The sequence below is a fragment of the Microchirus variegatus genome, assembly GCF_963457635.1.
Source record: "Microchirus variegatus genome assembly, chromosome: 10".
In the NCBI taxonomy this organism is placed as follows: Eukaryota; Metazoa; Chordata; class Actinopteri; order Pleuronectiformes; family Soleidae; genus Microchirus; species Microchirus variegatus.
Window position 1 is genome coordinate 18,186,484 of NC_139811.1, and position 72,089 is coordinate 18,258,572.

The 72,089-nt window shown below is 42.2% G+C and overlaps 2 protein-coding genes across 2 annotated transcripts; one reads left to right on the top strand and one right to left on the bottom strand.

The window, feature by feature from the left end:
* Nucleotides 1-3,010: 3,010 nt before the first annotated feature.
* Nucleotides 3,011-34,568, top strand: mybpc2a (myosin binding protein Ca; the record flags this gene model as incomplete). The annotated part of the gene is made up of 29 exons (XM_083895855.1): nt 3,011-3,064; nt 4,374-4,409; nt 4,653-4,767; nt 9,452-9,535; nt 9,652-9,800; nt 10,675-10,792; nt 11,032-11,080; nt 13,115-13,171; nt 13,262-13,428; nt 13,666-13,798; nt 15,142-15,266; nt 18,752-18,857; nt 19,256-19,425; nt 22,395-22,560; nt 22,994-23,100; nt 23,238-23,267; nt 24,153-24,289; nt 24,533-24,692; nt 25,400-25,504; nt 25,678-25,866; nt 26,004-26,138; nt 26,809-26,976; nt 27,438-27,526; nt 28,206-28,401; nt 29,496-29,635; nt 30,665-30,824; nt 32,990-33,126; nt 33,695-33,881; nt 34,181-34,568. 29 exons carry the CDS (start codon nt 3,011-3,013, stop codon nt 34,216-34,218), a joined length of 3,507 nt encoding a protein of 1,168 aa, XP_083751981.1. The 3' UTR covers nt 34,219-34,568.
* Nucleotides 34,569-63,354: 28,786 nt separating this feature from the next.
* Nucleotides 63,355-68,435, bottom strand: lrrc4ba (leucine rich repeat containing 4Ba; the record flags this gene model as incomplete). The annotated part of the gene is made up of 2 exons (XM_083896851.1): nt 68,175-68,435; nt 63,355-65,304 (listed from the first exon to the last, which is right to left on the bottom strand). Exons 1-2 carry the CDS (start codon nt 68,418-68,420, stop codon nt 63,355-63,357), a joined length of 2,196 nt encoding a protein of 731 aa, XP_083752977.1. The 5' UTR covers nt 68,421-68,435.
* Nucleotides 68,436-72,089: the final 3,654 nt, after the last annotated feature.

Sequence of the window (72,089 nt, forward strand, 5' to 3'; positions counted from 1 at the left end):
ACATAATTAGAGAAGAGGGAAAAATGTTTTCGTGTGTGTGTGTGAGAAAATATAGCAATGCATCCTATCAGGCTAAACCACAATGTGTAGCTACAGTAGAACCATGTTAAAACCTAATTGAGATGATGTAGATTTGCCTTTATACCCAACAGTAATTAACTTAGTGTTTGGTATAAAACTGATGACAGTGTAAATAATAAGTACTTCAAGGAACTTATGTCAGTTGTATTATCAACATTTAGCCTATAGTAATACAGATATGGCTGTGGATTTAAGTGCTTTTGGCTGTGTCTCTTCAGAAGTGGATTCTTTATAGCAGTGGTTCTCTAACTTTTTTTTATACCAACTACCACCTGAGAAAATATGAAGCTCTCAAAGTAACACCGTTATCACCATCGTTAAAGTACAGTGGTGTAAATAGGTCGAGCACATTCAGCTATACGGACTTTTCACAGGAAAAGTATGTTGCTCTCTCTTCATCCTCCTCTTCCTCATAATACTTCACACACAGGTATAGTGAAATTAGATTAAGATTAAGATGGAGCAAGATATAAGGTAACTCTAATTATTATTATTTAATTTCTTATTTTTTAATATCATTTCTGATTTTCCTCCAAGTACCGCCAAAGGAAGCTCGCGTACCACTGGTGGTACACACGCCACAGTTTGAGAACCATGGTGTTATAGTATTTTGGATGTATTGTAATCTGCAACAGTAACAGACACTATCACGCGAATAGCAAATGAAGTGGTATACAAAGTATGACGAACATGCTACACTGAGATGGTGAACGCTGAAAGCTTTCTGCGTGTTTGACAGCAGCATGTTAGCCATGTCACCTGGGGGATGTTAGAATGAAAATTCAAATCAGTGCTCCGCTGTGTAACCAGTGTGTTTCCAGCGGCCAGTGACATCATGCAAAGGTCAAACACCAAAGGCAATGAAAAATGTGTAATTTTCAGCACACACACACACCGAACACACACACACACACACACACACACACACACACACACACACACACACACACACACACACACACACACTGTCTTTTAGGCAGTAAAGAAACAAATATTCTTAGAAAAGTAGTCACCTCTGTTGACCATATAGCCATTTCATCTAATTACAGGTATTCAAATCCATGTTTTACTGCTCACTGCCACATGGATTGTGCCTTGCACCTTCAGATAGATTCCCTGTGTGGTATATTTAATGTTGCATAATCTTATGCATTCCCCCTGTAGTCATCTGCATAAAGTATTTCACCAGGGACTTTGAGAAAAGGCCTAAAGTGCTCGCCTGACACCCAACCTCACATTGTTAACCACCGAAGTAGCACAAAAATGTGCAGTGGTGAGCAGAGAATAAGTTATAAATGAAACATGAAAGGATGATTGTAATAATGCCAATGTAATCATCCATAGAGGAAGCATCAGTGACCTTGAAAGTCTTTTCTGGAAACTCAATTTACTGCACAATGTTGCTGGAAAAACAGGAGGAAAAGCACAACAGTGTTTTCCCCTCATTTCAGTGAAACGGCATCAAGGAGGAAAATGTATATATATGTAAAGTTTGTTTGTCACGGTGTTTTCAAGCTTGAAATATGAATTACAGGCTTTTAAAAAAAAACAAAAAACTATCTGTTAAATATCCACCAACTCTTTTATTCATGTAATGTTTTGGAGAATTATGGCCGTGCATGCCAAAAAAAACGTTTTTGTTTTTCTCTTCATGACGAGATTAATGTTGATGTGTCAACGTTAAACTCGACATGTACAACATGTTGGTATAATTTTATCGCTTCTAGTCAAGAAAAGAGTTTCAGTAGGTCAAAGGGTCACGTTCACATTCCAACCACACGTGAGACCGACTGTCGGGATTCAGCGGCAGCTTCTGTGGAGCGGTTTCTCTATCTGATGGACATGCGGACTTGAATCTTGTCAGGATATTCCAAATTTATTCACAAAACGGAGAAAAACTTTTCGAAAAGTTTTTCTTCATGCGTGGCCCTAACACTTTGTTGTAGCTTACAGTAGCTTTTGTGCTTTCAGGATTTGTATCATTTAGCCACGACATGTTGTCGAAAGGTCACACCACATAAACCACAGAATTACATTTACACTATTATATGTTTCTTTTTTGATTTAAGTTGTTTATCTTTTGAACGATGACATCGCTGCGGTGTCTGTCCAGCACTTTTGTGTTTATATTTGATATTGAGGAGAGATTCCCCTCAACCTCACATAGAGGGTTTTTTCGAAATCTCTCCTGCACAATGTGTGTTTTTTGTTGTCCTTGTTGTTGTTTCGCTGCTTTTGTGTTTTGTTGTGCAGAATAAATTAACCTAAAACCTAAAGTCAAAGCAGAATTTCCAGCATTCTCTCAAATCTTCGCACAGGTTCATACGTCGCCACTCCACTCCATGAATAAATGAGACCAGGTATTCAGAGGATGGCAAATGGAACTTTTACATCTTAGACCACTTTTTTATGTTTTTAGTCAGGAAATGCTCCATCACTGTCAAACAATGTCAGAGTAATGTCATAGTCATCTCATTCACACTGGCCTATATTAGCGTGTCATTATAGTTGTAAGCTCTTGTCTTTTACGAGACGGAAGGATGTGACACAGAGCAAGCCGTCCTCATAGCCTTTATAATGATATTGTAATAAATTAGAAATAAACACATCATGTCAGATTAGTTGTATTTTTTATTGGACTGATCTTCGAGCAGATACAGTTTATTCTATGCTGTCATACAGTCGGGTTCAACTGCATTTATTATTCATATGGAAAAACTCCTCTCAGAATCTAGAATATTCCTTTTGGATTAGCCAGACTGGGACTGCTCTGTACGCACAGACTGATTTAAAATGTCATCGTTAATCTCACATCAGTGGTGAGACAGCAGCAATCTGTTCCCATGGTAATTTAATAACATTTATTGAGATTTATGTTCTGGGTGAGGATTCTGTCTCAGATAAAAACCCGCACCCGGTGTCTTCTGAAATGTCACGAAGAGTCAACGATCAAATTCTGTTTGGCAAACGCTTTGACATCGAGGTAAAACAGCCAGGAGAAAAAAAGAAGTGAAATAAAATAAAAAAGAGAAGGATGAACACAGATAGAACATAACATAATAAAATGATATGTCTGAGTTACAGTGGTCGGGTGGCATTGTTGCCTCAGGAGGAATCCAGAGAAAGTTTTTTAGCGATTGGTGCGTCACGGTTCCCCTCTTGGACTCCAGTGCTGAGAGAGGCATTGACAGAAAAATAATCCAAAATAGAAGTGTTGCCCCCCCCAACACACACACACACACACACCAGTATGCCAGACATAGTATGCCAGCCTTGAGCACAAGGCCAGGCCTTGATATCTTAGACCCACTGTTAAATGGGCTCATGGGACACTTTGCTCTGCACTGCCAGTTGTCGGTTGTTGTTGGTGCTTTGGAGAGGTGACAGTTGTTAAGATAATGTCCTCTTTCATTTCTGAAGCTCAGTCTTTTAATTTGCTCCGTCGTGTCATCATGCAGCATGCTGGCAACCGCATGCAGCACTTTTTAAAACATTAAAAGAGGGGGTCGTAATGAGGGAACAGACCTGTGATATTAATGAAACTGATGTTGAAGATGTGGCCGTTGCCAAAGTTTAATTATTACCGTGCAGCTGTGCTGTAGTTCATTTGGCAGAGAGAAACTCGTTCCTAATCTGGCATCTCATTCGACACCCTTGAGCTTCTAAAATAACCTAGATCTATGGGATCTGGGATCTTTGATGTACTTATCTTATTAAAAGCATTTTTGTCTTTGGGCTACAACTTTCCCAATTTCTAAGCCCAATTATTCCTCATGATTGTATTTAGTTCTCGTGTAAACTCATCATGCACCGTTTCCACCACTGAAATCCAATCTCTCTTTTGTCAGAGGCAAACCCTGGAGAAATCAAAATATGTGCACAAAGCAAGGTTACCTGAATGTGGTTAGCATGTATGTAATTTTAAATAAACACTTCATTTTGAAGCGAATGCGTGTTGTAGATTCATATACCTATGATCTTTGTGGTTCCTCAGATTTTTATAAAAACATGTTTTTATTTTGAGGGGAAATACAGACAATTAAATAAATATATTTCAAAAGTCATGATAGAAATGTAGATAAGTCAAGTAATGAACAAGTGCCCGTGGATATGTATAGAAATGATCGTACATTTTTGCCTCCTGAGGATTCAAATCACAAGCTGCAGCTCTTTAAACAATTTACAGAGTCTCTACTCTTGAAGCCGTGGCTTCTCACTATGCTGCTGGTGTTGCATGATATGAAATAATGAGAATGTACAAATTAATTTACATAATTGTTGTTTAATTGCAGCAGCCAAGGGCGATAAGGCTGCAGCAGCCCCTGCTGGTAAGTACCTTGATGGCATCTAATCTGAGCCCACAAGCTGTGCTCTAAAAATCCAATTTATTTTGGAGTTATTCATACAGTAATCAGCTATAATACACGTTAACTATAATAAGTAATGGAAAAACAAATATTTTAATAGAAGCTACTTGTAATGATAATTCAATTTTCTGATTCACCCTTGCTTCTCTCATTTTCAGACGTGAAGGGTAAGAAAAACACACTGCCTGTCTTCCATTGATGTAGCTGTCTATTCATCATCATCCTCATCATCCTCATCCTCGTCATCCTCATCAGCAGCAGCAGCAGCAAAATAATGTGTCTTTCCCTCATTCAGAGAATCCTGCAGAGGAGGAGGAGGGTAAGAGTTAAAGTGAAAAAAAAGGAAACACAGAAGCAGTGAACTTCTGTGGTGATGGGGTTGAGAGTGGAAATGCATGTTTCCCACTTCCACACGCACACACACACACACACACACACACACATTCAGTTTTATTAGCCATGAGGACATGTTATACGCTTATTTTTTTTAAGCAAATATGCCAATTAAAAAAGGGTGCTAATCTGTAGGTGAGCTTCACACTGTGTCTATGTCTATATTTGTCTTTTCTTTTTCAACGTAAGTATAATGCAGCGTTAAATGCACCAACACATACACTCACGGTCTACTGCTTTACCCTTAACTTGAGCCAATGGTGAATTTAGTGTCCAACCCACCTTTGCATGTTCTTGGACTGTGGGAGGAAACCAGAGAACCTGAAGAAAACCCACAAGCGCGTCCAGGGAGAACATGATGTGAATTCCCCACAGAAAAGCCCTCGGTCAAACTGTGGCCCTGCAAACACATCCAATTCATCCAAATGAATCTCTGTGTGGCTTGTGTAGTTCACAAGCCACACAGACAGTGCACTGCTTAATCTCTTGTTTTACTTTTTTTTTTTTTTATTTCCCATAAATCTTTTTGATAACAGAGTGTAAGAAAAGTGTCAAAATTATTTTTTTTATATTACGTAACATTACATTACTATTGCTGCTGCTGTATGCGTCCTGGGCAAATAGTTGTGTAATGTATGTTTGTGCTCACTGTGGCTTTACTCACCTGTTAAATTACACATCAACATTGATTTATCTGTGAACTGATCAGTATAACTCACAGAGCCATCGCTGGTTCATGAGGCTAAGTGTTACTCTGTCACACTGTTGTGTGTTTATGTGCACTGTGTATATATCAATCTGATATGTAGAACATTAAAAAGGCCTACACACACATGCACGCACACACACACACACACACAGGCCTCTGATGCCTGAGGAGAGCAGAACTGTTTTGACCCCGTTATTCTCCACATGACTAAATTCCACACCAACTTTCTTTTCATTCAGCAAACAATGAGCCTAGGGATGGTAAGGAAAAAAAAACACATGCATTATTGCACAGCCTGCTTTGTGTCCAAGTTTTAGCTTGTTATGTGTAAACCAATGTGTGCGTGAAAAGCATCTGGGAGTAAATCTTCTCATCCCTGAAGCCTGGTATTGCTCTGGTGATGGCCAGTGTTTAGCCTTTTTGTTTTTCAATACGTAATCGTATAATTGACTTTAAAGGTGCATTATGTAATAAATCTAAAGCAACTGGGCATAAAATCGTCCTAATATGTCACAGAGACTCAGGAATAATGTTCATATAACAAACTGAACTCACCAACAACAACAGTACAGCCAAAATATTTGCATTTAAAAAAATATTTTGCAGACTGGAAATCACATTTATGTTTTGACATGTGGCGCCACCTACCGCCATCTACCAATCATTGCAGTCAGTAGAGTTTCAGCTGCCGAGCAACCACGTGTTGCCAGTTACGTCAGAAAACAAAACCTAAAAGACTTCGGTATTTTGAATTTGAATGTAGTAACCGTTTTTGGCCACATTCTTGCATATGGCACCTTTAACTTTGTGGCAAAGACACATGACAGAGTACATCACAGCAAATAGTAAAAGGTCAGAAAAAACACAGGGTTCTACTGCTTTATCATCCACATGACGGTCACGGGGGGTTACTGGAGCCAATCCCATTAGACATAGGGGCAAGGGGAGGGGGGGAGGTGGTACATTTTGGACAGTTCGCCAGTCCATCACAGGGCCACATAGAGACAAACAACCATTCACTCTCACACTCACGGTCAATTTTAGAGTGACCAATTTACCGAAGCCCCAAATCTGCATGTTTTAGGACTGTTGGAGGAAACCTGGAGAAAACCCACACACACACACACACACACACACACACACGAGGAGAATTATGCAAACTCCATGCACAAAGGCACTTATTTGTAGAACGCAAGAATAAATAAATAAAATACAAATATAACACATAACAGATAAGCTACAGAGAAGAAATGCATGCTTTCAAAGGCATTAAAGCTGCCGTGGTTAGACTGGTCTCACCAAAGCATCCAAGACAACTTTTGAGTGTTCAAAATGTGAAATGAACTGATGACGTGCACTTTATATAAAGTTATATCTTTGCCTGTATTTCTGTTGTTAATATATTTGTGTAAACAACAGAAATATTATATTATGTCTATAGATATCATGTTTGAGTCATGATATATGAAAACACTACTGCATCACACGACTGCGGTGGTGCTCTGATGATGAATTGATGATATGCTGAATAACCTACAATTATATATATTACAATATTTTATATGCATAGAATTCCAAATAATCGCCTTGACACTTTCCTAGAAACAGATTATATACAGTGTGTTATATTTATGGCACAAATTGTTTGACTTTTTAACAATCAGTTATATGCTGTGTTAGAGCAGGTATAGACAGAAGACTGAACCAATGTTAGATACTAATTTGGGCCAAAAATAATACATTCAATGCAGGGAAATGTGTTTTATATTTGAATTTCTGATTTCACTCAGTTCAAAGGACCTTGATCATCATCGACAGCATTTCCTCAGGATATTTTGAGAAAATACTGTGACTGTATGACGCAAAGCAGTTTGTTTTTTTGGCTGATTTCAAATCACCTAAAATATAAATAAGGTTTGCAACAGGGTTTTACTCACACAATTAGACCTAGTAGGCTCGAGTCCAAAACCAAAACATACCGAGTCAAGGACAGTGTCCGGAGTTCATTTCACTTGGCAACCCTCGTCCCACACACACACACACACACGCAGAGTTTCCAGCGTGATATAAATAAATAAATGAGTGCAAACATTCAAAAGTGTCCCCTGGATACCATTCCAGGATCAGCTTTGCCCACTTAGCATTCTAACTGAAACCTTTTAAATCATCCTGAACATCTGAACTTGGATCTGTCCTCAGGGGCACTTTTGATTAAAAGATCAAATTAACTGAGCCCATAAAAGCAGAGAGAGAGAGAGAGAGAGAGAGAGAGAGAGAGAGAGAGAGAGAGAGAGAGAGAGAGAGAGAGAGAGAGAGAGAGAGAAAGGAAGAGGCACTGACAGTGTGGCTCTCTGAATTTATGGAGGCGCATGACCTTATCTGACACATGACCCTGAATCCATTCTCTCAGCGACTGGTATAATCCAATGGATGTCCACCCAGGGTGCTTCTCAGTTTACCTGATTGGTGCACCATGCAGTGACTGTATTTTTGAACAATTGCTTGTCCGTTTTCGAACTATTAAAGAAAAACAATTCATGTATGAACTGTTTACAACCTCCTGACTTCAGCAGACTGGAACTCGATTGTTGACGACATAACCAATTAACAGCTGTGAGGGTTTTTTTGTAAAATCAAAAAAAAACCTGGATTTGTTAAATGGAGTCCATTTTTTTTTGGGTGTGGAAGATGTGAGCTCATAGATTTAATGTGAAGGTTTCCCTCACCTAAAGTCAAGATTACCATTAAGCCAGTTAACGCCTATGTTTAACAGCACAGCACAGTTACAGACTGACGTGATCCCTGCATCTCTCTCTTTGCTTCTTCCCACTACGGTGCAGAGTTGCCTCCTGATGGTAAGAGAAACAAACACGTTTAAGCGTATCTGTGAAGTATATGTCACCTGACAAGCAAACACCTCGCAGAGGTCACGCCAATGTATGTGAAAAAGAAACGAATGAAAACATAATCGCAGTGATAACGGTGTACAGCCTCAGCTTATGATGTGTTCTGTCAAAACGGCAAAAGATTGCAGCATCAACTGTGATGTAAATGATCTGAGGAGCTTCTTTATTCCCTCGGGACAGTTTGATCAAGGTGCTTTATTTCCTAGCACTTCCCTTACCCCCCCCCCCCTCCCCTGTACTTGGATCCACTTCTGCACTCTCACCCTCTGTCAGTCCACTGTTCCTATCTAGTGGATTTCTTTCCAAGACGCTTAATCCTCTTTTGTAAGTCACTTTGGATAAAAGCATGTGCTAAATGCTTAAATGCAAATTTAAGGTGACTTCTTGGTTGCCAGTCATTTGTCTCAGATGGCTTGTACAGTGAAAGCTTTTTAAATGCCTCATGTAAAGAGAGTTGCTCAATTTTCACTGATATAAAATCCCTGAGCGCATGGTTTAATTTCCTCACATCATCTAATTACACTTAAATTGTTTTCAAAATAACTAAATTGTTTTTTTTGTTGTTTTTTTTAAATTATGTTTGTATTAAATGTTGAACAAAACAATGAAAACAAAAGAAAAAGATAACAAAGATGTTCTCAAATAAGAAAGCAATAGTGCGTTTACAGGGTCATATAGATTATGTTTGGTTATTTAACAGTATTTGACTTACCCTTTCTGAAATAAATTAACAAGATCACTAGGGAAATGGTAAAAAAAAAAAGGGTTTCCACATATAACAAAAGACAGTATTGTGGTCACTTAAAGTAGCACTTAGATATTCCATAAGAAAAACCTTAAATGTTGGTATTAGTGTATAAAAAAAAGGTTTGCTTGGTCACTTTGTCTCCTGTTGTTCTCCGTTTGTCATGTCGTTATCTGACGGTTGAGCGTTGATTGCGTGAAGTTGTGACCATTATGTTTTCTCTGATCCTTCTATATCCCACAAATCACAGAGCTTGCACCAGGGGAGGATCCTCAGCCGGCCGGGCTGACAGGCTTGTTTGTGGAAAAGCCCGAGAGTGTCACAGCAACAAAAGGTGATCTGGAAAAAAAAAAAAAAGCACTGAATTCCATCCAAAACGAGTGCTCCCTTAATGCCAAATCCCACTTGGAATTGTAATTAATCACTGGATTTCATTACTGTTCTTGGCAGGCAATGACATCAAGTTTGTGGCTAAAGTGGACTCCTCCAGCTTAACGAGGAAGCCGGTCATGAAATGGCTGAAGGGGAAGTGGCTTGACCTTGGTAGCAAAGCTGGAAAGCACCTGCAATTTAAAGAGACTTATGACAGGAACACCAAGGTGCCCATGTCCGTACTGTACCTGCATGTTTGTGCATTCAGAGCGGAAAAAAAAACCAATGGATGGACTGTAAATACTTCCTTTTTTTTTTACAAACATTAACAGTTCTCAGAGCAGTTATCATGCTCAGCAGCAGGTCATTATGTGCACACATTAATTTAAGTGGATTTAAAGTTTGATAGTTTGCCATATGTTAGCTTTGGCAGCCCATGCGTCAAAGTACAACTTCACAGAGCAGTGAGTAGGTCTTACTTTTTGTGAAGGTTTCTTTTTTTAGGTTCTTTCAAAACACCTCAATGTCAGCTATAGTTGTGAAGATTATTAAAAAAAAAGGCCCCTGAAACCACACTCACAGTATCACAATGTATGGGGTATACAAATACTGCAAATTTAAATGCCTTTGTAGACTTTAATCAAAATGAGAGTAGAAAATCAGAATCAATTAACAGAGGACTTTCCCAGACAGCTAATACAGTATAATTGGAAAAAACTGTGCACCTAATGAGCCTCGTAATCAAAATTATTGATTTTATGGTGGCACGTTACAAGACAATCTATTTTTAATCAATATTTGCTGATTACACAATATAAAATAGAACCATTGTTAGTGGATTGTGTCATTTTATAGACAATTTTCTCTCTATGTGACAACTACTTTTACACGTGGGCTTTTTTGTCGGGACAAAAAAAAAACATTAGAAACATTCGTTGTTGTTTTTTCAGGAGCTTTACTTCACTAATTTTTACTCCAGAGTGTCATGTGGTCAGCTGTGCTGTCTGAACGCACTACAGTCGTCGTTGTGCGCCCACTGCACATTTCTGCATACTGCGTTCTTGGCACATCATCCCTTGTTTCTCTCTCTCCCTCTGTCAGATCTACACTTATGAGATGAGCATCATCAAAGCAGTAGAGGCAGACGCAGGTGGCTACCGCTGCGAGGTCACCTCCAAAGACAAGTGCGACAGCTGCACGTTTGAAATCTCCGTGCAGGGTAGGTCCTGAGACGGCCACTTAATCACATTATTGTCATCTTCCATCCAGCATATCTAACATTACTATGTAACTGGCTTTGTCAGCCAATAACTCACAGAGAGCGATGCACATTAGGGCCTATCATTTAGTGGCCCAGCGAGGTCATCAGTCCATTATTCCTATGAAGCTCACGCTTGCTGAGTAATGAATTAACCTCGGCAAGTTCTCACCAGCCTTTGTCCTTCTGTGTGGTTTCAGCTGTGCAAGAGGAGCAGGAGGACAACATCTTGGAGGCATTTAAGCGATCGTAAGTGCCAGTGTCGGTGGAGGTTCTACTCAACATGTCACCTGTTACGTTGTCTTCCATATGCTGCTCTGTAGATCCCCTGCCTTTAGGCGACTGTCAGTCTCATAGAGTGTCTCTGCCTGTGTGTTTTTCTTTCCCTTAGTTGTAGCTGACTTTGTACGAGTCAGACCTGTCTGCCATGTTTGTCTTTCTGTCACATCTAAGTGTGTCTGCCTCCTTGCTGGTTTGCTTCACCAAGCATCCCACATGCTTTGGTGTCTTATAGATTTCATCACGTCTTTAAATCGTCTCATCTTTGTGTTTTATTGCTCTTAGGAATCTTTTACGACAGCACAACTGAGTGCATGTGGCTGCAAACCGTTGTTTAGCACAGTGAGGCTCATCTCTCAGGAGTCATTCCGACGTTAAATGGAAGCTTAAGGTCTTGGCTTGAAATGGGTGTCACTTTTATTTTTATACAAGGTGTGAAAGACACAGATCTGACACATTGTGACAACCAGCAATAGCTAAAGGTGACAAAAAAAATTATATAAGCTTATTACATTAATACAATAAAAACTGTTACAGTTAACAAAGTCATACCTTTAGGATAAATGGAGCATGAAAATTGGTTGCTTGAAACTAAACGAATGTGGCTGCATAGTGGAACTGCATAAACTGTGCTGAATGCTTAAGTTATATATATATATATACAGTATATGTATGTATATATACACATATATACTGTTTTTAACTCCTTTTAATTGATCTTGTAGCACTTTGAGACCTCAAGTCAAGAGTGCAGTCAATAAACCCAGCTTACTATCGCGTGTACCCGGTGAATGACAGCATTATCACCCGATGAGAATTTACTCCATGTTTGTGTTGGATGAGCAGCATCCACAGGACAAACATGATCACTCTTTACATTTATTGGCATTTATCTGAGAGGGTTCACTGAGAGTTAGCCATGCCAAGAAACTAAGAAACTACACTCCTTACCGTAAAGGAGGTGCCAAAACTGGACACAGTGTAAGACAGCAAGCACTTAGTCTGCAGACAGTTATTGGGGTGTGTCACACATTGTAGATGTCAAGAGAATGACTTATGCTTCAAGACCATGGGAAGGAGTAATTAGTGGCTCATGCTATTCCCCCCCGTGAATCTGGAGTAAAAACTTCCCATTTACTGATACGCAACAAAATGCAGGTGAACGTATACTCAACACTAGGGGGTGGATCAAAAGGTTGATTTGGTGATATATCTTTGTCCTTCCTTGTGCAATACGATAATCAATATGCAAGAGCCATTTTCAGGGCAGAACTGCCGAGCGTTAAGCAGCATTTTGACTGAATTTCCAAGACCCACAAAACAGTGTGTTCTATGACTATGCAAACACCGAAACTACCAAAAGAAAGAGTAGACTCTCTTCTTTCATCAAACGTCATTGGCAGTGAACGGTTGCATTTGAATTGATGTCTATGGACGTCATTGGCAGCCAATGAGTTAAGTTGCTCTAAAGTAAACAAAGCTACCTGACCGAAGAAGGAGGGAGTTTACGGCAGGATAATGGCAGAGAAAGCTATGTTGAGAGATGCTCCATCCCCGTCCAATACATAGACTTTATGCACTATGTTCTCTATATGTTGTGAATAAATAGAGAAATCGTGCACTTTTAACTTCTCACGGAACGTTTTATTTTCTTCAATTAGATAGATATTGTGATGTATCGCTATATGATTGCCACAGAATTGTTGTGTTGTAATGTTATTGGTATCTTGGACCATCGTGATTCCCACCTGCTTCACATGTACAGACTCTGAATTTTTATATATGATGCTAATCATAACGAAATCAAATTCAACTTCCTGGAATATAAACAACCATAGGTGACTGAACAGCGTCCAAGTGATGGCTTCTATCTTGCACAATTGTTGGTTGTCTGTAAAGTTTGTCACTTGAATTTAAGGCATGACAATACCTTGTTTTGTTATCTTGTATCTTTGGTCAATGCTGTTGTAAATGGCAAAACCTTATTTTTTATTTTTACTCCAGTGGAGATGCAGATGAAGATGCCGGTGATCTTGACTTCAGTGCACTGCTCAAGAAAAGGTAACGTCATCTATACTTTCTCTCAGATTAATCTTTTATCCTCAACTCTCTTGAATTTGGTTTAAAATTCACAACCTTATGCTTAATCAGGCAAAAGAAGCGTGTGGTGCAAAAAGAGGAAGTGGATGTGTGGGAAATCCTTAAGGCAGCCAAGCCTTGCGACTATGAGAAGATTGCCTTCCAGTATGGCATCACAGACCTAAGGGGGATGTTGTCGAGGCTGAAGAAGATGAAGATGGAGTCCAAGAAGAGCGATGGTAAGGAGGGAGGGAAGAGACAGGAGGGGGGGGGGGGGTTATGAGGCTTAAGCAGACTGTGCATTACAAAGGAGGTGGGAGATATAAAAGGATAGCTCTCAGTGTTTCAAAGGCCTCTGGAGGCAAATTATACAGTAGAAGTAGGACTATGTGAAGAATGTTTGTCAGCATGTGCACAGATCATTTGGCTGTTAAAGCCAGTGGTTAAACTATTCCAACATGATACTTTTATTTCAGCTTTCCTCATGAGGCTGGATTCAGCGTACTCGGTGGACAAGGGCAAGAAGATCCAGATCAGTGTGGAAGTAGACGACCCCGACGCTCAAGTCCAGTGGTTCAAAAGCGGACAGGAAATCAAACCATCAGCCAAGTGAGCCAAACTGCTACAATGGTTAATTTTTAAAATAATAAGTAACTGATGTGACATTAGTATATGGCAAACCAGAAGATATAATGTTAAATCTAACACTAAAATGTTACTTTTGAGTGTCTTTAGCTTGTTCAGCGCTCTCCAGTGTCTGGTGTCATGTGTTTTTTTTGCTTTCCTCCCTCCTCGTTCAAAGGCTTCTTTTGGTGTTTTATTGAAGTGAGTATAACTATTGCAACTGGCATTTTTTTTTTAACGACTCCACCATCTGACATTTTGAGGAGCTTCATGCAGCTCAGCCCGCTTCCTGTTCTGATTAAGACCGTTTATATGGGTAAGGGGACATTTCTTGCCCTAAATGGAACTTTCCAGCCTGTGCACTGTGACCATCGAGGTCAACGAAGTGAAGTTTTGTGTTACACTCTCAAAAGCTTTGACATTATGATAGAAATCACTATCTGTTTCTGGACATTAAGGACATTTATGTAAGTAGCAAAGACGGTCACGTGAGCCTAGTGTTTTGCGTTTACATGCACAACAAATGGATAGAAACATGGCCGAAGCGGAAGCTGTTCTGGAGGACTCTGGATTTAAGAAACAAAGATGTTTCTTTATAATAGAGGTGGAAGCTTCTTCTTCTTCTACTACTACTTACGAATCAGACATGTCAAAATGGTTTATATTGATTAAATGCTTAAAGCATGTATAAGCACTTTAAGACTGAATTACTTATATTTAGGTGCATGTAAAAAAAAGGGTTGTCATTTATTTTCAGAATGCTTTTAATCAGACTGAAGAAAGTTTGCATAGATTCAGACAAACAAAGGTTCCTTAAAGGTTGTGACTAAAGTAATGTGAGGAGAACCTTAACACAACCAAAAGATAACATTCTTCAAAGGTTGAACGAAGGTTGTTAGTTGTGAGTAACGTTAGGGGAACGTTCTGGGAATCGAATGTTCGACCAAAAGCTAACGTTGAGAGAAAACTTTCCATGACAACCGTAGGACAACCTAGGGCACACTTTCAGGGAACGTTCCCGTAACGGTAAAGGTAACATTCCCAGAACGTTGTGGGAACTAGAAATTGTTAGCTGGGCTAAGCCCTGAAGGTATGTGCATGTATGCAAGGATTCTTTGGACTTGTGAGTCACTCTGTTTTCTTCAGGGCCTTTGTGTCCGTCTGTGACTCTGATTTGCTGAAAGCATTCTCTCTCTCTCTCTTGCTCTCTCTTGCTCTCTCTCTCTCTCTCTCCCTCCCACCCTCCCTCTCTGTCTCCCTGTCTTTCTCTTCTCATTCGGTCTGTATCCTCCATGTATAATTTTCGACCATCATCCCTGTGCATCCAGGTATGTGTTTGAGAGCGTGGGCAACAAGCGGACTCTCACTATCAACAAGTGCAACCTCTCGGATGACGCAGAGTACGAGTGCAGGGTTGGGGAGGAGAAGTGCCACACAGAGGTTTTTGTCAAAGGTATATGAGTCACTCTGTCTTTGGAGGAATCCTTCTTGAAGGAGGGAGAGGTTTTTCTTCTGCTTGGTTTAGCAAATGCCATCATTAAGGCACTGAGAGGCTTGACAGCTCTGTTCTCTGCCTGTGTGTCTGTGTTTGTCATCTATTATTTCAGTGCTTTCATGCCACACAGACGCATGCTGCGCTCTGTCGTATATATGCTCACTCCTTCTTAGCGGCTGCGTGGCGTGTGAAATGTTTATGTTTTGATTGTTTTCATGTATCTGTGTCATTTTGTGTTAGAAGAGTTTCACTGATATTCGTCATCATTTTTTTGTTTGTTTGTTTTTTCAAAAGAAAATGCTGAATATTATATCACTGAAATATGAATGGATTGTAGAAGTATTTGATTTATTTCAGGTTTATGTCACATCAAGACATTTTAAAGAAACCATTCAGTATAATGGCTGTACCATGTTATTATAAATGATGGTACAATATCTTTATTTGCATGCATTCCAATTAGACAGACTCCAGTGAACTGGGCTTGGTATTGTGACTGATGTGTTTGTCTAACTCAGTTGTCTCCTCTCATTTTTTGTGAGTGGGTCTGAGATGTTTTAATGGATGTAATTGTGTCTGCTGCTCCTGCTTCATTAATCCCATACTTTATTCAGTGTGCTCACTGCTGCCTATTCCGATGTTAGTCCATCACAGACTGAGAAAGGTAAGCTCTTCAACTCAGCAACGCCTCCCATGCAGCTACAGTCAGTGTGTGCGTGTGCGTGTGTGTCTGTGTGTGCACCATATAATTTGTGCTGTTGTTTGCAAACATTTACATCATTTGCTGATTCGTCTTGACATTGCTGAGGGCAGTGAAGAGCTCAGCAGATGACAAATACAGCCAAAACTACATAGCAGCTACATTGTAGACATGAAGCACCTGGGCCATACTTGTGCTTTTGCTTCTGTCTTGGTATGAAATGACTGGATGAATACTGAGCTTCCACCACATGTCAAACGCTCACAAAGCTTTGTGAAATGAGTCACATCATGTTCGGTTTGTGCATTAAAACAGTTTGTTAATTATGTTCCTCAGGCAACTACTTACAAAATGTTGGCAAACACATTCACTTTCAGTACCCTCATGCCAGCATCTGTTAGCTTAGCTTAGTATGCAACCAAACTATGAAACAATCTGTGTCTTAATTCTCACTGATTAACATCCTGTTTGATAATATACGACAGAGTATTAAGGCCAAACTGAAAACGGTTTTTGATTTTTATCAAATTGATTGATTATTATTCAAGCAAAATCGAAGATATGCACCTGCAACCTGGATGAGGGACATGGAGCATCACCACATAGTCATCAGCATCGAGACTTTGAAGAGGTTATGAAAGAGTCTGTTTTTTAAGAAACAATCACACAGACTTAGTGGAAATCATCTATTTTGTGTAGGGGGAAAATGTCTGGTAGTGATCGACTGTTTTCTGTTGCTATTTAATAACAATAATAATAACGAGAATGCATTTCCGGGGGAACTGCAGAGTGTGCTTGCTCGGGTGCATTTCACGAATGCGACCCCGATGATGCGTGGCAAGGCAGAGCTGCACTTGTGTCAGTAAACGGTTAGATAGTGTAGGGGCAGTGACAAAGGTGTACAGTTGCCTTGGTGTGGTCATGTAAATAAGTCTGAAATATCCATCAAATGTTCATGATTTTTATGTTTATGAGCTAACCTCCTGTTTGGCTGCTACGCCACCAATATCAGCTGGCTGTGATGGGCAAATGCTTCCGAAAATCAAAAATCCTTCTGGTAACTTTTGTGAGGCTTGGTCCAAGGATCATGTACGTCAAGTTTCGTGAAGATCGGACAAAGTGATTTGTGAAAGTCTAGTTTCGCTTTCTATTCAATCCAATATGGCTGAAGAACGACAAGGGTCAGTAACACTATCTTCAATTTCAACATGCCGGAAGTTCCAGAGTTAGACCGGTGGAGATATCTCCAAAATCACTTTATTCTCAAAAGATATTTTTTTTCTCTCTTCAATTTGGCCCTAATACTCCATTTTAAGAGTTGACCTACAGATAATGTGTGGACATTTGGTTCTCGACATTCTCTGCAGTTTACCGTTCATGACTTTATCTGGATGAGATGCGTTCACAACAGCAGGAGGATCTTTGAAAGAGTGAGCTGGTGATTCTTACTCTTTCTCTGGATCCTCACCTATATTCTAACGAGCTTTCTTGAAAATTTACCACAGATTACACCCTGGGCTCTTGCGTTCACACATACAGCTGCTCCACAACATCTTTGGAAGAATAACTGCCGTCTGTCTGAAAGCAGCTTATGATTAACTACAGTCTGTCGCTTCATTTTTTTGGAATTCAGTTGCTTCTACACAAACAAGTACGTTTCAAAGAACATGATAACTACGTACTCAATTTTGGCTGTTTGAAAACACGTCTCGGTTTAAAATGTCATTCATAAGAGAAAGGTTTCACACAGGTATTTAGGTTAGATCGGAGCTGAAGTGAAACAGCTTACATTCTGTATTCCTACTTTTGTGTGTAAAACCTCTGCTTTTTTTTAAGCTGTGCCTCAGCCTTGCTTTCCTCTGGTAACAGAATCGCTCTTAGTTTCTATGGTTGAAAAAAAACCAAACAAAAAAATCAACAACAACCCTGAATGACTCTGAAGATGTTGAGCTCATTTCACAAAACTTTTCCGTGGCCTGTTATTAAAGTGTGCATGTGTGTGTGGCGCTGTGACTGTGTCTCATAGGCTTCTGAGTTCTTCAGCTGAGGTTAGAGCGAATTGAGACATCAAATTTCGGGCACAGGATGCTGACAATGACAAATAGCGGAGGCTATCAGATAATCACGGGCATCACATCGCGGTGTTAGGTAATGTGACTCCCACCACCTGAGGGGACTTTAAGCACCTTACACCTCTGTGAGACGTGTGTTTGGTGGCATTCATGTGGCCTCCAGGAGCATATTATGTTGTTATTCAAATTCAAAAGCTGGTGTGCATATGCTGTGTGTGTGTTTTCTGCTCATTGAGATCACTACATCCAGCCACAAAGGGGGGAAAAACTGTATTATTAAATTAAAGCTGCGATAATGTGGTTGAATTTAATAGCATAGTTTTAATTCTGGGATTTTCCAATAAAGTTAACAAATTGATGTTCTGACAAATGACATTCTATAACTTCAGCTCATATATTGGGTAGTCTTAGTAGGTTAAACTGTGTTTGACCATGGATATACTTTATTAAGAATCAGACATTTGCATGTGCCAGACATCAGCCTCAGGCTCATACATTTACTCTGTATAAGGCATTACTAATTCTGCTCAGGTGTGACAGCTCCGTTTATCCCACCCTACCCTACTTTAATTTTTTTATCCGTTTCTCCACCTGTTCCTGGCCATTACGACACTGATCATTAAGATATTAAGAGTAGCAGAAGTGACGCCCTACCTCGCTGTTCTCCTCAGAGCCTCCAATCACCATCACCAAGCTGCTGGATGATGTCCTCACTGTCGTGGGTGAGAGGGTGGAGTTTGAGGTGGAGGTGTCCGAGGAAGGAGCCCATGTCAAATGGTGAGTGTTCCCTGTAGTTGTTCACATAGTAACATGCCTCATTAGTCATTTAATAATCTGTTACTAATGATTCAAATGTTCCTGAGTAAAAGGGGATTAACACAGAGACAGCAATTAGGAAACATGCAACAAAGGTCCCAAGAACCAGGGATGTTCACACATGTCTGGGAAAAAAAATTGTATCTGTATGACTAGAAAGAAGAAACTGCAGCACCGAAGCTTGATAGGAAAACCTGTCCTCCTTCTGCACCATTTCTAAAATGTGCCAAAACCATGTGATCCCCAGAGACTGTAGCCAAGTAGAACACTGCAGACATGTCAGTCAGCTCTGTGTGCTCCCATGTGGTCACTAAAGCATAATATGTGTGTTGGTGTTTGTGTGTTTTCTCTCTCCCAAGGATGAAAGATGGAGTTGAACTGAACAGAGAAAACGCAGGTTCAAAGTACAGGTTTAAAAAAGACGGGAGGAGGCACATTTTGATCATAAATGAGGCGACTAAGGAGGACATCGGGATGTACTACGCCATCACTAATGGTGGAGAGTCAAAAGCAGAGCTCGAGGTTGAAGGTAAATGTTCATTTGTTTGAGTTACTGTCAGTGATTGACATGAACCTTGTGATAGGAAAAAACACATATCCATCTATATGTAGCCAACAACACATTTCATTAATTATCACAACTGATAAATAATGATAATACTTGTCGTTGCCATAAGGGGATATTATTATAGATTATTGTATGAGTAGGAAAAAAACAATCCATTCCTTACAAGCTGCAAGCAACAATGAAAGGGCCTGAGACCAGGTTATTATACTAAGGTGGGTTTAAGTTAAAGCGGACCTAGACCGGAAGTTCCAATTAACGCTGTTTTTTTAGTGTGTATCTGCATCATTACCTTGTTTAAGAAGCCCTGAAGGTTCTAAACAAACAGTTCAGCCACTGCTGAGAATGCTGTGTTTTATTGTAGTAAACACCGGTTCTCCGGAACAGCAGATCGTCACTAGTCCGGGCACATCCGGTTGCGCAGATTGAACCGCAGAAGAACAATAACGTCCGTTGTGGAGGTGTTTCACAAGCAACAGTGTCTTCTGACTCCGGGTCAAAGTCATAAAAGGGACTGTGGCGGGGAGTCGTGAAGAAGCTATTTTTAAACATTGTTAAAACCATGTTTTGATAATGAGTAGAAGTGCATCCACCGTTCCAGAGGGGGGAGCTGTGCTTCTGAGAGCAGGTGTGCTGAATATGTCACTTCCGGGTATTGGCCAATCACAAGACTCTTCTGGGTGTGAGAGTTGAGTCTCAAATCTCGCGGCTGAGAAACGCCGTCAGAAAAGAGGATTTCTATCGGCTCGTTTACAGCAACTAGGGGTTTTTTAACCATAAAAACAAGTTAATGTATGTAAGTAGACCTCCATAACTAACCTGTGGCAACAGGGCCCCTCTATGTGAGCTTTAAACACCTGCGAGGAAGCTCAAAGATCAGATATGAATCTTAGTAAGAAGAAGAATTATTCTCTCACCAGATAAATCTACTTTCTAGCCCCTTTAAATTTGGATCTAACAGCTGCCATCAACAGGAAAAGTCATTGATTAAAGGCAATAATAATAACAGTAAAAATTTAATTAGTTATCCTAATAACTGGTGTCCTGTTACTACACCATTGGCTAAAGTTATTACAATATTAAATACGTTTATCCCAACAATGTAGCAGCATAAAGCAACATCATCGGTGCAGAGATGATTTCATTATCGGGTAATGCGTTTTGACCGACTTCATTCTAACAGTAAAATCATTGTGATGAACCAAACGGAGCAATGCTCCCAATTTTGTTCTACGCTGTGTCTACAATGATAATAAAGTTTATTCTATTCCAATATTGTTACAACCACTTTGGTGAAAATCTAATCATGCATCATTGGGGGGCCTTTCACATTGGAGGTGCACATCGTATGAGAGTGGCTCAGTGGCAGAGTGAGTCGTCTTTCAACTTAGAGGTTGCTGGTTTGATTGCCAGCCTCACTAGTCTACATGCAGATGTATTCTTGGGCAAGACACTTAACCCCACGTTGCTCCTGATGGCTGTGCTGTGTATTTGACAATCAATCCAGGTACATCTGTTTGTCATTCTCAAACAGCAAAGTCAGGGTGAGGGGAAAGCAGCACTGGTAATCTATCATTTCTATGTTTGTCTTAATGCTTTAACAAATTCAGTTAAGCTGCAGCAACTTCACTCTAACCTTCGATCATATCAGCAGCTCCCAGCTTTTGGTTGCACAAGCACAACCGAACAGGTAGTTTCGTTAAAAAAAACATCTCTGGTTTCCTTTGTGCATTTTGCACGTTCAAATACACACAACAATGAGCTGTGTTAATAGGTAATGTCAACACTTAATGAACTACCATACTCATATTTAAATTACAATTATCTTACATCAGCTGAAGTGGAAAGTTACTGACACCAAACAACTATTTGTGGTATGGTTCATAAATTAAGAAGTTAAAGAAAATTTACACATCAGTGGATCTTGATGTCTTCCATTTTGACAAGCATTAAAAGCAAGAAATTAGTCATAACTCACGTTATATTAATTAATATCACTCATCAGCGGTTGAACACCCGATTCGTCATGCTAATTTGCATTTGCACCTCCAAAACCGATGGCTGAGAATCAGTTCTCGCTCTTCAGATCCTGGGCCGTCTCAGCCGCTGCGAACCTGCAAAGCCAAACGAATCTCCTAAATTGATTAGACTGCGAGGAAAAGTCTGTCGTGCTTCCATGTACTGGACAGTTACAGTGCACCAGGTGGCAAATATGATCATAGCGTTCCAAGCTAAACGGCTAAACAGACTCCCTGCATAAGGTGCACCACAAGATCGTAGAGGAAAACTTCATTATTGTAGAGTCTCGCAGTGTGTCATGGTGTGACTGGCTGGCATTCACAGGACTCAAGACAACACAGCATGGAGGGAACTTGCCACCCTTTTTCCCAGCAGCTGTTTCTTGAAAATAAATGCCTTGCTTAACGCCAGTATATATATATAAGTTTTAAAAAATAGTTAACCGTTAGTTTGATGCTCTCCGGGTCACAATCCCATGAAAAAAAACAGGAAATGTCTACATTTTATCGGTTTTGTACAATGTAAAAACAATATATTATGTTCATAGTGGGCTTTAAGTGCTGGTAGGTGTTAACCTTTGGACAGTTTCCATAATTTGTCCGAAGCTATAATAGATATAGGAGTTATGCCTTACTCTGATACTCTCTAAGAAAGTGGAAAATGTTTTTTTTACCAATTTACTGGTTAAATTGGGAATGACAAATTATTAGTGAAAGTTAGAATGTCACAGTATCCCTTGTATCTTGTTCATTTCTTTTAAATTCTCATGATAAACTACACGAAACACAAATGAAGCGTATCGTGACACAGCATCTCTACCCAACACTGGTCGGAACAAGCTGTGTTGTGTGGAAGTGTGTGAGGAAACATTTGTATGCTACACTGTGTACTGATCTATGGTGTTTCTGCTCCAGATAAGGAGCTGGAGGTTCTGCAGAGCATAGCTGACCTGACAGTAAAGTCTGCTGAACAGGCTGTATTCAAGTGTGAAGTGTCTGATGAAAAAGTGACGGGAAAATGGTTCAAGGACGGCGTCGAGGTGATCCCCAGCGATCGTATCAAAATATCACATATTGGAAGGTAATTACGCCGGACGGCTGTTGGGTCATCTTCGAAATCCCAGAAAGTTTTCTTTGGGCTCTCTATGCTTAGCTATAGAAACAAAAAAACAACACAGATATGCATGCACACTCAATCATACAGCTTCCAATATTTCCAACTCTTTTTCTCACTATTTTACCCATTTTTGGCTTCTGTAAAACCATGAAACACACTCACACACACACAGCAAAGCCTACACACCCCAGGGTCTGCAGCTTCCTTTCAGTAATCCCTCCCGTCAGAGCAGCCTTTGGTGGGAAAACAACAGCAGTCACACAAGGTTAAAGCCATTTTGTATATTTTTCACTCTGCCATATTGCCTCACGGAGTACGTTGCCAAGGCAACTCTCTTTTGCATAATTGTGGGTCACAACAAATATTGTCTCCTCTGTAACATCTGGTAATGTGTCAGGGTCCACAAGCTGACAATTGATGATGTGAAGTCTTCGGACGCCGGAGATTACACGTTCGTCCCTGACGGCCATGCACTGTCCCTCTCTGCAAAACTGAACTTTCTGGGTGAGAGCTAAATGAAAGCCAACGTATATATTTAAAAAAAAAAGCACATGAATCATTCTCTGTAGATACATAAACCACATCAGAATTCAAATTCAGTTTTTTTTTTTAATATATTCATATTTGTATTTTATCCGCAGAGATCAAGATTGATTACGTTCCCCGACAAGGTAAATCTTGTTTCACATTTATCTTATTCATCGCCACGTGAGGGTGCAGATTTGTACAGTAGATAGAGCATTGTTCAACACGAGTCTCCCTCCCAGAAATGTATCTGTGACAGTGTCAGTGCAGTTGTGTGGTAACACGTAATTACAACTAGACAAGGTTGATCAGCGGGAAACCTGCTGCCTGCACTTCTAGTTCAATAGTGTAACTTTAATACAGCAGCTCTTTAAAAACATAGATAGATAGATAGATAGATAGATAGATAGATAGATAGATAGATAGATAGATAGATAGATAGATAGATAGATAGATAGATAGATAGATAGATAGATAGATAGATAGATAGACGTTGCTCCTGACGGCTGTGAATCGGTGAAAATGTGTAATAGAAAATGCGCTGCACGTAGATATGCGCTGTGTGAATGTGGGTGTGAATGGGTGTGAATGGGTGAATGACATAACTAGGGTAAAACAGCTTTGAGTGGTCATCAAGATGACAATAGTTCGATATAAATACAGACCATTTACCAACTCTTCTTCTGATTTTATTTGGTAGTAAAGAGTAACATATGTTGTAATTGAATAAAAGTAGATGTTACCAGAAGTACCGACACATGATATTATACTTGTGTACATTAACAAAGTATTTGTACTTCACTGCTAAGGCTAACCACTCGCTCTTCTCTAACAAAAAAGAGGCTCCCTCTGCGTTGCTCTTCATCCACACTAGTGTTTGGTGGTGTTTGGTGCATCTCATGCATATAAAAAAAACAAAGTATCAATTCCTTCACAATTGATACTTTGTTTTTTTACATGCATGAGATGCATGTTTCGATGCATGCACGCATCTTCCTCACCTGAAAGACCTCTTCTGCTCCTCATGAAAGATCCTCCCAAAATCCACCTGGACACCAGCGGCGGCAACAAGAACGTCATCACCGTGGTGGCTGGAAACAAACTCCGCCTTGACGTTGAGATCACAGGAGAACCGGCGCCCACAGTGTGCTGGATGAAAGAAGACACCGTGAGGGAAAAGAACAGAGATTATTCCCATCGTTCACTTCACAAACACTCAAACACACGTTAGATGTGCTCTTGCCTTTGTGCATCAGTAAGATAATTCAACTGTTATTCACTGAGGAGCACAGAGGAGGAGTGAGACGTGAAGTGGGCAGATTGAATCACATGTCACTGTGACAGCTGTTGCATGGTCATGTGACACCAGTCTTCTCAGCAGTATTTTTTTTCCCCCCCCTGTCTTGTACAGGTGGTGGCTGAGACAGAGGGACGGGTCCGCGTGGAGACGAGGAAAAATCTGTGCAGCTTTGTAATAGAGGGGGCGGAGAAAAGCGATGAAGGCCTCTACTCCATCACTGTGACCAACCCTGCTGGAGAGGACAAGGCTGACGTCTTTATCAGGGTCGTGGGTCAGTGGCTCGTTATCATTTTTGTCCTTTTTCTTCTGATATATCTGCCTTTTGATGATCACGCTCTGTTTTTCCTGGTTTCCTGAGAGCTGTGTGGTTTTGAACTTTGAAAATATTAGTAAAGAGAATATTGATGCAAAATGAAAACATAAAACATGCCTCATTTGTACTGAATGCTTTCAGACTTTAAAGGACGCCACTGCTTTTGAATTTGTTGTCATGTGATTAAACAAAAACAACAACACTCACACAGCATAATCTTCAAATACTCGATCATTAGCCTGTGCTTTGTTCAATTATAACAATCATGGTATTGTTGTGCATTATGAGTAACAATTACCCTAAAATCCTAGATCACTTCAAGACCAATAAAACAGACAAGATGTTTGTTGTAAAGAAGTTTCAAGACTCCTCATTAGATTTAATTTGTTTTTTTCAGACCAAACAGACAGATTGTTTTAATGATGCCTCACATGTAGTCGTTAAACCAACTTCTCTGAACTGACAATTATGTAATTTAGGCTTAAATGTGCCAAAAAATGAAACTAAAACTTGATAAATGATCTGATTCGTTTTTAAAGAAGAAACACATACTGTGTATTTGCAAATGTTCCAGCTAACATATTTTGTTCTCTTACTGCACACATGCCTCAAATGCCTCTCATATCCACACATTCTCCATGTCTAACTGTTACCTGCCTCTCCAGATGTGCCCACTCCCCCCGAGAATGTCAAATGCGTATCAATTGGCGAGGAGACTGGCACGATCGCATGGGACCCTCCTCCATATGATGGCGGAGTTCCTATTAAAGGTACATCTGGAGCTCGCAGCATCTAATCTTCACATCTGATGTCTTCCTCCTGGGACGAAAACAGTAGTTTAGAAAGCTCCCTGTTTATTACAGTGCAATGTTTTTAACTCCGTTCCGAAGAACATTGAGCCCCTTTTAATTACTTCACCATACGCTGCTATTGCTTCCTCCAGGGTACCTGATGGAGAGGAAGAAGGTGGGCTCATCCAGATGGACCAAGCTCAACTTTGATGTTTACGAGTCCACTACGTACGAGGCGAAGAAGATGATTGAAGGTGTACTTTATGAGATGAGAGTGTTTGCAGTCAACGGCATCGGTGTCTCGCAGCCCAGTGCTACCTCAAAGCCCTTCATGCCCATCGGTGTGTTGCCATTTGTCATTAGCTGAATGGTTAATTAACAGAGGTTTTCCACACAGTGCTCATCGAAGCAGCTTAACCTACCTGCCATTCAATACACACTGGGTATTAATGTATTAATTAGGTCCTGTCTCTCTCAGCCCCCACCAGTGAGCCCACTCGTCTCATGGTGGATGATGTGACAGACACTACCTGTGCACTCAAGTGGCTTCCTCCAGAGAAAATCGGAGCAGGAGGCATCGACGGCTACATCATCGAGTACTGCAAAGAAGAAAGTAAATACATGCAAACATATTGTGCTTAACCACTTCATGTTAAGGTCTTATTGAGGGTTTATTGTAACTCAAGGCTGTATCAGATCTAATACATCGATATGATTGATTAGCTTTGAATTGTCTTTTTTAGGCAATGAAACTTTTTAACAAGTTAAGAAGACACCAAATCAACCCAAAACATTTTTGTCTAAACCACCTACTATTTTCCTGTATATTTGGACGAGTATAACTTGGCAGTTGGCAGAATCTTAATTAGTTTATTCAAAAAGCATTCTTGTGTTTATTTCTTTTAGCTTTTCAAAAACCAAAAAACGGGCACAAATGTGTAAGGACTTGATTAAACAAGCTGTTATCATTAGGATACCTCTTCAACTGTAATACCAGCAATAGCAATCAAGTCTTGCAAGGCCAGAACATATTATTCATTTAACAAATAATAATGAAAAATAATGAGATTTTGACTTTTTCTTTTCCCCAACTATATTTTAGTTATTGTTTAGGCTAAATGTTTGATCTAGCAAATAAAACACTATCTTCATTTTAAACAGCATATGCAAGTGAAATGTTTGTGAAAAATATTACATTATTATAATATTACTGCAGTATTATGTGTCTGATTCCTGATGAGTTTGTTTGGATTGATTCTGGTTGTCTCCTCTCCTGAACTCAGGTGACCAGTGGGTGCAGGCCAATCAGGAACCAGTGTCTAAAACCCACTACAGAGTGAAGGATCTTCCAGTGGGAGAGAAGATGCTCTTCAGAGTTACAGCTGTAAACATTGCTGGCCGCAGTCCCCCTGCCACGACCGCCCAGGCGGTCACTATCAGAGAGATCGTGGGTCAGAAATGTGTTTGAAATTCTCTGTTTGTTTTTTTCCTAACACTGAAATTGAACAGATGCGTTTTGGTGTTTTTGTTACAAAATAGCAAAATAAATCTACATCTGTTAAAACAGAATTGCCAACACTTAGGTGCCACAGACACCGCGGTCGGCCACAATAGTGCTGCTTGGTGGGAATAAACTAAAACAAACATCCAATTATCAAGCTTAATGCTAGATGTTAGTCATCATAAAGTTACTCGAAATCTATTTATTCTGCCATGTACTGCATTTAAAATGGAATTATTCCACCGTGCACTTCAATGTCTCAATTATTTATACTTCTTGTATACATAAAATACTCACTCATGCATATAACATAGCATACAGTAACATTTACAATGTTTATCAACACGCCTCCACATTACCCACACATACACACATTTTACCTTTGCCATCTCCCCTGTGTCCTCCAACCAGAAAACCCAAAGATCCGCCTGCCTCGACAGCTGAGGACCAAACTCATCAAGGTTGTGGGCGAGAAGGTGAACCTGGTCATTCCCTTCCAGGTTAGTTGAGATCCGGCCAATCACTGGCCTTCTCCATGCAGCATTTTGAATACACAGGACTAGATTCCCAATGGCAGAGTAACATCAGGCTTAAAGAGAGGAGTTTTCTGGGAGGCCAAGGTCTCTAATTGGACCAAAAAGACAGAAGAAAAAAAACATTGGTTTTTGGTTGACCATTTTCAGAAGTGGAGGCATTTCACGTTGTCTTTCTGTCCGTCTCGTCTGTTGTGATTTTAACGTCTCAGTGACTCTTTGGGAGGCACATATTCAAATTAGGTTCGCAGAGACGGATTGTTTAGACTTTGGTGGACAGAGATAAAGGTCACTGTGACCTCACAGAAGTAATTTGCTAACGAAAAAACAACAACAACCAACCAAGCGCTCAAGACGCCTCACAACATTTGAAATTAACATGTAAATTGTTATCACAGTGAAAATAAGCCAATGTAACGTAGCAAAGGGGAATTGTTTGCTGGATGGATGTGGCTACACATCCATCCAGACAAAAGAGCACTCACATTACTCTGCATGTCAATTCTAATTGAAGCGAAGGCACATTTCACAAGAGCAGGACTCCGCATAACAGTTCACAATCATGAATATCCATGGTCAGAACTCAGAGATTGACTTGGACTATGATAATCTCACGACAATCTCCTCATTTTGGTTCTCCCTGCAGGGTAAACCTAATCCCATCGTGACCTGGTTCAAAGACGGCCTTCCGCTAGAAGACAAAACGGTGAGCATTCGTACCAGTGCAGTGGACACCATCCTCTTCATCCGTTCATCAGAGAGAGCCCACTCTGGAACGTACACACTGTCTGTTCAGATTGAGAACCAGTTGGACAACGCTGACATATTCATTCAGATAGTAGGTCAGTCCCTCTCAACTTCACCTAAAGACATGTTCTTCCAGGTTGCATGTTCTCTCGCTAAGATTTAGCAAACTTCACATGGTACACAGTTAATAACCTGTTTGGAAGGAGATGATGACTGGAGTCCTAATCTGTGAAATGTCACCATTTTTCTTTTCTAATTTGATGATGACTCCTAATTTTTCACTTCTAAGACCCTGGGACTTAGAGAGTAGCAAATCATCAAAGCGCTGAGTCAACGCTCTTGCATTATCCCTGCTCCGTGGCAGCTATATCATTGCCCGGTTTATGCCCCGTCTCCCTTGGTCAGGTTACTGGTTGGATTATTTGGCAGAGCTTTGCTGGGATTATTTGCATGTAGACTGGTATTAGGTTTGGATTTTGAGGGGTTACTCTGTCACTTCCTCCGCTCAGAAGGTTGAGCTAATGAAAGGCTGTGACTCGTCTGATCAGACCAACCCTCAATGGATCTGTCAGCCTACTGTTTCAGCATGAGACACTGCATTAAGGATTAACAGGGAGAAGCAGTTGTTCTGCTCACAGTCTGTACTGAACTCCACAGAGGAGAGCACTCATATCAAGATTTATGGCAAATACATTACTATGTTGTGCAGTATGCCTGTACTGTGCTGTGTATAGAACAGGCCACACAGAGCGGTTGATGATGAATGCAGTGCATTCTCCTGCTGTGTAATTCAGCCAGGCAAAGCTTACTGTCTCTCAGTTTGTCACTTCTATGTCAAGAGTTTTTCTATTTATAAATGCAGCTATCAGTTTCTTTCCTTGAACCTTTGTCTTTTGCTCTGCTAATCTGTCAATCCTTGCAAAATCTCTCCTGCTGCGAGTGTTGATTTCTTCCTCTCTACAGAGAGAGAGAGGAAGAGAAAGGGGAAGAAATCAACTACCCTGCTCTAGATGTGTTTATCACTTCTCTTTCTCACTACCTCAGACAGCTTGCCGGCATTTCTATACAGTCAGGGAAATAAGATTTAGTTCCCTGAGGCAGCTGATTATTCTCTTCTTTCCTCTCATGATTGTCTAATGAACCTGTCCCGTTCTCAGACTCTGTCTCAACTCTGTCACCATTCCACCAGAAAAGCCTGGTCCTCCCATCGCTGTGAAAGTCACAGACGTGTGGGGCTTCAACGCCGCGCTGGAGTGGAATCCGCCCAAAGACGACGGCAACTGCGAGATTATCGGCTACACGATTCAGAGGGCTGACAAGAAGACTAATGTACGCACGGAGACAAGTGTATAGACATAATGTAGTAGAGATGTGGGGTTCAAATGAAGCAACTCAATGGCTGCCATGTTCTGCAAAAATGGCTGGCAAAGCAGTTTTGTTTTGGTAAAAATCCAAAAATCCTAGCAGAATTAATGCCCGTTCAACTGTAACAAAGTCACTTGTCAGTTTAGTTTCATTACACTTCGCTGCATAAAGCACGTAGTTTCCCTTGTGATCAGCGTCCACATGTGCTCACGTGTCAACATTTCTAATGCAGCCAGCAGAAGTTAACATAAGAAAAATGTACTGGTCGTTAGAGAACTCAAAAAAAACTCAAGTTAAAAAATGGGTTTCCTCTCACAGTCCAAAAACATGCAGAGGTTAATGAGACACTCTTTTTGACCGTAGGTGGGAATGTGTGAGTGAATGGTTGCTCGTCTCTATATTGTCCTGTGATGGATGTATCCAGGGTGTAAACCCGCCTTTTGCCCTATGTCAGCTAGGATTGGCTCCGGTGACCCCGACGACCATCATGTGGAGGATAAAGCGATAGACAATGAATTAATGAATCTTCAAATTATTTTTTCATGTGGAGAGTGGTATTATATTATTTTTATTTGTGGCTCTGCTGGTGTCAGGATTATTTGCGTGTCACAGCCTGCAATTTTTTTTGGTGACGAGTACTTCATTTTACAGCAATAAGGTCAGATGGTTTTAAGGACCATGCCCCACTGTGAGTGATTAAACAATCAATTCCTAAATAAAAAGGGACAGCTTAATTGTTGCCATTATGCCGTGAGTAGACGAGACAAGACAGAATAAGACACAAGTGTCCAAAGATAAACAGCTCATGCATCATTGTTATTTTCCATGTGTCCAGCGGAGCTTTTATCTGTGCTCCTACATGGTCACACAAGTGCAAAGGTTTTTATAATGTTGTTGTCATTAAGTTTTATGGGTGGACATGAAGGTTGAAGAGCAGATTCTTCACTTCTCTCCCCACTCTCTCTCACCCTTTGTCTGTCTCTCTGACATCAGGAGTGGTTTTTGGTCTACGAGCACAACCGCAGGCCCAACTGCACCGTGTCGGACCTGGTCATGGGGAACGAGTATTCCTTTCGAGTGTACGCTGAAAACATCTGTGGCCTCAGCGACGAGGTTGGCATGAGCAAGAACACTGCCTTCATTGCCAAAACAGGTAATGAATTCCCTGCAGAGCACTGTGCAACATAATGTGATAACGTTGCTTCGGCTTTTCCAAGGAACAGCTAATGTGAGCTGAGCTGCCGGCCACAATGTGCTCACTTAACTAAAAATAAACTGAGTATTATGGTATGTAATTGGTATGATACTGAAAAGAGGAAATTATCAGGAATGGTGATTAGCAATTACTTGCAAAAATGACTAAAAATAATGTCATGTAATATAACTATAGAACACAGTAATGATATCACTAGCAAGTTGAGATTAATTGCTGGTTGTGATTAATTGCTTGAATCTAATTTAAAAGAAAATTAAATCCGCTCTGATTATGCTGAACAGAAATATTCTTCGACAGAGTGTTAAATAATATTTATTACTGGCCGGCGTGGATTATGGAAGCAGCTAGGCTGGGAAATTAACACCTGCCACCAGCCAAATGCTGCTACTGTTGTGTTGTTGTTTACTCCACCAGAACATTTGGCAACCAACCAGCCAATCTTGTTTGTGGGAAATGTTGATCACAGTGCCCCACCTGACCTCAAGATGGAACAAAAGTCGGTCTCCAGTCTTGATAATTGAAATGATAATCAGCAAATGAAAACAACTTGTTGGTCAAACAGAATGTGCTATGGCTATTCAAGGCAAAACAATACACTAGGTTTGCAATCAGGCATTTGTGTTTTATGCAAACCTTAAGTGACACAATTGTGTGAAATGCACCAAAAACACAAAACACAAACACAAAAACACATGCAAATATTCTTCAATAGGCATTAGGCAAGCCTATGTTGTGTTCATCTGGATTATGTCCTTGTTAAACCGTATCATTCATTGTTCAGCAACAGGATAAATCCCCTAGTCTCTACTACTTAACCCTACCATTCCATTTTGCACATTCTTGTGAGGTTGAATCCTGATTTGTGAGGTCCATGTCCATGACAGCAAGTTGCTTCTGTTTATGTAAAGACATATAACATATTTGAAGGGGTGTCCTAGTCTGGCTAATGACAGACAGATACATCTTAATCTCATTTGAGATTGCATATGAGTCTTGAAAGGCTGTAGCCATCCACTTTCAACAAGGGATAGATAAACCCTCAACCAATCAGACCAATAATTCAGAGAGCGTATGCAGAGCGAGAAAATGGAAGCAACAGCCAAATCGAAAGACAGTTGCTCTTCAGTGGCTGCCATGTTATATACAAAAGCTGCATTATGATAAATCTACCTCTAGCACTGGGGGTTAGTGATTAGTTCCCTTTTTTTAGATATTAACTATGAGCCTTTGTAACTCAGTTTCAAGGGAGAAGGGGTGGAATTGTGAATTCTCAGAGCTTGCAAGTCTACAAACTATGCAAAACTTAAACCTCTTGTCCGTGAAGTCCTTTAGTGGAGCGGTTCAGGTCGGTATTCTTTGCGTTTCCATTACGAATAGTACCAAAATAACCGGCCCCAACCCTTCCACTTTTTGGTACCCTCCCCCTGAGGTACCAGAGTAACGGTACATGTGGAGCTAGACCCATAATAGTCAGCTGATTGGCCGTTAGAAAAGTGTCACTCCCTTGCGACCGGTGTTTCTTCAACACCAGCAGTCTACGTACGTATCTCGCTGACATGGCCATCGAGGACCGCGCACACCCCGCCTACCAAGTAAAGGTACTGTCCTAAGTAGAAACTCAATCCTGACCCAGGGCTTTACTGCTCCAAACCGAACTGTACTGCACCGTGATGGAAAACATGGGTTTAAATAACTCTATACAGTATATTCTGACAGCGATCACTGATCTGGTGTTTTTGGAAAATTGCATCTCATTCTCATGGCTCTGCAAGTACAGTAAATAAAAGATAGACTTTGCCAATAACACACAACACTTTATCCAACAAGGAGCCAGAACTATGATACACTAAGAAACATTTGTTTTCACAATATTTTCAATCTTTCATCTTAACCCATCAATGGGTAAAAACAAGTTAAGCAATTTTAGTATAAGACCAGACAATATACTGACCTCACATACGGCCTATGAGCAAGGAAGATACATGAAACATGCTTGGTAAATAAAGCACAGTCTACTGGAGAAGCTCACACTGGTCTGCACTTTGTTGCGTAAGAAATAAAGTACAGATAAACTAAGACTTACATTTCTGTCATACATACAGGTTTGTTGTTTAACCCTGCACCCTTCATGGAGAAAGACATGAGCAGATCCCCCAAGTTCACAGCTCCCCTGGTGGACAGAAGTGTTATTGCAGGTTACGCCACTGCCATCAGCTGCTCCGTCCGAGGATGCCCCAAGGTATTTACATCTTCACAATGAGAGGCCTTTTCGTTGTTAGCTACCTCTGGTCTTAACACTGATCTTATTCGCACAACAGATTTTACAATGCTTTGTTTTAGAACAGCCAGTTAAATGTTTAAAAGCTCTCTCCCTGTTCCTTTTAGATGCTGTTCTAGATGTAGATTACATTTGTGGAAAATAGTAGGTCATTTTTCAGCTGCATTTTGCAAATGAGGAAACTAAAGGTTCTTCCAGTATCCACTAATTTTTATCATCACTGATGTGTGTTTAATAGAGCAAGCATGTAGGTTTTAGGTGCCTGAGTGTAGAACAGTCAGTGTAGAACAGTCAGAGAGGACTGTGATGCCTTTGCAATAGGAGTGTATTTATATGTCTGAAGATCGAAGAGGTGGAGCAAAAAGGTCTTTGAACACATTTTTCTTCCTACCCGACCAAATCGGTAAAGATTTGTCAAGTTGAAACGTCGACCTACTTTCACCTCTGCCTCTGATATCCCACCTTCCCAACATCTCTCACTCTCTCTGTTGCCATTTCCATCCCTCTCTTCCAACACACTGAACCTCAGCCAAAGATCATTTGGATGAAGAACAACATGATCATCGGTGGAGACGCCAAGTACCTGATGCAGAACAACCAGGGTGTGTTGACTTTAAATATCCGCAAGCCAAGCCTGTTCGATGGGGGCAGATACTCCTGCAGGGCCATCAATGATCTTGGGCAGGATGAGGTGGAGTGCAAGATTGAAGTTCGAGGTACGCTGCCTAAACTTCCTTTCCAATCGTGCTAAAAATTCAAAGCAGTGAGCTGGGTCAGAAAAGTCTCTTTCTGACAGTTTTTAATAAAGCTCAGCATCCTCAACCGTTTTCCTGATCTCTTGTTGTTGACCAGTGATGGAAATTCAAGCTGCTTTGCTCCAAAAAATAAATCATCCTTATTGTATTTGTCAGTTGAAGTGTCAGTGCCACAGATGATCCTGGGCTGCTGTAGCTTCTTTAAACAGGGTGATCTAGTGGCTTCTCACACTGATTCAAGTTTCTCTTTTTCTCCACAGCACAGCAACAAGAGAAAAAAGCGGAGTCGAAGAAATGAGCGACAGCCCAAAACTGCGGAGGATGCAGTCGAACAGGAATAGTAGTAGATTATGTCTAACTGGATAGCCATGAATAAATATGATTAGAATAGATCACTGGTGAGGTTTTAAAGCCAACCCCCCTTCCTTATACGCATGCCTTTCACCACTGCTTTGATTAATGCCACATCAGTAAAAGGCTATAAATTCTGAATTCTTACAGCAAGCTGCCACCTTGTCACTTCCTGACTGAGAGACACCACAGAATAGTGTAGTAGCGCTGCCCCACTGTGACCACACACAGATGGATCCTTCTTATCTGTGAAGTGGACCTGTCACTGAGCACACTTATAAAACAGCCTTTCATCCATTACGGCTCCATGTGTTGTCTGTTTTGTGTCTGGGACGTTTTTATAGGTTGGGATGAATTTATGATTGTGATGCAGCTGTAGCACTGAAACCACCGCAGTGTGACCGACTGGCTGCACCTCTGCCTCTTCACCGTGGTGATGTGTGAGCAGGGGCCCATCGGACCTGTGATGGCTGAACGGAGGGATCAGTATTCAGCCAAGCATGGCCAACATCATGGAGCCACTGGGATTAAAGGGGTTCTTATACACAGATATAGACCTGCTGCATTCTTCTCTCTCACACACACACACACACACTCACAGAGAGAGGGCACACATGCTGGATTACAGACACACTCTCCTCGTCTTTACCTGTTCCTACAAACACTCTCACTACAACATTCCTAATGGCATGACCTGTAGTGGAGGGCCTTTAGATACATGGCTTACACTTGTGCACATGCAAACACAAACACACACTCCAAATCAGGGTCTCATTAGCATCACTCACCAGAGACTAATTAATGCACCCATCAACACTGCCCTAATTAGCTCTCCCACGTCATTACTGAGCAAACGAATTACCGCTAATTTACACACCCGCAAAACAAACACAGCACCGTCTCTGCTGGGAGAGTCCACCACGGCTCGCCTCACACACCAAATTAAAATCTCACTGATCGGCTGTAGCCCCAACCGCCATCGCGAGTAACCCCGCCCTCTCTTAAGCACACCCCCAAACACAAATCAGAGACAAAAAGCTTTTTCTGACAACATGTCAAAAAGTTTGGACATTGTACATCAGGCTTCCTCTGGGGATGCGAGTGCACTTCACTCTCCAGGCCGAAAACACCACTGACATCAGGTCCTCGTCTCATGTCTCTCCAGCAGAGGGGGTAAGAACACAGTAACAAAGACCACGTCTGACCATCATTAAGGTCTGAGGCATAATTGTGATTGGCAGGTTATGTGGTATTATTACATTAGCAATGCATCAGTGACTGAAGCTTGGAACATGAAGGGTACCCAAGACATGAGGTCCCAATCCTGACTCCTGGCACTAACCTTGAAACAGGCACACTGAGCCACAATGTGTTGCATTTGCTCCTTTACTTGGTGACATGCTGATAGAGATTAGTTGAAATAGGGTGAAAACATAGAATGCTCAGATAAACCAGGGAAAATCCTCCAGATACCTGAAAGTAGGCCACGATTGGCTGCACAGTAGACCTGCAGTGCAGCAAGAAACTAAAACTTTGAACCTTGTCAGGCAGGAAATGACTCTGCGAGAGTGTGTGGCTGTGTGAGTTATGTGAGGTGTTTCACTAATCCTATTGTCAGTTAACCGGAGACACAGTGTGGCATCTGACACTGCTGATTGACACATGAAAGTGGTGCTAAAGGTATGCCGCATCCTACCTTGCATTAAAGTTTTGGGAAAACCCAATTCTTTAGAGAGAGAAAACAATGTGTAACCTCGTTACTGCAACTGAGCTTTCCTCTCTGGTTTTGCTCTCAAAAGTGAGGTTCTAATTGTAAGTGGTGGCATGGTCCACAAGCCTGAAGAAACGTATACAACATGAGAAGGTGCAGGTGGGTCTACATGTTAGTGTCTCTCCTTTTACATTAAATTATAAGACAGAAAATGGGACAGAAAAATTTGTGTTGACCTCATTCCCTGTGACACACCTTAAGGCTCTTTAAGTTTGTGATGCCTGAATGAATAATTAATGGGGCAGCGTGTCAGCCCAGGGATAAACCATCAGCATCTTCATGTGCACTGTATCTACTGTATTTCCAATATTAGAACAGACCTGCCTCAGACGAAGGAGAGAAAAAAAAGAGAGCGACAAGACAAGTCGCACCACCAGGCGAACGGGAGGCAGATCAATGGGGTGCGAGTCTTCTTGTGTCTGTGTGTGCGCACAGAAACGTTCTTGTTAAAGACAAGAGAGACCGGAGAGACAGAAGCAGACTTCTTGAAACAGTAGATGGAAGAAACTATAATTATGCAAGTAATTATACATGAAATCACAGACTTGGAGAGAGAGAGAGGAAGAGCACTGGAGGGAACGGAGTCTCATCCGTGTAATTACAGTATAAGAACTAAATTAAACAGAGGGAGAATACACACTTAGTATATAGGATTATCTACCTGTTTTCTTAGCATTACACTCAATGTCCTCTGTCCTCTTTTGAGCCACTTTGTCCTTGGCATCCGGTGATGACATCACCCATAGCCATGCTGACGCTGTTCAAATGGAAGTTCAGAGGCATTATTGGACGACGCCAACTTTTAATCACGCTGGTGTGAGCTCATAATGTGCCGTACTTTATCATCTACTTTCCAGTAATTTGCAGTAAGTAAACATCCTGTTCCGTAGAGCTCCGCTGGCTGATGTCACAAGGCAGGAAGCCATGCTGTTCAAGTATATACCAGATAAGATATACAACAGGCAATGTGTCAAGCAACTTGTCTCTTCGCTGGCTGGATTCAGAGGGAGGAAAAAGTGAAGATGGTGGATAGCTGTTGTGCCCCAGGATACCAAGACAGTAGCAGGCAAAAGGAAAGCAATTTACTAGATCACCAAAGATCCTGAGAGACACACAACTGGTTAACCCAGAGTGATGCAAAACCACAGGCAGTAGATTCCTCTTGTGTAATGAGCATCATATAAGGTACAGAATCCAACACTTTGGAGCTTTAATATCTTGTTTATTTTACTTGCCTTTATTGCAATGTGTAAGCGAATAGGATGTGGGGATGGTTTATCAGAAAGTTGAAGATGTCAGGTTACTGCATGTCTGAAATTATTTCCGCTCAGGCTGTTCCCATAAGTGTGAAAAGCACCCAGGGGCAATGTAAGGGTCAGATATATTCAATCTGTCAAGTACTGCGATATATTCCTCAGTCGCATGGGATTTTAAGTGTGCAATGACCTCTGATGGGTTTAAACCAGCACTGGTGGTGTTTATATTACTGGAAGCATTTCCCGTCACCATGTTTAAACAAATTCAGTCATGTGACGTCTGAGACCACTGAGAAAATGTTTACGAGCTGCATGAACATTTCACAATAAAAACATCATGACAGCAGGAGACAATTTCATCCACACAGAACAAGGATGTCTTAACAAGATAAACTCAACAGATCTGGTACTGGAGTTAAGTTGAAGTACATGCAAAGTTCAAGCCCTAAGTTGAGGCCATATTTAATCATTTCTTGTCATCATTTTGCCTTCCTGTGAAGTTGATGTACTGAAGAAAGACCATGAGAGAGAGCGCAACAGTGATGCAACAGTGGTTCCTAACTAAAGTTGAACTGTTAATGTAGTGTGGAGGAAGTTTTTTTTCAAAAAGAATTTGAAGAGCCCTAAGGTTCAGTCCAGACCCTCAACAGAGTTGATTCACTTTGGCTGGTTTTAGTCAAGATCTTGCTGGAATGAGAGTAAACGCTGGGTTGTAGATCTCACCAGTAATTCCAGATGTTTACTTTCTGAAGTCGCTTCCCATCATGAATATTCAATCCAACACATTAGCCACTGCTGAGCCTACAATGACCTCCTGACGATCTAAACTTGAAGATGAACTAAAGTTCAACCAAGAGATAAGTCTCCATTATGTTTGAAGCATCATAGAAAGATCCTTTCATGTATCAGTGTGGATGACGGCGAAGGTCTTAAAGGGACAGTGTGTAGTATTTATGGGTTTATATAACCCAAAATCCACTTTTTTATACATATTATGTGCTCCTGCATTGTCTAGTCGCTGTTTAATAGTTGTTGTTTAATTTTCGTCGTGTTTCAAAAAGTCATGTAAAATAACATGGTCACGGGCCGCGGTTGCATAGCCACTGTTAGCAGCGAGACGCCATGTTTCTACCGGAGCCTGTAAGGACAAACGCGAGAGAACAAAACAAGCGTCTCTTTACTCCTCTCTCTCCGCTTCGTCTGCTACGGCCGCGGTAGCTCGCCCTCTCCCTCGCCTCACGAACCTCATCTGCTGACATGGAGAAAGACAACGAGGACGACATTTGACCGGCTGCGGTACCGTAGCGCTCAGGGAAGGGAGGGGGTGAGCAGAGCAGCAGGTCTTTGTTGTAAATTTCAGCCTCTCCTCTAGATGGCACTATAAACTACTTATTTCCCCTTTAAATGAAAGTTCTGTGAAAGCCTTTACAAATTGAAATTAAAAATGTTATGAAAGCTATGACTGTCTTGAGCTTGTCAGACTGAGTTCATCTTTCATTTTTTTTCCTTCCTTCACTACATCTTTGCATTGAAACTCAAAGAATACTAAAAGGAAGAGTTGAAGAAAGTCCATTCTTAATTTGACCAACTCATAATGGTCTCATAATAACAACATCTGCTCAAAACACTGAGCCTTACATTAACTCTATTGGCGTGTGTAACATCTCCTGATAACGTGTATGTTCTTACCTTAGATTTAGCAGTTGAGTCGTAACGAACCATCTCCGTCCTCTGTCAGTCGTAACAGGCCCAAACCATGTTCGTATCCACACATTGTAAAGATCGTGTCTGCTGAGTTGGAAATTTTGCTCAGAATTGATATGAGAAAGGGGGGGGAAAAAGGTGGAAAAGAAAGGTGTTAAATCCCGGCTGTATTTAACCCTTTAAAGTTGTAGGTTGTGATGTAGAGGTGAGAACATGGGTTTGGAGAATACATTTAGCCAACAGAAGGTTCTTGTACGTACCGTGTGTGGGTGCACACATGCGTGCATTTGTGTGTAGGTGTTTAATGTTTTGGCAGACACAAATGACTCACATATTGCGTATGTAAATCCATCTGCGTAGTGTGAAAGGAAAGGAATAGCGGTCTGAAAATCATGAAAACATATGCAAAACGCCAATGAACTGCAGAGATAAAGGCAGCGAGTGGCTCAGACAGACACTTAATAGGATGACAACTGCACAGAACAAAACTACAGACTAAAATATTACCGTAATCAACTCCTCACTGAAGTGTCACTGAAAAATACAGGATGAGGATTTACAAATAGTCAGACGAGGACAGACGGATGGTTAACAAATTCTACCTGGAGATAAAAAATCTGGTTTTGGTTTGTCTTTTTCTTTTGGAGAAAGAAAGAAACTCCCTCAGTCCAGAAACTACTGCTAAGGGGTCAGCAGTAGTAACTTCAGTCAGTTATGTACTGGGACTGTGTCTGATGATGGATCTGCGTGGTCATGCAACAGACAAGGTCTACAAGGCAATTTTCAAATGGCAGATGCACACATGCTGCTTTTGTGTGTTATGTGTGCTGCAAAACCCTAACCCACGTCTAACCCTAACCCTAAAACCAGGTCTTAATCCTCAAAAAAGCCTGTTAAATGTGCGTGGACCGGCCAAAATATCCACGCAACTTTAACTTCCAGTTAAAATGTTAATTAACTGGATAGTTCACCGCCCCTTGCTTCCGTTCATTCCTATGAAGCTGCTCACCCAGCGCAAATGCCAAAAAAGTTTTTGACTTCCGCATTTATTTCCAGGTTATGTGGCCCATAGAGCATGCGCAGTAGTGTCACTACCATATAAAGATCTATAAAAGCCCGTGTCCATGTCTCGAGGTGTCCTGTGGACACTTTTACAGGCGTCTCTTTTACTATTGCTGTCAATGGGAAAATTGCTTTTGGGCTTCATGGGGTTTTCTGTTGCAGTACCCACAGTGGCCACCATGTAAAAATTGTGCTCTATCCAGTTCATATTATACATCCATGGTCCCCACAAGTTCAAAATGTCCTGTCAAAAGATAGGTTTGCTTGACAATAATTGTCAATCTGTCCATACAGCCAAATGGAGACATGCTGAAACTGTTACGTGAGGCAAATGCAGACTTTGTGACTCTATAGGCTCAGATCATGATGGGAAATGTTAGAGAAATTAGTGTCTGCATCCCAAAACACGAGTGTTATCACTCCTGAGTTGAGTTTCTTTGTGTTCTTCAATGGTTACAAACCGAGTGGGTCAGTAGTCCATCCATCATCCATCATTATTCACCCACTCCCACATAATAAACGCCTTGATTTTTAATCCTAATTTACTAAAAGTCTCCCCTGTTGTTTCTAAACTGTGTGAACAAATGACATTAGATGAAGTTGTTGGGCCTTGGTGAAATACTACAAAAAATGGATCAGTCTAGATCAGCACAGTGTGTCGCTACATTTCTATAAAGCTTTATGTCAGACTGGTTGTACCATCAGTATCAGTTCTACTGCAAATAGGGTCCAATAAAAGAATGAGTTTGTTAGTTAGTTAGAATGTAGTTTAAATCAGTTCAAGTCTATGAAACAATAGACAAAATGGTCTGGGAGAAACTTCAGTACACAGACGGAATAAAGGAGCAAGACGGCACTCATGGCACTGTGGCACAATACACACTGCCTGACACTTGTTAATCTGCTCCTTCCATCAGAATAAAAACATCAGCCACGGCTTCATATAAGCTCTACACATGACTGAACTTGTATTTATAGCATTTCCCTTTTCCCTCATATGACTTGTGGTTGAAAGAAGCTCAAAATCCCACCACACACCGTCCAAGAAATGACATGAAAGCTTCACAGGGGAAGACTGGGGATGTTCTGAAGGCAGCAAAGGGGGCTTGTCCTCCTTTATTAGCTGCTTGATTTTCACATATCGTTAGGGCGCATTTTTCAATTTTGTCAGCCCCCACGATTGTGTTCATCTTGTTCTCGCCGCATGTGTTTGATCATAATGTCTTCAACTCTGTTGGCTCCTTGTCATTAACCAGGAATCCTGCAACTGTTGAAGTTGTCACCCCAGTCTGTCACAGAAACCCCCACCCACCGCTCTCACACACACAGAATAGTTTCCATGACTTCAGAGGACGTTGCATTGACTTATATATTCACTTCCTGGAACCATAATTACTACTGGCCTAATCTTAACCAGAACCTCATTCTAACTTTAAAACATGGCTGCACTTTAAAATGTAGTCATTTAAATTATGGGGACTTGATTTTTGTCCTCATAAGAAAGACAATATGTGACATAATGTGTTGATTTAGGTCCCCACAACATAAGGAATAACACACACATACATGTCTTTACCACATTTCCTTGTTGGGACCGGGCCCACAAGAAAAAATGTCCCCACAAAAAAGGTGTTTTTCCAGGGGGTGGTCCACACAAGCATAGAAAGACAAGAGCATGCACACACGCACACACACGCACACATATACAGGTCTTTACCACATTTCCTTGTTGGGATCAAGCATAATGTCTCCACTAGGAAAAATGTCGCCAAAAATAAGTGTTTTTCCATGGGGTGGTCCACACATGCATAGCAAGACAAGAGCACACACACACACATGTCTTTACCACATTTTCTTGTTGGGACCGGGCATAATGTCCCCACAAGGAAAAATGTCCCCACAAAAAAGGTGTTTTTCCAGGGGATGGTCCACACAAGCATAGAAAGACAAGAGCATGCACACACACGCACACGCACACACATACATGTCTTTACCACATTTCCTTGTTGGGATCGAGCATAATGTCCCCACAAGGAAAAATGTCCCCACAAAAAAGGTGTTTTTCCAGGGGGTGATCCACACAAGCATAGAAAGACAAGAGCGCACACACACACACGCACGCACACACACAAAAACATACATGTTTTTACCACATTACCTTGTTGGGACTGGGCATAATGTCCCCATTCGGAAAAATGTCCCCACAAAAAAGGTGTTTTTCCAGGGGGTGGTCCACACAAGCATAGAAAGACAAGAGCACACACACACACACACACACACACATATTCCCCAGAGAAAATAAAACTGGCACCACTAACTACAACTACTATTTAGTTCTTTTTTCTCAAAGGTTCCTCTGCAGTGGAAAACCCTCACAGTTGAATTAGATAATGCTTACTTGCCCTCACTTGTCTTCAAAAGACTCGGATAGCTGAATTTACCTTTTATTCATTTCATGCCACTGCACTTGGACGTCCTAGGGGAATAGAATGTTGTATATTTTGCTTTCATCTGCATTGTGTTGAGTATTGTTTTTGGTCGTTTGAATAACATCCTATAAGTCGTATTTCTTCTGTATTACCGCACAGTTTTTTATGTGTGTTTCCTCTGATTTTTGGGGTCTTACACTTTTGTTAAAAGGAACTCATTTGCAATCACAGGGTGGAGAGTAAAAGAATGCCCTGAGGGCTCCACCATTAAGACAATGAAGTTAATTTTACTTTACTTTCCAAAGTAAAAAAAAAAACAAGATCTGCTTTATTTAAAGAATCTAGGGGCAGAAAAACTGCAAGCAGTGGAAAAACAGGGAGTTAAAAAAAAAGAGTAGAGTGTAAGGAAGAGAAGCCGAAGAAGAAGAAGATTGTCACGGTTCAAGAAGAGTACCGATTAACGCTTTGTATGTGAATGTTTCTTTGATGAAGACAATAAGCAGAGCTCAACATTAAAGCGATGCAGAGATTTGTCTCCACATATCTGCACTTCCTCCTTTAGGGTGGAAATTATGTTATCACCCCAGTTCCGTGTTGAGAGTGATGTTATTAGTTTCCTTACGCTTGTATGACCACATCCTCACATTTAGATCCTTCTGATAAAAAAATCAAAGCCTTGTTGGCACATCAGAGCTATGGCGAGACATCAATTATTGCTGACAGATACAAAATAGGACAAATTAAATTTCACACTTAATAGAACTTTTTTTCTCTACCCGTCCCTTCTTCGGCACAAAGGCAAAGTACAAAGTCACACAAAGCGTGACTGGATGCATTTCTGCAGCACACTTCACATGCCTTGTTCCCTCTGTTGTCACATTCAAAGCCTCAGAAGATGCTCTGATATATGCTTCAAAAAAACAAAAATAAATAGCTTTTAATAGCACTAAGATGATGTCACTCACAGAGTATAATCAGGGTTGTAAATCCCTCTTAAATGCATTTTTATCTTCCAATGCATTAATGCATTATTGCACAAACAAAACCATGTTGCAAGCTACACAACTCTTTATGCTGCTGGTATTATTGGCCCTGCCCACTCCTGTCTCTGAAGAGGGGTCTATCAGGGCTGCTAAATGAGGCAGTAAATATGTTTACGTAATCTATTGAATGGTCAGTGGTCTGTATTTATGTAGCATTTTTTCTGGTCTTGATGACCACTCAAAGTGTTTTACACTACATTTTGCCATTCACCAATTCACACACATTTATGTGTTGCAGACACAGCTGCCAGGGGCAGTTCAGGGTTAAGTGCCTTGCCCAGGGATACATCAACATGAAGTCTAAATGAGATGGGGATTGAACTGCCAACCTTCCAGTCAAAAGATGGCCCGCTATATCTACTAAGCCACAGCCTTTCCTACATTAAAACCTAGCTTGGAACTCATAATAATGGGGGTCATTGCCCTGTCTCATCCACTCACTCATTGTCTACCACTTTATCGTCCACATGAATGTCGCGGGGGAGCTGGGCCCAATCCGAGCTGACGTAGGACCAAAGCAAGGGTGTGTCATGGACAGGTTGCCAGTCCATCTCAGGGTTAACACAGAGAGACGAAACAACCATTCACGCTCACATTCACACCTGCAGTAACTTTCTGTCCAATTAGCCTGTGGAAGGAAACAGGAATACCCACGTGCACACTAGAGAGAACATGCAAACGCCACACAGAAAGGCCCTTGGTTGAAGTGGGATTTGAACTGGTGACCTTCGTGCTGTGAGGCAAAAGTACGAGCAGCGACTCACGTCACGTGGCCCTCTTTGAATAAATAAAAAATGCTGAATCGTGTAGTGTGTATCACAGAAAAAGTAAAACTTGGCAAATGAGGCCGAGAAGCTATTTCAATAGCTATTTTCCTTTAGGTATTGAACACAAACTCATGGCTGCTTAATTGCTGCTTAAAGGTGAAGTAAGTTGTTTATAGTGACATCTAGAGGAGAGGCTGAAATTTACAACAACAAACTGCTCCTCTGCTCACCCCCTCCCTTCCCTGAGCGCTACGGTATCCTCAGCTGGTCAAATGTCGTCCTCGTCGTCTTTCTCCGTGTCAGCAGATGAGGTTCTAGTATTTATTCAGACAACGAGAGGGAGGGGGAGAGGACGAGGACGAGGGACAGCTCTTTGTGGCCGTGGTAGAGCTGTCAGAAGCCGGCGAGGGAGAGGGCGGGCTACCGCGGCCGTAGCAGACGAAGCGGAGAGAGTGGAGGCGGGACTTCAGCTACAAGTAAAGCGACGCTTGATTTGTTCTCTCGCGTTTGTCCTTACAGGCTCCTGTAGAAACATGGCGTCTCGCTGCTAACAGTGGCTATGCAACCGCGGCCCGCGACCATGTTATTTTACATGACTTTTTGAAACACTACGAAAATGAAACAAAAACTATTATACAGCGACTAGACAATGCAGGAGCACATAATATGTATGAAAAAGTGGATTTTGGGTTATATAAACCCATAAATACTATGCAGTGTCCCTTTAAAGCAGTATTGAAATAGTAGTGGTGGTCTTTGTCTGACTTGAGGATAGTACCTGCAGAAGGGCCACGCGCAGTCAGGAGAGCGCTGCTGTGACTGGACTCCCAGGCTGCCGTTCACTCCAGTCTTACTTCAGTTCACATCATCAGGCTGCGTCCCAGGAGAGGAGTCAGAAGTTTGACAGGCAGGCATGCTGCTGAAACACTTGAGAGAGGACAAGCCCAAGGTAAGTCGTGCAGGAGGAGAGGAGGCTCAGGCATTAGGTACTCAGCCATAATCGTGTTTGGTTCTTGCATTGAGTGCACAAGGAGAGAGCGCGCGAGCATGCTCAGGCACACGTGTGTTAAAGTCACGCAGCCAAAATCCGCCAAAGCCCAAATCCATGCATGAAGTACACAGGTGCAGTCATGAGATGCCAGGTCACATGCTGTGTTGCAAGGCAATGCTATAATGTCACAGAGTATATACAGAGTATATACAGTATATATGTAACCATATAGGTTGACTGCAATAATGAGTAAAAGAGCAGGGAGAGAGTAAAATGGTGTGAGGGAGAAAAAAGGTAGAGTGAGGGGACGAGTGCTGCAGTTTTGAAAGCATTTGGCTCCGTTCGCATAGTTGCCATGGTTTCGAGATGTTTCCATGGAAATGCTAGCTGCCAATAAAATGAATTTGAGAAGGATCTTTGCAGCAGGTTGGCAGGAAGGTGAGAGCAATGCGGGAGAAGGGGACAACAGGAGCGACAACAGCGTGGGGAGGGAGGAAAGGGGAGGAAGCGGAAGAAGGAGAAGGGGAAGACCACTTCACTTGTCTCTCTGATGCATCGGTTACTTGCATGGTCAGACGACAAGGGGTAGAATTTAGGGAAAAAACAAGGTGAGGGGGGGGAAACATGTCATGCGATGGAAAGTAAAAGTCATAGAGACTATTTCAGTCTGGATGGGGTTGCCATAGTAACCATGGTCTCACAACACAGAGAGCAGGTAAATACATCGGAGTCGGACAGGTCACTGATTAACATGTGCGTGTGTGTGTGTTAGAGGGAATGCAGGTGAGCAGCGTCCCTAAGAGCATGTGCATGAAAAAAGCGTGTGTGTGTGTGTGTGTGTGTGTGTGTGCGTGTCTCACAACACTTTCCACTAACTCTCTTTCATGGAAGTGGAGCCAGTGAAGGGAGCTAAATGCATTAGCAGGGCACCGACTCTGACGCACATTTGTTTATGTGTGTACATGAGTGTGTAAAAATGACAACGTTTTTCTGCTTTTGCTGCTCCATCAAGGACTATACAAGTCTTTTAACGTGTGCTCGGCCAGTGAGTGATGTCTGCTCCCCTTCCCCTGTTCCACGGCATCCTCTGTCCCCATTTTCTTCGTTCATTCGTTCTTTCCTTTCTTACCCCTTTCTCTCATTACATCTCTTCATTTTTTACTTTCTCTCTCTCTCTCTCTCTGAAGGACAGAGGTATTCCCACATTTCTCAGTCACTATGGCAACGCTGCAGCAAGAAAGAAAGAGGCCGCAAGAGGAAGGGGGTGGTGGGGATGTGGGGGGGGGGTGTAGGGGTGCAGGGCGAAGCTGGGGATGTGTTAACAATGCTAATGCTACTTCACTGATCATCGACTAATCACCCACAACACCCCCCCGCCCCACACCTCCCTCCCGAGTCCCAACATTTATTTCCCTCTTCTCAATTGTATTCTTCCCTTTCCGTCCCTATTGCTCTCGTGCTCACGTCCACGTCCCTCTTTCCCCGTGGTATGAAAAGTCAATCTCCACATAGTGTTGTCATTGTTATCATTATTATTACTGGATCATTTAGCTGGCAATGTTGGTATCCACGGCAACCCAGAGAAGTGTCACTAGCTCCTTGGTGAATACCAATATAGACAAGCATCCATCAATATCCCAATGACTCATTATCAGCCTAATGGTGAGGCTGCTGCTGTCACACTGGACTATAAATAATGTTGTCTCATTAGGCAGCACTGCCGCCACCACTAGCCCATGCTTAAATAGGCCTGAAGTGTACGGTGTGGGCGCAGAGGTGAGGTGCCCCTGCATGGTTTGCATTTGGATTTGCTGGCTGCGTTTAACCGTCAGGCAGCGTGAACGCGGGTAAGGCCTAGTGACTTTGTGCGCAGCGGTGGTGGAAGCACCCAAGCCGAGGCTGAAGGGACAGGCAGGCAGCTGCACCGGAGCCTGACCGCGGAGGTTGACTCAATAAACCAAGATAGTGAAGTAAATAAGGCTCTCGCACTCCCTCGCATAGGTGTGCGACTACATGGCTCTGCCCCCACGTCTGCTGTCTCTATCCCTATGTGTTGTTCACACTCACAGAATGATACTCACGCAGGCAATCCTGCAGGACTGCAGTAGCTGCTGCCTGTCAGTAGCCACCCCACCCCCCCCCCCCCCCCCTTTAGCAAATCGATGGATTGAAGACGAGATGATGAGACTGAGAAAACAGGAGAGAACGAGAGAGATTCACCCCCAAATCTTTGCCTCAAGTCAATACTGCAACAATTTCAATCATTTAGCACTGCAGCATAGGGATGGAAGTAAGCGGTGGCAGCACTGACCATGTGCGAGAGCGAGGTAACGCGCTGTATAGTACATGGGTTTTAAAATGTCCTACGTGCGACTAATCACATCTTATGCCATTAAACCCATTCACATTGACAAAAGGACATTTCCTTTATGTAACCAGGAGACACAGAGAGGAGAGTAAGAGCAAGTTTGGGTGAGGATGGGAGGATTGAAGAGAGGCCGACTCTACACAAGCAGCTACTGTTTGCATGTCAATCATCTGCAATCCAATGTGTAAGAAACCTGAGCGGACTCTTAATTCTGCAAGGCTGCATGACAAGTCATCGCGTGTTGACTGTCTGTCTGCCGGATGGTAATGCATTCACAATCGCGTCGTGCTTGTTTGTACAGATTGTCTCCGGGTTATTCTGCTCGAGCTTGGAATCCACAATATCAGTGATAATTATCTGACATATAGTGGGCTGCAGTCCACCCTGGCTGAAGTGCTCTCATGCCCTTTGGCAGAGTCCCGCTAGATGTCAGGGTTTGAGGAGCTCTATGGAAACGGATGTGTTGATGTGAGCCCATCGCCCGGGTCCAGACCACAGCGTGTGACAGCAGCATATCACAAGTCAACATACGGGGAAAATGCTGCGAACCACAGAGGAGGCTCTGGCACCTTGTTAAAGAGCTGTTTTTACTGCACACATACTCAAACATGTTGACTGGTGAACTGGTGTTCCATGCTTCCACCGGTGTCTTACAAAACATATGCTTGCTCTTAGGGGGGAAAAAAAGACATCTCTTCATGGATAGCTGTGCATGAAATAGTGTCCCTTGGTAAATCCTTGTTATAAATTACATCTTGTGTTGTTTGCTGGATTTTTTTTGACCTTCTCCTGGGATGACGTTCTCTGCTTGGTATAACTGCAAACTGCCGGTGTCATACCTGCCCTTGTGCATGAGCCACATGTGGCCCACGTGCGTAAGCTTTTCATTATGAGAGTTTAAAAAAAAAAAAAAAAAAAAAGTGTCACCATGAGGTGAAAAATTGTATTGCCCATGTTCTGCCTTTCTGAAACTGAAATAAATGGCCTTGTTTTCAGCTTGACCAAAGTGCATAGCCTTGGAAATACATTTTAGTCAGGAAAAGCTCCACAGGGATTTGACTGTGCCTGGCAACTTCAAATCAAACAAATCATTTTACAGTAGATCTCTGAGAAAACAGGAATACTGAGTAAAGAATTGGTAAGATTTTTAGATCTAATAAAAACAGGCCATGCAGTGAGTGGTAGATTCATCTTTCCATATTTATATATATATATATATATATATATATATATATATATATATATTTTTTTTTTTTTAAAGAAAGGACTGCAAAGTAACTCCTCCCTGACGACACCACTGACACATCCTAATTAAAAAGAACATTTCATGATCAATATAAGCTGTTGCAGATGGCTGATTATGCCATAATCAGTCAAACCCTTTTCATCTAAAAAGAATTGTTGAGAGTTTCACACATAGGTGTCGATTTTGTCACCTCTAAGTGTGTCCATGTAACAACATGCACACACACATGGCATATGTGACATATTGGCACTCATACAGTATGCCGGATGTGTCATATGTGCGATCAGGTCTTCACTAGCCCCCCCCCCCCCCCCCCCACACCCCCCTGAGTTGCATTACCTCTCCCCGTAACCTGCTTTCTAATCAATAACTCATCTCTCGATGTCGATTCCCCTCTACCCCCACAGGAAAACAAATGTCCTTCCACAGGACAAACAAAGAGAGGGGAGGATGGAGGGGAAATAGGAGGGAGGGCGGGGAAAGAGTTAGGAAGATAATTGAGAAAATACTGGAAACCCAATGAAATACCTAAGTTGTCTGTTGGGATGAAGAAGAGGGGAAAGGTGGAGAGGAGGTGGGAGGCAAAGGTGAGAAGGAAAGGCAGCGAGGTGGTGAGGTGAGAAGGATTGAAAGGGTAGCTATGGGATGGATGATTAGCCCCTGTCTCCAAGGTTACACTTTACGACTGTATCGCTGCAGAGCAGGAGAGGACTGATACGGAGGAAGAGTGAGCAGGTGGGGGCAGAGGAAGGGTGACTCGCTCTGTTCATCAAGCCAGACTGAATTAAAGAAGACAGAGGCATCTTTTTCTGCCTCCGACCTTCACATTCAGGACTAATGCCAATCTTGACCTCCGGACGGCGAACACCTCCCAGAGTAACTACACCGACGACGGCGCTGCCAACGCCAACACAGCATGAGCACCAGAGCAGAAAACCAGAGACAAATGGCAGCGGAGAGGAGAGTGACATGCGACAGGCCCCAGAAGGAGTGAAAGCAGGGGGGGGGGAAATCACTTAGATTTCAGCGTACTGCAAGAATTGGCCTTTTCAGGAGGAGCGCAGAAAACGGAAACAGGTTGCCTTTTATAATTAGGACTGCCCTCCTCTTCTTTTCACAAATCCTTCCACTATTTTGTTTTTTCACCGGTTTTTTTTCCCACGCCAACCCCCCAACCGCCTCCCCCCATGAGAAAGAGTCATGTTTAAAGATGAGTATGCAGCATTTTGTTAAAAAAAAAAAAGTATAGATTATCCTTAAAGGGCAACTAACCCCCCTCTTCTGATGCAAACTCTGCCAAATGCCTGATTTTGAAAAATGCCAAGAACTGAGGGAAGGAGAGGGCAGAGCAGTGAGGGGTCGTGGTCTGGTGGTGAATTCTGACACCAAGTTGCAGCTGTGTGAGGTTCTCAGTGAGACCGGCCTCTCAATCACTCACACCGCGCTGCAAGCAGTGAAGGGACAGAGGTGATGAAGTGATAGCTGCAGCTTTTTATAAAAGAGGGGAGGAGACTTGGACATGGGGAAAAAAAAGTGTGAACCGTTAATGATAGCATGGACTAAGAAAATCCAGTGACAAAATGTGAACGCAGTAGCTGGTGTTCGTCCAGAGAGAGGCAGTAGGTATATGCCAATTTCTTACACAAATTACTAGACATTACTAGCCCTTTAAGGTACGCACCAAGAAAAAAAGCAGGAACAATTATTTCTTTGCTTTTTATTATTTTACTTTATTTACTTATGGTCACCATAATGACAATCTATGTATATAGATTGTATATATATATATATGTTGTAATTTTTTTATTAGACTTTACAGTATTTCAGATACAGGCCTCTACCAAACGGTTGAGACGTCTGTTCATAATAAACCTGGTTTGCATAATTCATAAAGTACAACATTCACAACAAGTCACATTAAGTGTTAGTGAGTTCAGCTTGATGCATTTTTCATGGAGATATAGTGATAAAGTGTGGTCGACCGAATGGTTGAGTAGTACCTTAAAGGGCTAGAAACTCATATAAACTGGTTTTCAGTTGGGAAAAAAAGTGGATAAGGGTTTTAGTTACACTTAAATGAGCCACTAACAATGTGTGGTGGTGTTTGTATTTGCATAAAGCTGCTCTCTGTCGCTATTTCTCCTGGTTTTGTTCAGGGTCAGGTTGATTCTAGGTGGCAACATTTGGCCAGTGTGTTTATATCCACCAGCCAATAACAGTGAGGGGGCGGGACCATCAGGTTACAGCCGCAAAGGTGTAGGTGCGTTTCAATTAGGAATAGTACCAAAATAACTGGCCCCAACTTTTACATTTTTCAGTACCCCTCCCTTGGGGAACGACAGTCAGCCGATTGGGCGACAGAATAGCATCTCTCCCTTGGGAGTCTTTTCTCATACAAAGTTGGACATCTTGTTGAGACAAACAGCCACACACTATGAAGAAGAAAAAAACGAGCTGCTTCATTGTTGTTGTTCATTGTCGCCGCACCAGTACAACGTCACGCTATGCATCTCGCTGACACGGCCAATCGAGCACAGCCCACACACTTCCTACCAAGTAAACGGATACACAAGCCTGACCGAGGACTTTACCATTCCAAATCGAACCATACTGTACAAAACTGAACGTTACCATGACGGCAACACAGGGGGGGGTCTTTGGTGCAGAGTTTGAGCTTTGATTCACCACTAATTCAAGCTACCGCATCTGGATCTGAGGCAGTGTGACCAATCTAATCTGTTTACATAAGCACGTATGAAAAGCTTCTGCTGAGTTTACAAACATCGGCGCACAAGCCCTGCGTACTCTACATGTAAGATGCATGCTTGATCGGAGTTTGTCACATATAAATCACGGATCATTTCACGTAGTGTAGTCCAGTTTTACATACGCACTTGCTGTTCTAAACCCTTAGATTATATAGAGTGTCAGTATGGGGAAAAAACGATAACTTTGACCATGGGCTGCACCCTTGAAACCATGTGTGTCACATCAGCACTTCTGTAGAAAGAAACAGCACTTGCATTTTCCACTTAAAGTTCATGCATCCATGCAGAGAACATGTTACACACTGTGTGGGTGCAGCTTCAACATGGATTGTACATGGACAGTACAACATCGCTTGTTTGCATTTTTGCAGCTGCTGCTCTTAACGCACACGCCAACACAAAGGCTGGAGGAGTAATAGGTTTAACTGGATTACAATAATCTAATTACAGAATGTACTGAATCTTTGGAGAAAAAAATTAGAAAACCTAAGTTGATAGATAACCAGCTTTGCGAACATGAATAAATGCTTTCTAATTAACACAGTTAGTAAACGCAGTTTGAGGGGAAATAAATTAGATAAATAGTTGCAGGTAATACAGTTCAGTGCTGTTTAAAGAATACACATAAATGTGGAACAAAATATATTAAGACAAAACATTGCGCATTGGATTAATAAAGTAATTATAAATGTTTTGTGTTTCGGAGAGTTGTGCAGCTTCATTTTCATCCATGCAACGTGACCACGGTGTAACTTTACAGCCGTTTTTAAATCAGGAATGTTTTAAGAGTTGGGCCAATCAAGTCCTCAAGAGAACAAGAGACAAAACTGGAGTCGTAATTTGCAAGTCTCTCAGATCTGAATGCAACTCATTAAAATGATACATCATTTTAAAGTTTTCCTCACAAATCTTTGTTAACAAAATTGGCTTTGCTTTGAGTCCACCACTTTATTCCCAATCTCATCTCAACCATTTGATTGCTGTCATGAAATCTTCCTCTGGCATCACAGTCATATAACGTTTATAGTTTTGATTCAAATGCCGAGCAACTATTGGATCACAGATTTATGCCGTCCTTGGGATGCATTGCTACAACTTTGATGATCTTTTTCATCCAGTGCCATTTTTAAAATGTTCAATACAAAATCAATACAAAAAAAATGTATATACATATTAAGTTAGCATGCTAAGGCACTTAACTAAGATGATGAATATATTCCAGATGTTGGCCTCATGATCATGAACTGCTTACATGAGCACACCCTGTCAGAAAATCTAGAATTGCTGTAAACACATTTATTATTCATGCATTAATATTCAAGCGATGCTCCTGGATTTGACGACACCACCACGGGAATCAAGTCTCCTGGTCGTCATGGTCAAATCAAGTACAGTTCTGGTTGAATGTCAATGATCGTTTCATTCCAGATTGCATTATTGAACACTGGTTAAACCTGGTCATTAATAATTGTGTAGGGCGGAACATTCCAATGAAAGCTCTGAGCTCTGGTTATGAGGAGACTTCCTCTTTTTCTTTAAGCTTCTCCCTTTAGGGGTCGCCATGGCAGATCATCTGCCTCCATCTTGCCCCATCCCTTGTGTCCGCTTCTGTTGTTTTCCGACTGTCCTAATTTAGTCCTTAACAACATCCATGATCCGTCTATGTGGTCTTCCTCTTTTTCTTCCAGCTCCATCTTTGACATCCAAACTGTGCAACCTGAGCTGTCCCTCAAATATGCTCATTTCTAATCCTGTCACTCCCAGCAGAAATCTCAGCATCTTTAGCTGTGCCAACCCCTCCTCCACCACCTGTCTTCTAGACAGTACCACTGTTTCCAAGCCATACATCACGGCAGGTCTCACTACCATCTTGTAGACCTTGCCTTTCACACTTTTGCTGCCATCCCTCTGTCACACCCTGCCTGCACCGTCTTCTTCACCTCTCTTACCGTCACACACAGGTGTTCCGTCTTGCTCCTACTAACCTTTAGTGCTCTTCTCCCCAGTGCATACCTCCTCCACCTTTCCAGACTCTCTTCCACCGGTCTTCTTTCACTACGGATTAAAATATCATCTGCAGACAACCTAGTACACAGACTCCTGCCTGACCTCATCTGTCCACCTGTCCATCACCAAGAAGGGGGTCAGAGCTGATCCTTGATGTAATCCCACCTCACCTTCACCTTGAACCCATCCATGACTCCATCTGCACGCCTCACTACTGCCTCACATGTCCTGCACCACATTCACCATACTTCTCTGCCACTCCCGATTTTCTCATAAACACCACAGTTCCTCTTCCGGCACCCGATCATAAGCTTTCTCTAGATTCACAAGGACACAGTGCAACTCCTATCACGCTCTGTGCTCAGCTGTCAGCAGGGAAGTTTCGTGATAAGTTGGGAACGGCAAATCACATCAGACACTTTCCAAGCTTGGTGCCTTTGTTGCGTATTTCTTGCCAGTTAACCGCAAGAATGCTGATATTTAAATAAAATAAACAATTTGGTTACTCGGTGTTAACCAACCCCAACAACTCTGCACCATCCGTGTACAAATTCACACATATAACACACACATACACACGTATACATTCTAAACCAATCAATGTAACCCTTAGTCAGTACCATTCAGAAGCTGACCTCTTGGAAAAACCCCAGCCAGCACAATAAGTGTTCACTGCAGGCTAAACAACAACAACATATGAACAACAAATTCTCTCTCCCTCTCTCTTGCTCACTCGCACACACACAGACACAAACACACACACATACAGGCAAACGTGAACCCCAGACGTGGGTCATCCGCTAAGGTCTCAATACGCATCCTGCAGCCAACTGATCCACAGTCTCAAATCAAATTTTGCACATTGACATAATGCTATTGAAATGTGCATGCACACAAACACAGGTTTGTGCAGCTATACTTACAAGGACACTGCATTGACATCCAATCATTTGGACAAGCTAAACAAAGCCTTATCCCTACAAACTTAAGGTAACCTTAAAAATGAGGTTCTGTCTAATTACGACCAGGTCTTGGTGTCCATGCTCCTGAAAAGGTCAATGTCACAAAATGTCCTTAAGAGGTAAAAAAAAAAATAATAATAATAATAATACAAATACACACACACACACAGCAAATCTGCCGCAGCACAGAGTGAAACAATTATGGTTGTGAAACAAGAGTCTCTCTGGGGAAAAAAAAAAAAATCAAAGAACATGCACAACAACAACAATATTTAGCACAATATGTATGTATACAATATTTGTGTATATTAACACAAATCCATAAAAATTGGGTCGGTCAATCTCACACACACACACACATGCAAAATAACCTACAGACACCTGGCATTAAAATGCTTTTTCTGTGATCAGATTGTAATTGGATAGTGCATGACCACTTGTAAACAGGTATAAATACACCCGAGGATGGATTGTTATCTGACTTGCCAACCTACTTCAGGAGGTGTTCAGAATTCATTGTGACCACATTGAACAGAGAGACGCTTAATATCAGGTGCAAATGCATGTGGAGAATTGCAATCCGATCACTATCTGGTGACAGAAAAGGCATTCTAATAACAGGTGTAAAGGGGGCCAATATTTAAGTTACCAGAGCTAGTGTGAAAAATAAGCACCACACTCTCACTTTGAAGTTTGTGAAAAAACGTTATTTTTATTTCATAAATTTCTCGGTATGGCACATGAACAGAGATTGAATGTTCTGAAAAAGATTTGGCACAGAACCTTGAAGCAGATCAAACCCACCCTCCTCCAAGCACACTCACTGCCAAACACACACACACGCGCGCGCACACACACACACCCATGACATGTTCCTCCAGTGTTAATATTCACATCTGTGGTTATAACAGGTTAAAACACAGTCTTAAGAAACAATCACAAGAACAACCACAGTCAATATTGCAGAAGAAAAGCTGGAAACAAAGAAGCAGATGGAGGCCATGTTTAATTGAACAGAAGGAAGGAAATATCAGAAGCCTTGGTTTGCTGTTGGGTTTGTTTTCCATTTTCCTGAGAGAATTGGATTGGTGTGTGTGTGTGTGTGGGGGGGGGGGGTTATATGTGAGAGAATGTGTGTACATGTATGGACCGAGGTCTTAAAACTGAATCTCAAGTTGACATCTAGCTGCAGGGGGGGTGAAAAATGGCCGAATGAGAAGGTAGTAGTGATGGTGATGGTGATGGGGGGGGGGACAGGAAGTATGAGGTAGATAGAGATACGTGGAGGGGAACAGGAGGTTTATGGGGGTGAGGGGCATTAGATGAGGAATAATGAGAGTACTTCTATGAGTGAACAAGCACAAGAGTGTGTATGTGTGTGACTCACAGGAAGAGGCTGTGACTGAGGCTTTTTACATTTCTGACAGAGGGTGAGAAAAAAAAGCCAGAGAAGCAGGAGAAGTCAGCCGTGCTCCTCTGCCTCTGCCTCCTTTAGGTCGGGCACAGAGAGGAGTCATTTCCCCTCCAGGGCTGGATGACATATAAGCACTGTGGCCGCCCTTCCTCCTTCATGACTTTATTTGTGCTGCACACACACACACACACACACACACATGGACACCGCTGTGCACTCGAGTGCACACATGTACACATGCAACCCACTCAGATGCATGCATAAATCTGCGTACTTATGCAACTCGTGCAGATATTACACAAACACACGGGGTGCACAGAGCCAGAGTCTCTCTGTGGGTGAGACATATTACATTCATACACACATGCAAACACACTCGCACATGTACCTTTCACTAAACCAGAGTGACAGTACGCCTCCCAGTATCATCTTTTACTCCTGTCATTCTTTTCAATCCATCTCTCCTTTCTCCCTCTCTCTCTCTCTCTATCTCTCCCTATTTCAGTCTGCCCTGTTCTCCCTTGTCACTCTATTTCCTTTCGGGGGGGGGGGGGGGGGGGAGGCCTGAGGCGACAGAAGCTGTTGCGTGGTATGCGGGCTCTGCTGACGGCTGAGCCCGACAAACATGGCACAGCCATGACGGGCCACACAGAAACACCGCAGAAGGGAGGCCGCCATCATGCCTGCTGATTGTCACTCGCAGCGTTCATGGACATCAGCGGTCAGAATAAAACTTGTGTGGGAGGTGTCACCGAGACTGTGAGAATAAATGAGAGCAGGCATGAACTGAGGGTACTGTGGGCCAGACTGGATAAATAAATCAGCAGAAATGAAAACAGCAACATACCTCACTGGCTGACATGTGGGGGTGGAGACAAAAAAAAAAAAGGTAAAGAAAAATCAATATCTCCAGTGAAAGTTTATTTCATATTGATGACTGTTTACAACTGTATCCTGCTTCTTCCTTTTCTCTTTTTTTCACCGAGAGAAGATGTTACGGGTCTGATGCAAAGCTCAGCCGAGAAGGCTTATCTGGGTCAGGACTGATTTCTGCTCTGGCTTCACCTCTCTGAGCCCAAACAACTCCTGACCCTCGCCGTTGCATCTGACTTCATACCTTCCTGCGGCCTGTGCCACCTAAGCAGTCAGATGTGACAGCTCCGAACTACCAGCTTGCACCCATAAGGTTATTGTCGCCTTCTTCTACACACACAGACCGGAATTTACACTTCAAAGCATTGAAATGTACTTTACGACCCCCACCCAGCTTCAAACAAATATCATACACAGCAGAATGTGATTATGATGCCAAGCCAAGTCGCCCATAAACAGTAAATCTGGGAGTCAGCCTGCTGTGGATATAGAATGAATGTGCATTACCTTTGAGTCTGTCCTCTGAGAGGAGCACATCTGCTGGTTCAGCACACCCTATAATAGCTACATGTTGTTCAAGACAGTCCAATACAAGCCCCCCCCCCACAGTTTGTACACATCACAAAACCTAACCGTTTTTTCCACAGCACTGCAGGATGTGACTCCAGAATAAATCCAAACACCAAGTCACAACATTCCAGAGAATGTGTTGCTGTAGTAAAGCCTTGCATCACCACACATGTCTAATCTAATAAAATACTTAGTTATTTTGAAATCGCCATTCCGCATTTAAGGGTTTCATCGACGCAAAGGGCTCTGGAGTTTTCTCAGCACATGCAGAAAAATGGAATCAGTCCCCCGATGTTTGGGATTGGCATTTCAAGGCTTTCACATGATATCCCCCATTTATACAAGCATTCACGAGAAGCTGTGTTACGCAGCGCTCTGAATTCACTATTCCCATTAGTCTGTGCCGTACAATTACATGGGCTGTGAGCGCGTCCCATTGCACCATTTCTGTGACTGTCGAGATTTTTCTCAGTCTTCTTCTGAACAGCTGCTCAGAGGTTCCCTGACCCACAGCTGAATGACACAAAGGAGATAGTCATCTGGGATGAGACACCACTCATCACTCTCACATCACAGCCCACACATACTGACAAGCCCCCCCGCCCCTAAACTCCACACAGCTCAAAGCTTGAAAGATGACCAAAAGATGACCAGCGACCACGGTAGCCAAGGCAACAAGGATATAACAAGGATATACGTGCTAATACACTGGCCATTCTCAAATTAAGGTACGCCTTCTCGGTGTGTAAGCACACACACGTGAGTGGCAGCAGCTGAGAGGTTTGTGGCAACTTCCACTGCACTCAGCTGCACATAGATTAAGAAAGCCCCTTCTCAATCAATAAATCACTGGTTCAATGTCAGAGGGTGTGTGTGTATGTGTGTGCACATGTCGGTGTGTTTGGTTGGTTTGATAAGTGGCCGCTGGACAGGGTTTTCACAGTGATGGCGTCGAGAATTGTCACGTGACATCTCCATCTCAATCGCGGACATAAGCAGACGTTGCAGTGACAGAAATAAAATAAAACAGAAAAGGCTACTCTCTCATAACGTGACTGAGCAGGTTGACCTGGGCATCGTAAAACTGGTGCGATCAAATCGATCTCACACCAGTGTGATAGCGACGAAACTAGCGCCTTACTGCCAAACATCCCACGGTGGAGGCACAGGGAAGAAGGACTGCTTTTGGAGAGGGCCTCAGTGACACAGTGGCAGGGGAAAATAATTGCAATAATAATATAATTTACAGCAGTATTTGGCCACTCAATGGTGAAAAAGTGAATACTGGTATCAGTGACACCAGAGGTATCAATAATGCATTGTCATCCGCTGTCACTTCACTGCTATTTTAAAGGGAGGTGTGACAGAAAAGAAATGAAGCAGTGTGAAGCTCACACCAGGTTTCTAGTGCCGAGGTTAACATGTGTGCAACACCGCCCTGAGGGACTGGCATGGTCTCACACACTGCTGGCCAGGAAGAGCATCACACTGAACCTGGATCGCCCTCATACCTGTGATTACACAGATCTCATCCACAACAAGAGAGCAGCCCAAATCAGTTTAGCGTGCATCATTACAACAAAAAGTCAACCACAAGTACAGAGACTGATGTTGCACATTAAAAATCACTGACTTCACCAGCAGATTTCAACGCTAGTTTAAAACCAAGCCGTTCCAAGACAATTACAAACAAATGGCACAATCCAAAAATGACAACCCTAACCTTGACTAGATGGCTAAAGATGCGAGCTAAACAAGAGCTGCCACTGGCCTTGACCCTCCTCAGCTAGACGTGGCAGATTGACAAAGAGCTAAAAAGACGCTGGAGATGCTCTGTCGAACGGAGAGGTCAACCTGTTTGAGCAGACCTTTCATCGCTTGGGCTGATACCGATGTGGAGAGAGGGAGGAAATAAGAGGAGGAAGGAGAGCTGCTTACGTGAGAAAAACAAAACAAAAAAAAGAACTCCTGTTTTTACTTGAAATGTCAGTGAGAGGATCATAAAAGTAGCCTGAAGCAGGAGACAGACAGAGCTGGTTTTAAATGGGGATTTAAAATGGAGGTCTGACTGCTTCACTATCAGCCCACCTGAACATGCACACACGTGCACTCTTGTGCACTCTCGTGCACACACACTCAGAGCAGTGTTGCAACATTGTTTGAATATCCTTTGCCATAAACAACATAACGCTTCAAATGTCCTGATTTCTCCCTGCTTTATACATCACTGCAACAGGCGTTTTATAATCCATAGCAAAACACACACATACACACACACACACATAAACTGGTGTTTTTTCACCTATTCCCTGAATGGGTGAAAGAGCAGATCCCTTCCTGCACAGTAAACACAGCATTTCCCTTTGAGTGTTGGGAGTGTGTTCAGTGCTCTGTGACTCAGACACTGCAGCGCCGTGACTGTGTGTCTCTGGCTCAACCGATGCTCTCTCTTACATCGAGCATCAATAACATGGCCTCTTGTTTGTGCCACTTCACAGAAGCTATAGGGGCTATACAATGCTTTCGTAAGTGATGAGCTACTACAGGCAATAGGCAGGGCATGCAGTATCTGAGGAATTAAGGGGAAATAGCTTTTGTAACAGTCCTTGCTTTCAGCCACTGATGTACATGACACAGTCACACACCGCACTCAAAACTCGCCCACATGATCATGTCGCTGTCGTTTGCACACACATAAGCAAATGAATATGTAAATAACTCGAGATGAGGATATGGATCCCCTGTGCTGGGAAAGGAATATGTAAATGACTGATGCAGGGTATGAGTGTTAAACACAAGTGCAGCTTGCACAAATGTGTTAAGCAATGGTGTGGGGCACATGCAAATTAAATGCATAGGGGACATATTTCTCTAAATCGCATGACTCAGTTACAGAAAGTCAGCGGCATATAAAAGATAGTTATTGTTGTAAACCAATCAAATATATTGACAAAGGACATTATTGGGGTAAATTACCTTGCAGAAAGGAGGGGGGGTGGTCTTTGGATGCTTGTGCACACAAATGAGATTCTATACCATCCTGCTCTCATCTGTTTAACATTCTAAACCCAAATCAAGACGCTGTGATAAGGGCTGTTGCAGCGGCAACAGTTGCCAAGGAAACATGATGTCAGGATGCTGAGGGTTGGAGGAGGGGGGGGGGGGCGAGAGAGAGGGGCATTTTATGCAAGAACATGGGTACAGTAGTGCTCAGGTTGATTTGCTACCACTGGAGGAACACTACCCGGCTCGTCCAGATATGGCACCTCTAAGGAATGTGACTGACAAGGGGCAACAGGGTGGATTTACGAGGCGCCGACGGTGACTCTGTACGGTACATTAGAGTGTGTAGTCGTGGCAACGAGGTGTTGACATAGCGCCATCGCACTCTGAGCACCGTGATGGCGATGACATTCAGGAAAGCATCGAACACCAATAAGTGAGCGTGTAAACCAGAGCAGGGTCTTTCCTGTCCCCCTGTGCAGAAAAAAAAGGACCCAGTGCTGAGCATTTCACATTCGCTATGTCTCCTCTCAAAGCAGAGCCAAAGGGATACAAAGAGTGATACTACAGGTAAAGTTGATTAAAACAAAAGTGAAAAACAAAAATAGCCACCAGATTTCACAGACTGTCATTTTATGTGCCAGGTTTTTTTAATTTTTCAAAGTGACCTCTGCAAACAGAACATCGTTCATAATTATAACCAGTGTAATTAGCTAATTATAATAACAATAACAATATTACAATAAAGATAACACTTGATTTAAAAAACTGAAAATAATCAAAACTAGATAAAAACCCAAAATGAAAAACACGTATATATTTTTCTTTTTTTTTTTTAAAAGAGATCTATAAGGTTCTATATTTTTTCATTTAATTGTCCATTTTCTTTAGAAAAAAATTCCGTCACGACTGTATACTGTACTGTGTGTCACTTTCTCCTTCACCCCCAACAAACTTCGCTTACCTTTAAAAATGCTTGGCAATGTCTGTTGTCCATTTAGCTCCCTGCTGCCATGAAATCCACTCATACATGTTAACACTGAGATACAGTTGAGAAAATGATCCTCTGCAAAGGAGCAGTCTTCAAAGGTCCATGTCCTGTCTTTAATGCGTGATTACATGAGGGGTTCTGACTGCTTGAGACATCAGAGCAGACAAGTCAGTGGAGGCTATAGCTGGAGGAAGCCATTTTGAGGGCCAGGTTATTTCCTGCTGATGAACGTGTTCACTTAGTGGCACAATGAGGTCCCACTGCTGTTCATCAGCTGAAGTCCAACAGGATCAGTCATAAAACACCTTCAGTGTCATATACAAATGAAAAAAAGGACTTCTCAGCTTTTTTTAGGCACAGGTAGTAATAATAATTATCATTTGAATGATAATAACGATAACACAATAACAATGTCGTTGATCAAATCTAGAAATGTTTTTTTTTTTGTTGTTTTTTTTAGACAGCACCGCTCTGCTAAATCAGCATGTGCAACTTTTTAGTAACATGACCTACTGTTGATCATTAATGTGTTAATAATTACATGGCTTGTTATCATTAATACCATTTTTGATCATTATTATTACCACTGTGGCTGAGCTGCATACCAAATAATGAGGCGTTGCTGTCGTATTTCGTATTTTCACTGTAGAGCATAAAGATCCACTTTCTTCAATGACCCTGTTAATGTGAATGCGACAGGAAGGAAAAAAAACACTTTGTGTGGCTACAAAAAAGTCAAGACCAAAATAAATGTACTCAAATTCACGTTGCCAGGCTGTTGTTTTATCTCCTTTTCAACGGATGCCTCTCTCTCCCACGTGTCCTTGAGCAGCACAGTCAGAGCGGCCATCTTGTTCCAAGTGGAGAGAAGTTGTAAGGAAGGGCCACTACAACAGCTGTGTATTTATGTGTTGTTTCATATATTCTTCAGACGTAGTTTTCAAGCAGCGCTTGAGAAGGATTCTTTATAATTAATTTCTTTGAATGAAAATATATTTACGGTATATATAATATGTACTTTCAGTCCCTTTATATTTTGTTTATCTTTCATTGTCCTTTATGCCATGAGATCTTTCCTCTTCTCCCATGGTAACTCATTTGGTTTCTTTCCTTCTTCAAACAACATGATAGTAGCCAGTAAGGTATGAAAAGAAGTGAGAGTGAAACCTCTTTTGAAAAAAACAACTGTTGTTGTTTTGTCTCCCTGCAAACTATTAGTACGATACATGTGTCCTGGATAGAAGACTGCTCTGATTTTGTTTTCTCTGTTCTGTTTTCCTGCTTCTTGGAAACCAAGGACCATACCATTCACCCAAACCATTGTTGTTCGGTGTCTCTGCCAAACACTAATCTGACAACACAGACAAGAGCCAATATTTCACCTCCTTCCAAATATATATACACTGAATGTGTCTGGATATATAAGAAGTGATCTGTAGAAAACCTAAAGCGAGTTACTGCACATGTGCATCATTCATTCCACTCTGATTGTGGATGCAAATGGAAAGAGTTTTCCTCAATCTTGGACTGTGGCAAATACTATAGCTGGTTGCAAAGATAACTGGATGATTGTGATGTTTACACTGGGTATGTGTGTGTGTGTCTGATTTATTTGAACATAATGTGCAGATGCTATTGTGGGATTACAGGTGGGGTCAGAGATTGTCTTCTCTCTCCTTCAGTCTTCCTATCTGCTTCACACAAAGCAGTGACTATGTGAAATGTCATCTTTGCTGGAACCTGTCCATAAGGACAGTAGGCTACAATCAGTCTCATATACTAACAAGTGCTTTCTCTATCATAGTTTCAATCCAGCATCCCTTTCTCCTTACCTCATAAATTCCACTCTCACTTTTACTCAGATTTGAGTCTCTTGCACATTTTCTTTAGAGCAGCTCTTAAAGAGCAGCGGCTCATTTTGGCCTTTCCCCATTAGGCCTTTCAGAGAACTGTGGAGACCCAACTGGGGCAAGGGCACGGGTGAGGGCAAGGTGCCAACTACATTTGTTCCCCCACCAGTCGAGGGTTTGGAACAGGATAAGGATGTGTTCTGAGAGCAGGACGAGGGGTTGTTGTTGTTGTTGAGGCCAACGCCAGAACCTGGTCCCATTCCCAGTCCCATCATGTTGTTATTGAAGTGATGGGTTTTGTAATAGTGGTTAAGGTGCTCTGATCGGGCCAGGTTCGGGAGGTTGACCATCTCTGGGTGGTGCAGCCGGAGGCTCTGGCCCCCTCCTATTCCACTACTTCCACTCTGTGCCACAGTGGAGCCTCCAGAGATGCCACTGCCTCGACTACTGGCCCCGGCCCCAAGCTCATCCTCCACATTGATGATCTCGATGGCACGAGCAGGGCCGTGGTGTTTATGCAGCTGGTGTTGTTTCCTCAGCTTATAGAACACCACCAGCATCACCGCTGCCATGAAAGTAATGGCTACGAAGCAGCCAATGATGATCTTGGTGGTCTTCATCACATCATCTAGACCTGAGAAGCCTGGCTCAGTTATGGGCACAGTGAAGGTGGGTCTGGTGGCCCGGGGAGAGGCAGAAGAGCCAGCTGACAAGGAAGATGCAGTGGTGGAAACTCCCTCCAACCACAAGTGGCCTGAGTGAGTCGGGCCAGGGTGAACACCGATGAATGTTTCGTTGGTGGCAACCAGTGCAGAATCTTCATCTCCGGTGGTCTCCACTGTTTCCACAGTGACTGTTGTGAAGTATGTGTAGTTGACACTGGCATCAGCAGCAGTGACATTGAGGACAGCAGTTGCTGTGGTATTGCCAGCAGCATTGGTGACCATGCAGGTGTACTGGCCTGTGTCTCGCAGGGTGACGTTTGTAAAGTTGAGTGTGCCGTCATGCAGAACTGATATCCGAACCCGGTAAGAGCCGTGGGTCATTAGAGTGCCATTAGGAGTGATCCAGTTGACAGATGTCATGGAGGTGCTTGTGCGACACTTCAGCTCAGCAGCCATACCTTCGGTGACGTTGAGGTCTGTAGGTGGCTCCACAATTACAGGAGCAAAGCAGATGAAGTGCCTTTGGTCAAGTTCTCCAATGTACTTGCCCTTTAAGAATGGAGGAGCATGACAGCGGGCACAGCAGGTGGTGTTGCTGGGCACCGTCTCTTTCAGCCACCAACTAAGCCAAAGTACATCACAGTTGCAGACCCAGGGGTTGTGATTAAGGTGTACCCTCTCCAGCTGGTGAAGGGGTGTGAAGAGATCATGGGGCAAGGAGTGGAGGGAGTTATGGGAAAGGTTGAGCTCTTCCAGATTTTTCAGGTCATCAAAGGCATTGCGCTCAATGACAGACACTTGTGAGTGCATGAGCCACAGCTTACGGAGAGACACTAAGCCCTGAAAGGAACCAGGTCGGATGATCTCCAGCCGGTTTCCAGACAGCTCCAACTCCTCCAAACGCACAAGGGCTGTCAGTTTAGGAATGTCCTTCAGTCCACACATGCCCAGGTTCAGGTACCGTAGATTGATGAGGCCCACGAAGGCTGCGTCAGAGATGAAATCCAACTTCTTGAGCTCACCCAGGTCTAGGCGACGTAGCGAGGGCACACGATGGAAGGCATAGCCTGGCAGAGTCTCAATGGGGTTGTTGCGCAGCCACAGTTCCCGCAGTTTGCTGAGGTACTCAAAGGCATGTGATGGCACCAGTGTGAGGCGGTTGTCAAACAGCTCCAGTGTGTTGAGGTTAGGGAGGCCATTGAATGCTCCAATTTCTATCTGACGGATCTGATTCTTGGAGAGTTGGAGGATCTCCAGATGCCTCAAGTGCTTGAAAGTGTCAGACTTGATAACCTGGAGGTACAGAGAATGATACAGTTAAAAAACAGACATTTAAGTGTTCGTTGCTACCGTTTTGTATGGATGCATCACAGAATTACAAATTGGGATGAATAGAAGTTAATGATTTATAGGAAAGGAACTCAAGGTATGTAATATAAAATATCGGTTCAGCGGTAACATGTTTGCATACAGTCATCTTAAAGTACAACTTTTATGATTTTTTTTTTTTTTAAATGTTTATAACATTATTAAACTGTTGGTAGAATATACATGCATATTAAAATACGCAAAACAATGCAAATACACGAAATTGTGAGTGGTGGCCTTGTCACAAATATTCCCACAGACTGTTGTCAGTGACTCTGGGCCAGTTAAACTGAGTTTCCCTATGTGTGAGCTATGTTGAGAATGTTTAAAAACAAAAACATGCATGACATGATGAACAGCGAGTTTCATTTGATTCAGTGAAAAACCTGACTTTTGCTGTCTTCATTTTTTTAAAGATTCCTTTCGCTCAGTTTTAGTTTCACCCGCAAAATAAAAAGGTGAGTATTACAGACACACAGTTGCGTGTGGGGTGAAGAATGGCAAAAAAGGAATGACCACATTTTAATAGTATTTATTCACTTAGTCAACAAATGTGACAGGTCTATAAGCACCTCCGTAAACCTACCCGATTGTGTTTCTAACCCTGACCTTATTTCAATGCAGGCTCCAGACAGCGTTTCACACTCATGGGACTTTCTTCTGACACGGTAAAATCCCTTGATAATACTCATTATCAATGTTGGACTATTACCATGGATTGTGACCACACGCTGTATCACCCTGTAATGTTTCCAAAAACTCTAGAGAGACTTTTACTTATTTCATTTTTAATAAATGATCAACTATAGCTGCTTTCAGACCTCCTGACATGTTGAAGAAGATTGTCCTGAGGCCACGTATGTGAGAACACAAGTGTCAGCTCCCTAGGCAAATCTCTAAATACTGTCTGAGGAGAATCTCCGGATAATCCACTCCCTGCGTGTGCCATCTATGTGCCACCCTCACCCTGGATGATCTGGACATTGTCCTGCTTTTCCTGAACGCATCTGACTCTGACACTCTAGCTGTGTTTGTTATATATAGACGACAAGACGCAGAGATTGTCCAGAGGACTGGGACATTCTCCATGTCTGCAAAACAACTTAAAATAGATGTTTCACAGTGCAGGAAGACACAATTCTGTAAAACATGGGTGCCGAAGGGCCTGGACACAGCGTACTGTCATCAATGTGGTCAGTCCGACTGGAACTCATTTGGCAAGAAGTCAAACAACAGACAGTAAGTGAATGTGACCAAAAGCCCTGTAAATCTCTGACTGTTTGAGATATGTGGAGCCAAACCCCTCTGTGAGACACACACGGACTCCTGGAGTCAGGCCATTGCCTCTTCTGTATGTAGAGCAGGAATGGGGGGGTGGGGGGGGTGGAGAAAGAGATGGGTTGGGATGTTAAGAGGGGGTGGAAGCTGTCAAGACTTTACTCTGAGGGTACTCAGTAAAGGGAAAAATAAGCCAGAGAATCTAGGATGCCTTCAGGTGTTAAAGCATTTTTAGATTTTTAATCATTTTAAGTGGGGCTGCAGGATATGACAAACTGAATTGCAATTTTTAGGGCTAAAAATGAAAGGCAACAAATATTGTCATCATATCTTTACTGTTTTCCTTTTCATATGAATTCCCACACGCAAAATCATGAGCTATGATGTCCAATTTACGCTCCATTACCGCCATATAACTTTTAATAAGAGGTTTTCTCTGAGGAATAGGGGATATCAGGCTGTTCTGCCCAATGTACAGAGCAGTTTGACATGATTAGAGATGCACTAGACAATTTTAACAATGTCTGGGATACTCGTTGCTTTTCATTAATGTAGTGGAAATGAATTTAAAAACACAAAAGAGCAAAACATTGTCAGCAACATGACGAGGAATCCAATTACTTCAAATGCTGCAGTAAAGAGTAAACTCGACTCGCTGTGTTTATAAATGTTGAGATGCCTGTGCTGCGTGTCGATGGTCTGTGGTTAAATGATCTTCCTTTGCAGCTGTAAAGCCACAAAACACTGTCTAGGGACTCTGGATAAACTGGTAATGCATACAAAAGGCAGTATTGTGTCATAGAAATATGCCTTGCTTTCAAATCATAAAATATTCCCTCAGTTCATTCGAAGCTTAAGTGCAATTTTTCTACCATTATTGCTGCTTACTACTATTCTGCAAACTTCAGTTTCTAAGAAGAAACCTGTACTGCCAATACCGCTGCTGCCTGCAAAAGCAACCATTCCTTATAATTATGGACAAAAAAGTAAATAAATAAAAATGATACATACATCATTATAAGCACACTGTCTCTGTGTCTATTTATTTGTGTATGTTTCTGCACTCTGAGGGAGAAAATCCTCAGTCTATCATATGGGATTTGTCTCTTTTATCAATATCTATATAAATGGCTACACTTACAATAAATGAAATCAATAACTATATTAAGATGTGTCAAGAGGCCACGAGCTGGAAAGACTGTGGAAATTAGACGCACTGGCACGCATAAGATGATGAAATGTGTGTGTTTTCTCTTGTGGGATTTATGTTGTGATGCCGTTGTAAATAAAAACGAGACTGAACCATGACCTCCAGTCATTCATCGCTGTTTGAGAAACAACCAGCAGTCGATGAGACCTTCAGACAAGCATTAAATTACATGAGATGATGTGAATTTACAGGAACAGAAATGTTTATTTTAAACAAAAACAAAGTCCCATCTACACAATTATAATTGGGTGTAATTTGTGACATGATTTGACCTAATGAGCGACTTCCTTCGGGGCCGTGTATTTACCTGTATTGAGTTTTCCTGCAGGTTGAGGTAACGCGTGTTGACTGATATGCTCTCGGGCACTTCCTCCAGGTTTTGCCTGGTGCAGATGACTCGGCTGGCCTGGTTGGAGCAGGTGCAGAGGGAGGGGCAGGGCGAGGCGGCTCCCACCAACTCCAGCCCAGGGAGGAGGAGCCGCAATAGCAGCTGGGCCAGTAAAAAGAGGAAGGGGGAAGGGCCGGAAAGGCAGGTCAGCGTGGCAATGCGCATGGCAACTGGAACATGACCCTGCTCTTTAATCCGAAGGTACAGGTGAGGTGACTCCACACTGGTGGATTTGCGAGGAAAATGTTTACTTTCCCTTTATTCTCCAGGTGCAATTTGTACCCTCTAGCTCCACATCCTGTGAGAATTGTTTTTGTCCTCCGTCAATCTATGTGCTTTTTCCGCTACTTTTATCCCCCGCGCAGAAATATGCAGATGAACAGATGTTATTCCCTTTTTTCCCCCCCCCCCGTTTTCGTGTCGTCTGGGAATTTGACGTTGAAGTTTTTTTTTGTTGTTGTGAAGTGAGAAGGACCCAGGAGTTACTGAGGAAAAACAAAAACAGAGAGAGACAAAGCAGATATTAAAGCCAACATCGTGTTTTCACCGACAGAGTAAGTATAAATAATGGGTAGACATCTTCAGTGCAACTCATCATGGTACAGGCTGTCAAAAAATTCAGTGAGAAGCATTAGAACTTCTTTGTCACCGCTCATATCAAATCCCCCATAATCCCTGAGCAGACATTTTGTCAGAAATCAAATCCCTACACACAGGACAGGTAGAAGCCAATTTCTGTAATTAATGGTTCAAGGTGGTGGAATGGAAAAACAACAACATGCATTCTAAAGTAGAACAAGGGGGGATGTTCTGTCTTTAAAGGGACAGGATTTATGTGCATATGCATGTATGAATGAATCAGAAGGATTGTAAACACACACACACGATGCATCACAATCAAACTGGAACTGCGTTTCACTTTTTACACACAGATTTTTGCAGATTTTGAACTGAACAAATGTTAGTTTTCGACTCAAAGGTGCTGCAGTTGTTTTGATCATGTATTTGTCATTATCAATTAATTGCAATATAATAATTTCATTTAATATATCCCTTATTCATTTAGTCAGACAAATGCCTCCAGGATAACTGACCCTCGCATCCATATATTCATATAAAGTGAAATAAGTCCTGCACATGGCTGAAACTTCTGGTAAATGTGACACAAGGTAAGCCAAGGAATCAAAACAAGTTTTCTTAAAAAGGAAAATGTAGGTTTTTCTTAAAAAAAACTGGGTTTTACTCCGCTTTACATGATTAATGACTTCAATTGTTGATTGATTAAATGAATCAGCCAATCTTTTCAGTAACAACGATTTTAAACGGCAGGTAAGATGAATAATACAACACACAGACTGTTGAACAAATTTTCTGCAAGGGATCGACATAAATAAAAACGATGACATTCAAAAGTCATGCAGTATTAACGGGTTTAATTTATAATCTGTAGAACAAAAGGTGAAAAGTGTGTGAATTACTGTGAATTAATACAAAACTATTAGTGTCAGCGAGAAGAAATAGACACGAGGCGAGAGAAATGGGTTCAGAGATATTTTTGGTTTTAAACGATAAACAATAATTCCCTATTTTCACAACGTGAAGCAGTGGGGTTTTTACGGGAAACGCTGTTCTCCCTGTGCAAACAAAGATAGGAGCAAGAAGCCAAACAATGATTACGCCTAACACCTTAAATTAAAAAACTAATAGACACTTTGTGCAAGCAAGGGTTTATGAGACATGTGGTCTTGCCATTAATAACACCACCGGTGTGACATAGAGGCTTCCACTTATCTCAGTCACAGTCTCATTTGTTCATGCTTATTATGCCATGCTATAGCAAATTAATAAGGCGACGACATATTGACGTTTCAACATGCCACGTCCTTTAATTAAAGCCGTACTTATTAAGGCAAATTCCAGTCCTTAAATACAATACACGACTAATTCTGGTGTGACTCTCTGCAGCAACACAGACACAATGTTGGGACAGAAATGCTAATTCCTGCATATGCGCGAGCATCGCATGCTCCAGAGGCTGGAGAATGGTGGTGAATGGTGCAGCTAACGCTAATATAAGACCAGCTCCAGTCAGTGCTCCACCAACCTGGAGAGGCACGGAGCGTTACTTCCCCCTCTGCAGTTTATTCAGACCAGAATAACCTTAAATACGGGCATCCAGCGATCTCGATATGGTTATTAATGATGATGGTTGTAATGATGGGACTTTGACACGCAAACACATTTGACACGCCGAGCGTTGCCACTTGGCACAGTAAGAAAGGAGACGGGGGTAAGAGAGAGAGATAGAGACAGAGAATGAAAAGGAGAGAAGGATTATCAATCTGATAGATGACTGTATGGCTGCAGGCAGAGAAGGGAATTATCAACACTACAGTAATAGATGAATACTGAACAGCTGCAGAGAGCGGGCCGAAGAAAGAGAGAGAGAGAGAGAGAGAGAGAGGCGGGGAAAAGAGAGGGAAGGAAAGAAAGAGATGGAGCTCAAGACAGATGGAAGGAAGGTTGAGTGAAAAGGATGATGAGGGATAAAGACCCAGAGAGAGGTTTAAATAGTGGGAAGAGCAGAAAGCAGATCAGTAGTATAAAAAAAGTGGAGGGGGAAAATAAGGAAAGGAAAGAAGAAGAGACACATTAATATTAATAATATCTCACTCTGAGAGAAAGAGAGAGAGAAGAAGGAGGGAGGGAGCTCAATAGAGAGATGAATATGAAATAGAGAGAGATGGAGGGGGAATGACAACACAGAGACGCATGAAGCAGAGAGCAAAGGAGAGATGGAGGCAAGAGACAATACAAGGGGATGAATATGAAACAGGTGGATATACAGTATACTACAGAGAGAGAGAGCGACAGGGGTATCTCTTGAGAGCAGGACGAGTGGGAGGAGAGGTGGCATTAGCAGGGTGGGGGGTGAGATTGATCAATAATGCGTACACAGTGTAGTTCGATGACATTAAAACGCACACACGCAAGGACGCTATGATAAATCATATCAGCAGCAGCATCTCTGCCGAGACAGAGCAGGACACCGGCAGTGGCGAGAGACGGCGACGGCAAAACAACTGCACCACTGATGCAACAGTCCTGCTGCATCTGAACCTCTCCGTCTCCATCCCAGCACACCGCACCGCCGCGGAGAGAAAGAGAGAGAGAGAGAGAGAGAGGGGGGGAGGCACTGGTGTGTTATTTTTGGTTTGAATCTCACCTTTACACGTGTTTTAATTTCCAGCCACCTTTTTCTTTTTCCTTTTTTTCCTTTTTTGTCTTATCAGCGAGAACTAAGTTGCTGAGCTATTTCGAGCCCGGCTGTGTCTGAGCAGAGTTGAAAAGGTGTGGAAAAGAGGGGGGAGATTCAGCGGAGGCTGAGGTTAAGATGGTCGCTCAGATGTTGGGGTGGAGTGGAGTGGATAGAAAGAACGAAACGAGATGTGTTTCGGCCTCGCTGCTGTCACTACCCACATGGTACAATAATCTCTACCTGTAATCCTCCATCTTCATGAACTCTTTTGCAAACTTGTTCACCTTCTAACTAACCGCACCCCCAACCCATCCCATTTGCATTTCTTCCAAACTACTAGATGTTTCCTGGACTTTCATCTCACCCCATGTGCGCCTACAGTGTCCACTCAGGGGTGGTAAATGCTGGTCTGACCTCGCAGTTTGATGAAAGATTAACCTGCTACAACGATGCATATTAATCCTTAACCCCCTCTCTCTCCCCCCACACACACAAAATTGTCCTTCCACTGCAGCTTCCTTTGCCCCTTTTTTGCTCTCTCCTCTCCCTGCATTCAAATTTTTAGCCAACAGAGT